This window comes from Arachis ipaensis, chromosome B5 (genome assembly GCF_059453495.1).
Source record: "Arachis ipaensis isolate K30076 ecotype BB chromosome B5, ASM5945349v1, whole genome shotgun sequence".
NCBI lineage: Eukaryota > Viridiplantae > Streptophyta > Magnoliopsida > Fabales > Fabaceae > Arachis > Arachis ipaensis.
In genome coordinates, this window is record NC_142440.1 from 67,261,695 (window position 1) to 67,333,783 (window position 72,089).

Genomic DNA, 72,089 nt, shown 5'->3' on the forward strand with positions numbered 1-72,089 from the left:
TTAGCATAGATTATTATGATTCAGGATGTGTTTATGTTGTTTCCTCAATTCTACAAGTGTTTTTGGTCAAAAGTTTTTGTTTAACTTTATGATATGAACAATGTGCAGTCTAGAATCATAATGCCAATTAGAAAACGTACTTCGGCTGGTTCAAAGAAAAGAAAATCAGCAGCTAGTAAGGCTTTCGATGGCAGACTTGATGAATCTAATGATAATAATGTCAAAAAGAAAGTTGGAAGGCCGAAGAAACCAGAGAGTCCTAAAAAGGTAGTTTATTTCTCACTTTAAAAACTTTCAAGGATAGCAAGTGACATACACAATTTCACATATACTAACTAGTGGCTCAATTTTTTAGAAAACACTTGATACCCATTGCTCTCGAACTGCCATTGCAGATATGATGGAACATTTAAAAGATAAAGATCTAATCAAATACCAAGAAGTTGAGAAAATGGGTTTTGGATGCTTGAGGCACATCCCAAGGTAGTCGATGAACAAAGATTTGATAGTCGCCCTAGTGCGGTCACATAACAAGGATCGAATGCATTTGGAGGTTGAGACCGGAGACATACTGGTTAATGCATGATTGATAAGTCAAGCATTGGGTCTCCCTGTAAAAGGTAATACGTAAAATATATATTTAATGTAAAGTGCGTATATGTTTTCTTATACGGTGCCTAGTAAGCCTATTGCTAGTTAGTGTTTTTTGGATCTAGTAATACTTCTCTCAACCATGTGCTTCCATTTTACAGGTGATAGCTTCCCAAAATTAGATATGAAGAAGCATCGTTACCTTATAGAGACCTTTGAAGGTAGAATCCAAAAAGAGGTTAAGAACCATGTTATTAGATGCTCGGTTACAACAGAAGTAGAAAAGGAGGAGTTTCAGTGCTACTTCATAATGTTTGTCATGAAGGCCTTTCTGTTTGCTTCCAGTAATAAGTATGTTACTACATCATTCATCCCGGGCATGATAGATGTACGTAATCCAATGAGATTTTTTTGGAGTAGACACATCTATGACTGTGTTAAGGAGGGCTTAAGAAAATATAAGGAAGATTGTATAAGAACTATTGATGGATGCGTGTTTGCTCTCTTGGTAGGTTGAGCCATATCACTTGTTATACCTTGATTCGCTTGAACGGTAGTGCTAATTTCCTCATGTGTTTTTGTACAGATACTTTACTTAAATACCAACAAACACGGGGATGTTAGGGGCTATTCTGGCGGCGTTGAACCATGGACAAAGGAATGGACTGTTGCTGAGCTTAGAGAAGTAGTAAAGGAAGAACAAGTTTGAGAATCGGTATAGATAAAAATATGCATGTATTTAATTTTTTTACTATGGACCTTGATGAGCGGATAATTTATACGCTTTTTGGCATTATTTTTACATACTTTTTGGTATGATTTAGTTAGTTTTTAGTATATTTTTGTTAGTTTTTAAATAAAAATCACATCTCTAGACTTTACTATGAGTTTGTATGTTTTTCTGTGATTTCAGGTAATTTCTGGCTGAAATTGAAGGACTTGAGCAAAAATATGATTCAGAGGCTGAAGAAGGACTGCAGATGCTGTTGGATTCTGACCTCCCTGAACTCGAAGTGGATTTTCTGGAGCTACAGAAATCCAATTGGCGCGCTCTTAATTGCGTTGGAAAGTAGACATCCAGGACTTTTCAGCAATATATAATAGTTCATACTTTTCACGAGTTTTGATGACACAAACTGGCATTAAAACGCCAACTCCCTGCCCTATTCTGGAGTTAAACACCAAAAACAGGTTTAAAATCAGAGTTAAACGCCAGAAATAGGCTACAACCTGGCGTTTAACTCTAAAAAGAGTCTCTACACATGAAAGCTCAATGCTCAGCCCAAGCACACACCAAGTGGGCCCGAAAGTGGATTTCTACATCATTTACTTATCTTATGTAACCCTAGCTATTAATTTAGTATAAAAACTACTTTTAGTGATTTATTTCACATCTCTGGTTAGTCTTTGAGTAATTTTATGTTCAGAGATCACGTTTAGGGGGCTGGCCATTCGACCATGCCTGAACCTTCATCACTTATGTATTTTCAACGGTAGAGTTTCTACACACCATAGATTAAGGTGTGGAGCTCTGCTGTTCCTCATGAATTAATGCAAAGTACTATTGTTTTCTTATTCAATTCAAGCTTATTCCTATTCTAAGATATTCGCTTGCACTTCAACATGATGAATGTGATGATCCGTGACACTCATCACCATTCTCAACCTATGAACGCGTGCCTGACAACCACTTCCGTTCTACCTTGGATTGAGCGTTTATCTCTTAGCCTCCATTCCGAAAGATCGGAGTCTTCGTGGTATAAGCTAGAATTATTGGCGGCCATTCTTGAGAACCGGAAAGTCTAAACCTTGTCTGTGGTATTCCCAGTAGGATCTGGGATGGGATGACTGTGACGAGCTTCAAACTCGCGAGTGTTGGGCGTGTGACAGACGCAAAAGGATCAATGAATCCTATTCCAACATGATCGAGAACCGACAGATGATTAGCCGTGCGGTGACAGCGCATTTGGACCATTTTCACTGAGAGGACAGGAAGTAGCCATTGACAACGGTGATGCCCAACATACAGCTTGCCATGGAAAGGAGTATGAATGATTGGATGAAAGTAGTAGGAAAGCAGAGGTTCAGAAGGAACAAAAGCATCTCCATACGCTTATCTGAAATTCTCACCAATGAATTACATAAGTATCTCTATCCTATTTTATATTTTATATCATAATTATCAAAATCCCATAACCATTTGAATCTGCCTGACTGATATTTACAAGGTGACCATAGCTTGCTTCAAGCCGACAATCTCCGTGGGATCGACCCTTACTCACGTAAGGTTTATTACTTGGACGACCTAGTGCACTTGCTGGTTAGTTGTATCGAAGTTGTGAAAAAGAATTTGAGATTATAAACGTGCGTACCAAGTTTTTAGCGCCGTTGCTAGAGAACACAATTTCGTGCACCAGACCTATTCTTGAGAAATAATAAATAGTGTTAACAGGGCCTAATTCGGAAGATTGATGAGTTAAATAACAAAACCGTCGGTTAAGAATTTCTTCTTGGTAAAAGAGAAATAACCTCGTAGCAAGTATAGTTCCAAACCGACAGGTAATTCTCAATCAAAGTTTAATTTGTTTGTCACGAGTGCAAACCAATAACAATAACCGAGAGTATTAGATCTCAGGTCGTCTCTCAAAGGAATTACAGTGAGATGTGCACATTATTGGTTATGGTATCCAAGGGGTGGTTTGCAAATAAGGGGACAAGAAATTAAATGGCAAGAAATTAAAGCAAACAACTAAAAAAGCAAATAATAAAGAGAGACATTCATGGCAAGGATTGAGAATCAAGGTTTTCTATCCTAGTCATTAATTATCATGCAATGATTAACAAGAGCTAATCCTATTTAGTCATCTCCAACAATGGAAGAAGGTATAATGTTATCTTCACACGAGAGAAAATTAAATAAGACTAGTTAATCTCAATCCAAAAGTCCTAATCAACTTACTATTTGAATTAGCAAGAGATTAGAGTCAATGGAAATAATATTAACTAACAACTCTAGATTACCAACATAAGTTGGGTCTTAATGACTCAAGATTCCCTAATTTTTCTTTCCAAGCCAAGAATGATAAAAAAGCTACTCTAACATCCAACCAAGCATTTTATCAAACACTTGGAAGGCATAAAAGGAAAGCATTATAAATTGCAAGAAATAATAAAATCTACTACTACCCAATGCAAGAAATTAACAATAAAAGCTCAATTAAACAATAAAGGAATATAAAACATGAATTGCATTAAAAGAAAATCCAAATCCAACAATAGTGCATGAACATAAAAATGAAATAAAAGGAAAATTAACAAGAGAACTAAGAGAGCAAAGATGTAATAACAAGAAATTGAAAGGAAAACAAGATGAAAACAAGAATTAAACCTAAATCAAAAGGAGATCTAAACTAATTCTACCCTAATTCTAAAGAGAAGAGGGAAATTCTCTCTCTAGAAAACTAAGCTCCCTCTAGAAAACTAACCTACATGATTCCTAACCTAATTCTAGAGAGAAGAGGGAGCTTCTCTCTCTAGAAACTACCTAAAGCATGGTCCCAATCAAATCTAATTGCTCCCCCTTTGACCCATCTTCAATTCTGCATGAAATAGCCTCAGAAATGAGTTAGATTTGGGTCTGGAAAGCTCAAAAATTACCCCAGCGTATTCACTTTAATGAGGTCACATGCCTAACGTCACGCGTGCGCGTGGTCGACGCGTGCGTGTCGCATTGCGAAATTTCTCCTCACACATGTGCGTGGCTGACACGTGTGCGTCGCTGGCAGATCTCTTCCTCACACGTACGCATGGATGACACGTGCGCGTGGCCTTCAATTCTCCATATCCTCATTTCTTCATGAATTCTCCACTTTGCATGCTTTCCTCTTCACTTCTTCAATCCAATACTTGCCTTATGAACCTGAAATCACTCAACAAACATATCAAGGCATCAAATGGAATTAGAGAGAATTAAATTTATCAATTTAAGGGCCTAAAAAACGTGTTTTCACTCTTAAGAACAAAATTAGGGAGAATTACAAAATCATGCTATTTCATTGAATAAATGTGAGAAAAGTTGATAAAACCCACCAAATTCAACACAAGATAAACCACAAAATTGGAGTTTTTCAATAATTATAACTGCAAAGTTTTTGTCATTAAATTCATGGACTCATGGGATACAGAAACTCTTGACATGGATGATTATGGTGTGCCAGTTTGGACAATGTTAGGTCATACATCTATTTAGAATAATATTTCTAACATTTTTTATGATATTACTGTTTGGTGACATTGAAAATTAATGCATGCAGGAAGACATGGCTAGAATGAGAAGGAAGTATCTACTAGACATTGTGCTTGATCTATGGAATGATTATCTGAATACCGTGGAGGCTGTTGCTTATGCCCTTTTACGTCGTGTGCCGCAAAGGAATAAAAGAAAAAATTTGAGAAATCCTTGGACTGCGCCAAATGTAAGAACTACAACAAATCAATCGGTTAATTAAGTGATTAATTGCCCTAATTAGATTTGAAAAGTTAGAGTGAAAATTTGAGGAGTTAAAGGTAATTTTCGGACTTAGTAGGTCTTTCTGAGTCAGAAAATGTGCTTTCTGCGAAAAATCGTGAAAAACTGCGAACTGGCAGTTGAACCGATTCATGTTTGCCCGGTACCGCATTAGAAAAAGTGAAAACAGCCAAAAATTTTAGAAAAACATTAGAAATGAAAAACCAGGCGTTAATTTTAAAGGTTTGGCTCGAAGTTGGGCCAAACGGGCTAAAAATGCTAACGGGTTAGACCGGGCTGATAAACCACTATTTTATGGTTTATCTTGTGCTCAATTGAGTGGTTTTTGTCAAGTCCTTACCCACTTATTTATATGATTTACATGATTTTACAATTCCTTCCTAGTTTTGTTCTATGGTTGAAAACTTGCTTCCTAGAAGTCTTTAAATTGTGTATTTTAATTCTCGTTTATACCATTTGATGATCCGCGTGTTAAGTGTTTCAGGCTTTATAGGGCAGGAATGGCTTAGAAAATGGAGAGGAAGCTTGCAAAAATGGAAGGAACACAAGAAACTAAGGAGATAACCAGCGAGCATCGACGCGCACGCATGGCTCACGCGTGCGCGCGACATGGAGAAATTTGCAGCAGCTTATCATCCCCAGACCAATGGACAAGCAGAAGTGTCTAACAGAGAGATAAAATGCATTCTGGAAAAGATAGTAAAGCCTCATAGGAAGGACTGGAGCACCAGACTTGTTGATGCGCTCTGGGCATATCGGACAGCGTACAAGACACCCATTGGGATGAGCCCCTTCCGCTTAGTGTATGGAAAGCCTTGCCACCTTCCAGTAGAGGTGGCACACAAGGCTTTTTGGGCTGTGAGGGAGTGCAACATGGGATTTGAGAAAGCTGGCGCTGAAAGGAAGCTGCAACTGGCAGAACTAGAAACCCTTCGCCTCGAAGCTTATGACAATGCCAGATTATACAAAGAGAAGGTGAAGGCTGTGCATGACAAGCATATTAAGAGAAGAGAGTTCAGACCTGAAGATCTAGTTCTCCTTTACAACTCCAGGCTGAGACTCATGCCAGGAAAGCTGAGATCCAGATAGGAAGGACCCTACAGAGTAGAGAAGGCAGAGCCATATGGAGTCTTCCACCTGAGTCATCCTTCAAGTCCCAATTTCATCAAGGTCAATGGGCATCGCCTAAAGCTTTATCATGGTGAGAAGATGAAGGAACTCAAAGAACTAGAGGTCTTTGATGAGAGAACTTTTGCGTGGTCTAGAAATTTGCGGATAAATCCTCGTTGCAAGTATAGCTTCTAAACCAACAAAAGTCCTTTCACACAAACGTGTTGGGTGTCACAAGTAACAAACCCCTTTAAAAATTGTTAACCGAGTATTCAAATCTCGGGTCGTCTTCTCAAGGAACTACGAGGAAGTATGTTCTTATTATTGGCTATAAAGGTTGTAATAGGGGTTTAGAAGATGAGAAGCAAGTAATTTAAATGACAAGTAAAGTAAATGGCAATTAAAATAAATAAATACTGTAAAGCAGACTTTTGGTAAGGTAAGAGAAGTTGGAGGTCCAACATAGTTATTTCTCTCAACTATAATGAAAGTTGAATCTAAACTCCACTTGATCAACCTGTACTAGGGCAACGGAAAGTCAAGGGACTAATTAAATTGACCTTTGAATCCTATTTATTTCCTAAGAAAAGGTTGGGATTACTTAAGTTCAGCTAAATTAGCAAGATAACGATTATCAATTATGTTGAGTTTAATAACTGTTGAGTTACTGAATTCTTAACCAAGACCAAAAGGAGAAAAAGTAAAATTGTTGGAATAATAAAAATATCCTTAGATGGGAAGCAATGGTAACTTAATTCAAGAGAACAATCATAAACTGAAAATACCTCAATTATCATTAATTCAAATAACAATCTATAACATGGAAGAAATTCATAAATTCACTGATCAATTCAAGTGCTGGAATAAATAAAAGTAAAAGGAAGCTAAAACAAAGGAACGTAAAACCTGGATTGAGAGACACTCTTAAAGCAAGAAAAAATCCTAAATCCTAATCCTAAAAGAGAGAGAGGAGAAGATCTCCCTATCAACTAAATCTAAATCATTGAAAAGTAAAATATATGCAAGCCCTCTATGAATGGATGCATTCCCACACTTTATAACCTCTGGTCTATGCTGTCTGTACTTGGATCTGGGCCAAAAAGGGCTTCAGAAATCGCTAAGAGCGTTTTCTGCAAATTCTGATACGTGGCCTCTGTCACGCGTCTGCGTGGGTCACGCGGTCGCGTCATTCGGAGCTTTTCCTTGCCACGCGGTCGCGTCAGTCATGCGGCCGCGTCGCTGCTGATTCGTGCTTGGCACGCGATCGCTTCGTCCATGCGGTTGCGTGGATACCAGTTTCTTTAAAGCTCTGTTTTGCCTTCTCCTTCCTATTTTGTATGTTTCCTTTTCCATCCTTTAAGTCATTCTGCCTTAGAAAATCTGAAACTACTCAACACACTAATCACGGCATCGAATGGAAATAAAGGTAATTAAAATAATTAATTTTAAAGCTTAGAAAACATGTTGTTCACATACATCACGTAATAAGGAAGGGAAAGTAAAACCATGCAATTAATGTGAATAAGTAGGTGAAGGATTGTATAAATCACTCAAATTAAGCACAAAAGAACTCATAAAATATGGGTTTATCAACCTCCCCACACTTAAACACTAGCATGTCCTCATGCTAAATCCAAGGTAAATAATTAAGGTTAAAGTGATGGAATGTCATGCAATGTAACCTAATTTAAATGCAACTACCTAAATGAATGATGCATCATGCAACTCTAATTTATTCACTCATATATAAAGCTTACATGTAGCCAAGTTAATTCACATTCTCAAGGAGTCATGTATATATATATAGCCAACCCTTAAATAATAAAGCATTTTAGCAAATGAGATGGGAAAGAAAATATTGTACAAACTTGCAAAACAATTAGTAAATTTAAGCACAGATATATGTTGATGAGTTACTGAACCCTCACTGGATTTTGTGTTTACTCTCTAGTCACTCAGTGTTTATTGGGTTTATTCACTCTATTTTTCTTTTTATTCTTACTTTCTATAGCTTTGTTCTTCATCTAACCAATCAACAATTATAGAATATAGTCATACCAAAAAGTCATGAGGTCTTTAATTGAGGTTGTAATGTGGTCAAGGTAAAGGTAAGGATTTATGTATAGGGTCAAGTGAGCTAATAAGTGAATCCTTAATTAGACTAAGATCTCACCTAATATACATATTTAGTAAAACAAAAATCTCTTTACCTATTTTCCCATATTATCCCACTTATTGTTACATGCTCATGTTTCACTTTTTATTTATTTTTTTTTTATTCCATGTGCATTGCTTTTATTTTGCATTGGGGAATTTTTTTTTGTATCCCCTTTTATTAAATGCTAAATTTTTTTTTTAAATCAAGGCACATGGCAATTAAATCACTTTGATTTTCTCATGAGCAAGCTTCCCAAATTTATTTTATTTCTTTTAACTTCTCTACCTTTTTGTTTCTATCATCCATGTTCCCAAAAGGTTTCCCACATTTAACTCTATTCATGATTTTCTATCTTAAGCTAACCAAGGATTCACTTAGGATTTTCTTTTGTTTTTCTGCTTAAGACTAGTAATTTGGCTAAATAGAATAAAGGGGTTTTAAAAGGTTCAAGGGTGCTAACAAAGGTGATGTAAAAGGTAGGCTAATTTGGGGTAAGTGAGCTAAAATTAAATGATGGGCTCAATCATTCTCTTGATATGTATCTATTCTATATTCTATAATTGGACATATAGATTAAAGCAAAGTAAAGAACATCAGAATAAAAAGAAATGAAACACACAGAAATGAAATTATGGTTTGAATGCAACCATACAATTAAGCTCAAGACTCACAGGCTATGTGTTCTCTAACTCAAGCATCATATATCATTCATATATGTTATGCAGGTTTAGTTAAAAATTCCCATTATTCTCATAAAAAAAATTATTTAGGGTAGCTTTTAAAGTTTCAATGTTCCTCCTTGATGAAATGTTGTCAGCTTAACTACATCATGTAATGCTATATACAAGGTTTATGGATTTAAATCTGATATGTTCAATTTCCTAGCTTACTTCCTTTTTATATTTTTCAATTTAAACTATACTATCTTATGCTAAAAAAAGGGTAAACTATACTAATTAATCAACTAATAAATCAGAATTGTAAACTAAACTAAATAACTAAAATAAACTAAATGGCTAAAATATGAACTAAAGATGCAAAATGCAGAAAATAGAGTAAAAATACATAAGAGCAATGTATAAGTACTCAAAAAATAACAGTAAAAAGAAAAATACAGAAAAATATCCAAAATAAAAGAAAAAAAGATGTAGTGGTTCACCAAAATAAACGCCAGAGATGGCGACCTCCCCACACTTAAAAGAAAGCATCGTCCCCGATGCTCAATCAAGCCGGGTGTGAAGGAGTGTCATCACTGGGAGGGATGGTAGCTGGAGTCTCAGTGGTGGTAGGCTAGGAGTCTGGCTGCTGTAGAGGTGGGGCTGACTGGATCGGGATCTCAAGATCCGCAGCCTCAATATGATGTGTGACCGCTGCCTATGGTGCGGCCGGCGCTGCCTCTCCCTGGGGATGGGTCTCTGTCTCGGGCGCATCCGCCTCCTCCTCAGATGCCTCGGATGGTGTGTCAGGCTCGGAGGAGATGTCACCGGATCGTATCATCATCTTTAGGTGCTCATAGCGTCGCAACTGGTCAAGTTGTCGGAACAAGCGGTGCACCAGATGATAGACGGGCTCTGTGGCAGGTGGAGGTGTAGTGGTGGTAGTAGGGGTAGGTGGTGCAGCAGTGGAGGAAGAGGGTCCAGCAGACGGTGGAGCTGTTGCATCAGTAGTAGTTAATGGTGGTGGTCTGTGGCCCAAGGCTAAGAAGTTTCGGCTGTGCGAAATGATCTTCCTGCAATCCGCCGCTGGTGGTCTCTCATCGGCATCCTCCCATGGCACGTCAGCTCGACGGCCTAGCTGTGTAACCAGATATGGAAAAGGGAGGGTGCCTCGGACGTGGACCCTGGCCATATAGTGCCGAATGAAACGTTGCAGATAAAGGTCCTTACCCTCCAGCACACACCAAAGGAGGGTGATCATAGCAGCCGGGATCTCTGTCTCGTGAGTACTTGGCATCACATAATTACTCAAGATCTGGTGCCATAACCGAGCCTCATCGTTTAAGTATGCTCTCTTGATCCCTCTAGGCATGGTAGTGTCCTGACCCATCTCCCAAGGAACAGTCGGGTCAAGAGCTATCCGTGCCTTCACGGCATCCCAATCAAACTGCATTTGACGCATGTCCTCCTCAGCCTTTGAATAACCATCAGGCTGATCGGACTTGGCTGAAAGCCAGAGAATGTCCTCTAAGGCCTCCTCAGTGACCAGAATTTGTTTTCCTCTAAGGTTCACGGCATCTAGGGTGGTGAGGTAGTAGTTGCAGTAGAATTTCCAGACCCAAGATGCGTTGACCTCTGTTAGTGTTCTCTCCAGAAAGAACTAGCCCCTTTGCTTGATTTGCTCAGTGGTGTACTGCTGGAGTGCTTCTGGAATCTTTAGAGTTCGTTCCAGGTATAGATTTCTGGAGTTTGCAAAAGCCGGGTACTTCAGCTCACAGTACCGGTTTGCAAATTTTATAGGATCATGCGCAGGGAGCAGCTGGTCAGCCTTTTCCTACTGTGTGAAGTTCTTCTTCCGCCATGAAGAATCGTGCATTAGAGCAATGATGGACTGGGAGGAATCTCCTCTCTTGCGCTTGCCAGTAGCCTTGCCTTTTCCTTTCCTTTGTGAGGCAGACATCCTGAAAAACAGAAAACCAGGATATGGATAAAATAGGAAAGCAAATAGGCAATTAAACAAAGGAAACTCAAAGCGGCAAGGGAGAGATAGAATAAGGAAAATGAGTAAATGAAATGTGATTGAATTTATGTTAAATGGAAAAATAATCAATATGCCATGGTGAGAAAGTTAGAGGAAAGTGAAAATAATCAGAAAAGAGATTAAAAGGGTTAGTATGGTTAGAATTTGAAAAAGAAATTAGTAAATTAAAATTAGTGAGTTAGTAAAGTGCGGGTTAAAGTAAGTGGCATAGCAAAATTCTATATAACAAGGATTCACAGGTAAGAATAGAAGTACTCAAAATCGAACAAGGAAAACAGGGTGATGCTGATTCGAATAGAAATAAAGAAAGCAAAAATTGGAATCAGTGAATCACAAATGCAGTTTATGAACCAGGAAATCAAAGAGGATAAGAAAGTCTGCCATAGCATTCATGAAATAGTTTGGGTAAAGCAGAGTAAAACAGAGTTCAGAAATGCCAAACCAAAACATGAATGAAAATAATTTACAAAAAATTTGGGCAGCATTCCGGCTAAAATTGGATTGTCCCGGAAAATAAACAGCAATCATAGCAGTTCATATGAATTAAAAACTTGCTGCAGTTACCAGTAATGAATAAAAACAGGAAAATTTAGAGTAACAAGCAGCAATTGCAAGAAATCATAGCATATGAACGAGGTCACAGGAACAACAGAATTGCAGTTATGATAAAATATAAGCAGGAACAGTGCAAGTAAACAGACCTAGATCCACTAACCACAGCCTAAGCTACCTAACAACCTAAAAATCCACTACAGCATGCATATCTATCTATTCTAATGATGAACAGAAACGGAAAAAATTACAGAAAAATGACGAACGGATAAAAGGGGTTGCGTTTTGCGGAACCTGGTAGGCGGGAGGGGTGGAACGGGGAAGAAGGTGGCTGCGGCGGCGTCCGGCGCGGTGGCGGGGCACGGCGTCGCGGTGGCGGCTGAGGGGGGCAGTGGCAGAGAGAGGGTTTAGGGTTAGTGATAGAAGAAGGGGGGTTTGCGGGTGGGTGGCGGAGAGAGGGGGCGTGGCTGGATGGCCGGCGGTGGTGGGCGCTGGTCGCGGAGGGCAGTGGTGGAGAGGGGAGGAGAGAGGAAGAAGGGAGAAGAAGGGAGGGGATGGGGTTGCGGCGGCGGTGTCTGGACGGCGGCGGCGTCTGGGTGGTGGCGCGGTGGCGGCTGGGTGGTGCTGGGTGGTGGCTAGAGGAAGAAGAAGCAGAGAGGGAGAAGAGGGCTGGGGGTGGGGCTGCGCGACTGATAGGGTTCGCGTGGCTGGGGGGTTATATTTTCGAATCCACGCGGCCGCGCGGGGCACGCGGTCGCGTGGTTGGGGTAAAAATGGGAGTAACGCAATCGCGTGGGGCGCGCGATCGCATGAGAGGGGGAAAAAGAAGGGTGACGCGATCGCATGGGTCGCGCGATCGCGTCGCTGGAATTCGTGCTAAACGAACGACTCCAGCGCCATTTTAGCGCAACTCTCTGTCTCTTTTTGAGGTGATGTGCAATCCATGCGATGCGATCGCGTCGCTCACGCGGTCGCGTGCGATTGGTATTGTGCAAGTGACGCGATCGCATGGGGCATGCGATCGCGTGGGCCAATTTGTGCAAAACGCACAAGGGCCGCATGATTCCAGCCTAACTTTCTGTTCGTTGGATCATTACGCTGATATATATATCACGCGGCCGCGTGGGTCATGCGGTCGCGTGGGTGGTGTTTCTCGCAATATGACGCGATCGCATGAGGCATGCGGTCGCGTCGTGCACCCCTTTTTTTCTATATATATGCATGAAAAATGCAGAATGCAATGATTAACATGAATGCTATGCATGATTCCAGGTTTAATAAATTAAAATGAAAAAGGAAAAAATGAAAGCAATTAACAAGAAATAAATTGAAAAAGAAGCGACCATACCATGGTGGGTTGTCTCCCACCTAGCACTTTTAGTTAAAGTCCTTAAGTTGGACATTGGAGGAGTATCCTGTTATGGCGGCTTATGTTTAAATTCATCTAAAAATCTCCACCAGTGCTTGGAATGCCAATAGCCTCCGGGGTCCCAAACCAAGCATGCAAAGCTTCTGAGCAGCTCCAAACAGATTTTCAGGCTCCCGGGACGACGAATGTCAGGATAGAGTCTAGGATTCCAAGCCTTGCTTTTAAATCCGCCTCCGTCTTGATCTACATGTTTCCATTCGGGCGGGTTAAAAAGTAGAATCTCACCTTGGTGACCAAACATTTTCCGTGATCCATGTAATTGAGCATGATACCAATTCGTGTACTTCGAGGTGAAGCGTGGAACCTTATTGAACCTTGTGCACCAGCTCTGGGTACGAGCCATTTCCCTCTTACTCTTAAAGCCGCAGAGAGCTCTAAGCTGGCCATCTGTTTCAAGCAAACCATATTCAAGTGAATAAGTAAAATTATAAGTTAAGGATTGTACCCACTTGAAGCTTGTATTAGGTGGTAATGGCCTTGGGATAGGTGTTTTTGGTGGTTCTGCAAGTTCCGTTTCCTTGTGCTCTTCTGTGAATTCCTCCACTTCTTTGCAAAGATCTTCAATTGTGTCTGTGTCCTGGTCAAAGTCTTCTATGTCTTCCTCATCACTTGAGTCATAGATTGGAGGTTGAGAGAAATCTACCTCCGTATCATCTTCATATTCACTTGGGGAAGATTCTTCGATCTTAGAGAATTCACTTGCGGATGCAAGTTCATCACTAAGAGAGCTGGACTTGTGACTATCATCATCAAGGGAATTTGTTTCTTGGATTATTCCGTCTGATTCCTCATAAATGACTTGCCTTGGAGATTGTACAGTATCCTCCTTAGCATCAACTGTAGCATCCTGGACGGAGTTTTCCTCAATTCTGGATTCCTATGGAAGTTCAGCATCTCCTAGGTCTTCAACCAACTCTTCTTCTTGAACAATGACAGCTTCTTCTAATTGTTCTAGTACAAATTCATGCTCTGTCTTGTCCACTGGAGTTTCTGGCAATTCCTTCATGCTCTGCTCTTCATTGGGCTGTCCACATGGGGCTGTGGCTAATCCTTGTGTATTTGAGCGCCTAGAAACCCATTGAATTATCGCTTGCTCCAGTTGTTGAATGGTTGTTTGAAATTTATGTACTGTTTCCTTTAGGCGATCCTCTGCTTCTCGGGTTGCTGGACTTGGACATGATACAAAGGAAAGTGGTGGTGATTGGGAATGATCGGATTGGTATTGGGGTAAGGAAGGATCATATGGTGGCGAATGGTGAAGAGAAGCTTGTGAGTGTGGTGGTTCGAGGTTATGTTGAAAGGATGGTTTATATGCACGGGGTGGGGCTTGTTGGTAGTTACAAGGTTGTCCACCATGTCTTTCAGCTGGGTATGCACTGTAGAATGGTCTTTGTCCAGGATATCTCGGAGGGTGTTGCTGCCAAAAGGGTTGATTAGATCCACTTGGTTTCATCCATCCTTGATTGGTCTGACCTTGGTACACATTCCTACTGTAACTTCTATTTCCTTTAACAATATTAGAACCAAACTCAAAGCGAGAGGGGTGAGAGTTCATAGTAGCAAATAAAGATAAAAAGGAAAAACAAAAATAAATAAACAAGCAAAAGAAAAATATTTACAATAACCAATAATAAGGCACACGTTTGCACTTCCCTGGCAACGGCGCCATTTTGATAAGAGAACTTTTCCGCGGTCTAGAAATTTGCGGATAAATCCTCGTTGCAAGTATAGCTTCTAAACCAACAAAAGTCCTTTCACACAAACGTGTTGGGTGTCACAAGTAACAAACCCCTTTAAAAATTGTTAACCGAGTATTCAAACCTCGGGTCGTCTTCTCAAGGAACTGCGAGGAAGTATGTTCTTATTATTGGCTATAAAGGTTGTAATAGGGGTTTAGAAGATGAGAAGCAAGTAATTTAAATGACAAGTAAAGTAAATGGCAATTAAAATAAATAAATACTGTAAAGCAGACTTTTGGTAAGGTAAGAGAAGTTGGAGGTCCAACGTAGTTATTTCTCTCAACTATAATGAAAGTTGAATCTAAACTCCACTTGATCAACCTGTACTAGGGCAACGGAAAGTCAAGGGACTAATTAAATTGACCTTTGAATCCTATTTATTTCCTAAGAAAAGGTTGGGATTACTTAAGTTCAGCTCAATTAGCAAGATAACGATTATCAATTATGTTGAGTTTAATAACTGTTGAATTACTGAATTCTTAACCAGGACCAAAAGGGGAAAAAGTAAAATTGTTGGAATAATAAAAATATCCTTAGATGGGAAGCAATGGTAACTTAATTCAAGAGAACAATCATAAACTGAAAATACCTCAATTATCATTAATTCAAATAACAATCTATAACATGGAAGAAATTCATAAATTCACTGATCAATTCAAGTGCTGGAATAAATAAAAGTAAAAGGAAGCTAAAACAAAGGAACGTAAAACCTGGATTGAGAGACACTCTTAAAGCAAGAAAAAATCCTAAATCCTAATCCTAAAAGAGAGAGAGGAGAAGATCTCCCTATCAACTAAATCTAAATCATTGAAAAGTAAAATATATGCAAGCCCTCTATGAATGGATGCATTCCCACACTTTATAACCTCTGGTCTATGCTGTCTGTACTTGGATCTGGGCCAAAAAGGGCTTCAGAAATCGCTAAGAGCGTTTTCTGCAAATTCTGATACGTGGCCTCTGTCACGCGTCTGCGTGGGTCACGCGGTCGCGTCATTCGGAGCTTTTCCTTGCCACGCGGTCGCGTCAGTCATGCGACCGCGTCATGTGCGTTCTGCTTAAGGCGCGCGGTCGCGTCAGTCATGCGGCCGCGTTGCTGCTGATTCGGGCTTGGCAAGCGATCGCTTCGTCCATGCGGTCGCGTGGATACCAGTTTCTTTAAAGCTCCGTTTTGCCTTCTCCTTACTATTTTGTATGTTTTCTTTTCCATCCTTTAAGTCATTTTGCCTTAGAAAATCTGAAACTACTCAACACACTAATCACGGCATCGAATGGAAATAAAGGTAATTAAAATAATTAATTTTAAAGCTTAGGAAACATGTTGTTCACATACATCACGTAATAAGGAAGGGAGAGTAAAACCATGCAATTAATGTGAATAAGTAGGTGAAGGATTGTATAAATCACTCAAATTAAGCACAAAAGAACTCATGAAATATGGGTTTATCAGTCTTCCTCTTGGAAGACCCACCAACATAAGCAGAATGAGCCTAAAGACCGTCCAACTTAAGGACGTAAAAGTAAAGTGCTAGGTGGGAGACAACCCACCATGGTATGTTCGTTCCTTTTCAGTCTTAGTTTTATTTTTCTTTATGTTTATTAGTGTCATTCATAACATCTGCATCAGCATCTTCATTTTGCATTCTGCATATATATAAAAAAAATAATAATAGCACACGACGCGCAAGCGTAGATGACGTGTTCGCGTCATATGTGCATGCGTGAAAAAGGGGGAATCAACAGAGAGTTATGCGGGAGCATGGTTGGAGGCATGCCTTAGGCACAAACACGCCCACGTGAACGCGTCCCTGACGCGTCCGTGTCATTCGAAAATCAGCCATTCATGCGTACGCGTCGCCCATGCATACGCGTGACCCTGCTATTCGGCGTAAAAATGTGTTTAGACAGAAAGTTGTGATGGCCTGGTGCTGGAATGGTCCTGGAAGCACAAGCCGTATCACGCGTACGCGTCCCTGAAGCAATCGCGTCATTTTTCCCAACCAGACCATCGACGCGTGCGCGTCCCTCACGTGCACGCGTCGGTTGAATTTGTGGCAATAGTCCGTATGAGACAGAGAGTTGTGCGTGCCCAAGGCTGCTCTCGCGCCAATAGCACAAATCATGTCACGCGTACACGTGCCCCACGCGTACACATCTCTTGAAAATTACGCAACCCACGCGAACGCGTGATGCACGCGTCCGCGTCACATGCGACACAATTTTACTAGGTGTACGCCAAAAATCTTATCTTTTCTCCCCCAATCCTAATTCTTTCTTCTCTCTTCTTAATTCTTCCTTCTTCCTTATTTTTTCTTTATTCCTTTCTATTTTTTCCTTTCTTCTTTCACTCTTAATCTTCATCAATCAAGGTTCTTTTCTTTTTTTCTTCCCTTTTTACTTTTCCATTATTACTTTTATTTATGTTTTCTTCTTCCTCCTTCTTTCTACTTTTATTATCTATGTTTTCTTTATTTTTTGTTTTCTTTTTACATCCTTTTAATTGGTGTTAGAAATTTAATTGGGTGATTATTTGCTTCTATATTTTGCTTGTGGATTATTAAGGAATTGTTTGACAATTAATATTACTTCTTAAGGGTTACTTGCATGTTCAAATTTAATACTTTCAATAACATATTTACGATGCATGCTAAGTGTTTGTGAAAAATCCCGTATCGTATTGTGCAATTTTAAATTATTCTATTCTTCTACTCTAATGCCTGTTTTTCACAAAACCCCTTTCAATTTTTTATTGATTGAATTTAATTGTCAATACAAATAGATTATTAGTTTGAAACATTTAATAATCAAATTAGGCAATTAATGCTTGATCTATGCTACTCATGCCTTTGCCGGCATGCTAATAAACATCTTGCATATAATTGCCATAACATGCACTTGCTATATTTCCATTGATGAACTGATCACATGTAGTCGCGACCATGTGTTCACAACATCTTCATTACCTTGGCATTGATTATCACTTGTACTCTGCTCTTCCTTGCTTTAATCCTTAGCTTCAAATGTAACTTTCCTTTTCCCTTTTCAGGATGGCCACCAAGAAGGGTAAAGAGAAAGCTACTCCCAAACCACCGGCAAGGAGAGGAACAAAAAGAGCACTAGCTGCAGAACCATCCTCAACAGCAGTAAAACCGACAACAAAGAGAGTCAAGAGGATCATTAAGGTCAATGAAACAGAGAAAGCCTTTCCAGCCAAGGACACTGCGCGGTTCACTAACCGCTTTTGTGAGCAGATGTTTCCCATCCTGGCTGAGAGGAACTATAACAATGAGCACCTTCTCATCCTCCCGACCAACATTGTTGAGTTTGTTGAGCCCCGGATTGAGCGCAGACAATGGGAATTCTTGCAGAGACAGCCACGGCAAGTTAATCTTTCATGGTTAGTTGAATTCTACTCTAATTTTCACATGCCAACCCTGCAGTCTGTCTATGTCCGTCAAAAGTAAGTCCCCATCACTGAAGAGGCTATTCAGCATGCTCTAGATCTTCCCCCTACTCCAGAAGGATTGGACGCATTCTAAGAAGCCTCATTCAAGTGCCAAACATACCAATTTGACTGGGACACCGTTCTCAGAATTATCGCACAACTTGGCAGCAGATGGATCTAGGGATACCATCGATCCTGACCTAAGGGCATATTGGCTTCAGCACTTACTTTGGGGACTCGAGTATGGGCACATATTATGTCCCATTACGTCTTTCCGAGCACTCACGAGTCCTCCTTCACTGCAGACATGAATGTTCTCCTCTGGTGTATCCTTATAGACCAGCCCCTCAACTTACCAAGACAAATCCAACATGCCATGGGACACGTACAAATTGTGAGCAACTTACCTTTTTCCGCCTTGGTTTCAGATCTCATTTCCGTAGCCGGAGTCTCCTATAGAGCTGGGGACACCAAGTACATGATTCCACGGGATGATCAGATCGTCCCCAACGAGAAATACATCAGACCTCCAGCAGCAACTACTAGCCGACCTGCAGAACCAACCGGAGATATCCCTTCTCCTTCCACAGCACAAGCACCTTCAATAAATCAATTGCTCCTTCAGATACTTGAGAGGTTGGACCGGCTTGACCGGCAGGGAAACCGAAGAGAGCGTTGTAACAAGCGCCGATTTACATACCTCAAGGAGCTTCTTGTTGGTAACCACCCACCTGACAAAGACCCAAACACCCCGGACTCCACTTCATTTACCAGCACAAGGAGCCATGACGGTCCCAACTGTGGAGATACTGCTACCAGCCCCCGTTTGTTCCTGACTAATGGCACCGAGGACGGTGCAAAGCTTTAAGTGTGGGGAGGTCGGTCAGTACCTAACTTCCAGAGGTAATTTCTCTTTCTTAACACCAATAGGATATTTATTTATTTTTCTTTTGTTAGGATAGGATAAATTGCATAGTAATAGTTATTTGCATGCATGTTCTATTTGGTTGAAAAACAATAAGTTTCTTTTTTAAGACCCTATTTTTGAAAAATTTCACTAATTTAAATCAAAACTTTATTGTTAAACTTGTTGGAAGTTGTATTTGGAACATGGTTTAAAAGCTAGAACACACAACCTGTGAGACTTGAGCTTAATTACATGGTTACACTATTTAACCATAAAATTTTATTCTTATGTGTTTTTCTTCTCTATGATTGTAATCTTTATTTTGTTCCATCCTATATGTCCAATGTTTAATATGTTATATGCATGTATATGATTGAGGCCATTACTTGTTTTGCTCACTTATCCCAAATAGCCTACCCTTTCACTTACCTTTGTTAGCCACTTTAAGCCTATTAATCCCCATTTGTTCTATACTTTACCACATCACTAGCCTTAAACGGAAAAACAATTAAATACCCCAAAGTGAATCTTTGGTTAGCTTAAGATAGAGATTGTGTGCCAATTAACTGTGGAAAAACTGTGGAAACTTGGGTTAATGAAAGTATACAATGTTTAAATGATAAAATATTGGGAATTTGGGTACCTACTCATGTGAGACCCAAAAAAAAATTAAAAAAATCCATGTGCATTGATAAGTTATGTTTATTTTTCTATTTATAAAAAAAATAAAAATAAAAATTTTTATCCAAAAATATACAATAAATAAGTAAATAAATAAGGAGACAAAATTACCCTAATGCTAAGTTAAGTTAATGAAGAGATCAATGCATATGTGATAAAGTTAAAAGAAAAGTTGATGCATGAGTATGTAATGCAAAATTGGGAATTTTGGGTAGCTAGGCATAAATTTAAATGTATGTAAAGTGTGTACGTAGGTGAGAGCCTAGGTTAGTCAAGGATTCAATTTATAGCTCACTTAGCCATATATATACCCTCACCCTTACCTTAGCCCCATTACAACCTTGAAAAAATCTCATGATGTTTGCATTGGTACATTAAATATTTGTTGATTGGTTAGGTGAAGAACAAAGTTTAGAAAGCATGACTAAGGAAGACTAGAGTGATTAACCCCATTCACTTGAGTGATTAAAGTGCATATACACCATCAGTGAGGGTTCAATGCTTGATTCTATGTTCCCTACTTTCATGAGCTGTCTTCTTACAATTTACTTGTCTTTACTGTACTTTTTGAATTAGTGGAATTTAATTTATGTCTGTCTTGAAGAACTTATTTACTTTTAACCAAGTAGACAGAATCATATAGTTGCATTCATACATAGGTTGCATTGCATTGCATGAATCTTACTTTTCCCTACTCATCTATTTTATCTTCTTGAGCTAAGCATGAGGACATGGTAATATCTAAGTGTGAGGAGGTTGATAAACCACTATTTTATGGTTTATCTTGTGCTCAATTTTGTGATTTTTGTCAAGTCCTTACCCACTTTTTCATATGATTTACATGATTTTACAATTCCTTCCTAGTTTTGTTCTATGGTAGAAAACTTGCTTCCTAGAAGTCTTTAAATTGTGTATTTTAATTCTCCTTTATACCATTCGATGCCGTGATCCATGTGTTAAGTGTTTCAGGCTTTATAGGGCAGGAATGGCTTAGGAAATGGAGAGGAAGCTTGCAAAAATGGAAGAAACACAAGAAACTAAGGAGATAACCAGCGAGCATCGACGCGCACGCATGGCTCACGCGTGCGCGCGACATGGAGAAATTTGCGGTGACGCGTGCGCGTGCCTGACGCGTACGCGTTGATTGGAGTTCTGCAAGATGACGCATGCGCGTGCTTGACGCAAACGCGTGACACGCCAAAATGACCAGCGACGCATACGCGTGACTGACGCGTACGCGTGACATGCGCGATCTGCAAAATTAACAGAAGACGCTGGGGGCAATTTTGGGCCGAATTTTGACCTAGTTTTTGGCCCAGAAACACATACTAAAGCCAGGAAACATGCGGAGACTCAACACACATTCACATTAGGATAGTTTTAGAGTTTTAGATCTGAATCTAAAGAGAAATTACTCGTCCTCTAGGTTTTCTTTACATTCATAGTTTATTAGTTTTATGCTTTCGCTTTGGATTTGTATATTGAAGAGTCATCACCTCCGTTGAAGTTACTATTCTAGTTTGTTTCCTTATTCCTTTACTCTTTCAATTACTTATTAACCCTATTCAGATAGGTATGTTGCATTTTGGATTTATTAATACAGAGAATTACTTTTCCCTTTAATTAATTTTCAATCCCTATTTCATTTAATTCATCATGTCTTCTTCTTATATTTTTATGAGTATTATTTTCATGTCAATGGAGTAGATTCCCTACTTGACATGGGGGTTGATTAAAAGGAGACACTTGAGTTGGAATGCTTAAGTGATTAGTTAAATTGGAAGTTGTTGGCTGATTCTGTATTTACTAACGCTAGACCTTCCTAAGGGAAAGGACTAGGATTTGTGAATAAGAGTCAGCTCAATCACTTGACTTTTCTTTATTTAGTAAGGGTTAACTAAGTGAAAACAACAACCTCTTTATACTACACTTGGGAGAATTCCAACAAGGATAGAACTTCCAATTAATCATTCCCCCAGTCAAGGCTTTTTATTTTGAATAATATAAATTCCTTTTAATTTTCATTTCATTTATTTACAATTGTTTATTTTCTGTTATTCAACTCTCAAAATCTCTCGGAAAACCGCTGATTAATAAATTAGCACCCTTTTTGGCAACTCGTTGGGAGACGACCTAGGACTCATACTCCCAGTATTTTTATTCTAAACTTTTGTGACAACCTTTCTAAATTGACGAGGCGGATTTTAGCTGGTTAAGAGCTATACTCGCAACGTATTTCCTATATTGATTTCTTAATTGGCCGACTTCCGCCCCCTCGTCAATTTTTGGCGCCGTTGCCGGAGAGTTGCAATTGTGTGCTAAATTATTAGTTGGTGTAAATATTTTTAATTTTATTTATTTGCATATTTTATTTTATTTATTTACCTTGAGCTATATGTTTCTTTCATTGAATGACGCGTTCACTGCCTGATCCGAGCTTAGCCGCATTTGATCCTGAAATTGAAAGAACTATTTCACGTATTAGGTGAGCTCGGCGTCGGTTAGCCTCTGAGGGTGGTGAAGTGATTGTTATCGATTCACCAGTCTCATCTAAAGGCGAATCTGAACTGCCATCTGAGGGAGAAACAAGCTTCTCTACTACTGATTCAGTTGATTCACGTACAAATAGTATGGCAGCACCTAGGAGGATCACTCTCCAGAAGGCGGGATCCCCAGACTTTACCCTGCAACCGTATCAAGTGCGTCACCCAAATCTGGCTGCAGATTTTGAATTGAAGACTGCATTAATCAACTTGATGCCCAAGTTTCATGGCTTACCATGCTCAGGAGCCTATCAAGCACCTCAGGGATTTTCAGACAGCCTGTTCTACTGTTAGGCGTCATGGTGCAGATGAAACTTCTATTCTGTTAACTGCCTTCCCGTTTTCTCTTGAGGGAAAGGTGAGGGAGTGGTACAACTCCCAACCTAAAACAATTGTTACCAACAGGGACACGCTCAGGAGAAAATTCTTGGAAAAATACTTTCCAGCTGAAGTTACAGATAGATTGAGGATGGAGATCTCCTGCATTATTCAAGGCAAATCGGAGACTCTTTATAAGTACTAGGAGCGTTTCAAGAACCTACTAGACGCATGCCCTCACCACATGATTGACAGGCTAGTGTTGATCAGCTACTTCACTCAAGGCATGAAGTCTCGGGATAAGACTACATTGGATGGTGCTAGTAATGGTTCTCTGAAAAAGTACAAGACCGCAGATGAAGTATGACAACTGATCAGCGACTTAGCTGAGTCCACTCAGAATCATAGGCATAGGAACAGCCACTCAAAGGCTATTACAGAGGTTTCCTCTAGCACTGAGACTACTGCCGTTACACCAGCTATATGTGAAATGACCAACCTACTGAAGCAGATGCAGTTGAATCAACAACAACAACAACAACCTCCCCACCACAACAAAGTCAACAGTTGGTCCCCCAAAGAGTATGTGGAATTTGTGCTGATTATAGTCACTACACTGATGAGTGCCCGCAGCTCCAACAAGATGACAACGCCGTAGCCGCCACTCATAACTTCTATGACCGCCCGAATCAATGATAGAATCAACAGGGCGACAATTACAACCAAGGTAAAAATTATAACCAAGGGTGGCAGGACAACTCCAACCAGGGCTGGAGAGATAATTTCAACCATGGCTGGAGGGACAACTATAACAGAAGAGGCAGAGACAACAATGGAAATCAGAGGTGGAATAACAACAACAGATAGCAGAATCAGAACCAGCCTTACAGAGCACCTCACCTAAGGCAATCCCAAGGACCCCAGCACAACTAACAACAGGTTCCTCAGATCACTTATCTTACTTCCTCATCAAATGACGAGATGCTCCATTCTCTTGCACAAGGACAACAAGACATGCAGACTACACCGAACTCTACCTTAAATGGTCTGAATGCCACTTTACAAGATCTCGTCTCCCGGATAGATTCATTACCTAATTCCACCAACCATCCTTCAAGCTCCAGTGGAATTTCTTTTTAACCCTTACCTAACCCCAAGGGTGGCATCAATTCCATCACTTTGAGGTCCAGAACTACACTGCAACAAAGAAATTAGGAGGAGCCAAACCCACCAGAACATGCCCCCTCGTCAACCAAGGAATGAAGCACCAACAAACGCAGAAGCTACAAGTGGTGCCATTTCTATCCCATTTCCACACCTTGCACGGAAGCCCAGAAAGTAGATAGAACCTGATCTCAAAATGGTAGAAATTTTCAAAAAGATTGAGGTAACTGTTCCCCTTTTTGATGTTATTCAGCAAGTGCCTAAATATGCAAAGATTCTGAAGGATTTGTACATACATAAAGATAAAATTAATGAATTAGAAACTATTCCTTTAGGTAGTTCTATATCTGCTTTAATGGGGGGTATACCTGAAAAATGTAGTGACCCAGGTCCATGCATAGTTAACTGTACCATTGGAGGTGTAATATTTTCTGACTGTATGTGTGATTTAGGAGCGTGTGTTAGTATAATGCCATTGTCTATATATGATGCTTTGAGGCTCCCTCCCTTAAAAAGGTCGGCAGCTCGTTTTGTGTTAGCAGATAAAAGCATTATTACAGTAGTCGGAATTGCTAAAGAAGTGCTAGTGAGCATTAAGGGGCTCACATTTTCCATTGACTTCTATATCTTGGAAATGCCCCCTAATGACTCAGGAAGACCATCATCAATCCTTCTTGGAAGACCATTCCTGAAGACTTCAAAGTTCAAGCTGGATGCATTCTCAGAAACTTACTCCTTTGAGATAGATGGCAGAGCAGTGAGTTTCAGTTTAAATGAAGCTATGAAGCACCCTCCGAAAGATCATTCTATCTTCCAATGCGACATCATTCATGAAACTGCAGCTGAAGTTCACCAAGAAGAAGTAGAAGAGAAGTACATGGAGTAAGGTCCAAGTGTGGGGACACCCTCTGAACACAATGAGGGCACTTTGCCATTATCACTAGTTCCAGATAATCCAGAGCCTAGCCATGAGCAGAAATTAGAATTAAAGCCCCTTCCACCCCACCTCAAGTATGCTTATCTTGAGGATAATTAGAAGCTCCCAGTTATCATTGCAAGGGAACTCACTTCCCAACAAGAGGAGCAGCTGCTTAATGTGCTGAGAAAACATAAGAAAGCAATTGGGTGGAGCTTATGCCCTCAAGTTTGTGAGTACAGAATATTCTTAGTAGAGGGAGCAAAGCCTGTCCGTCAACTACAAAGAAGATTGAATCCCACCACCTTAGAAGTTGTCAAGAAAGAAGTGACCAGGCTACTTGAAGCAGATATCATTTATCCCATCTCAGACAGCGAATGGGTCAGTCCAGTACAAGTGGTGCCCAAGAAGTCTGGAGTCACAACGGTAAAGAGTGAGCATGGAGAGCTCCTGACAACTAGAGTCCAGAATTCATGAAGAGTTTGCATTCACTATAGGCGTCTCAACCAAGCTACTCGCAAGGATCATTACCCCTTGCCTTTTATTGATCAGATGCTTGATCGACTGTCAGGTGAATCGCATTATTGCTTTTTGGATGGTTATACAGGCTACTTTCAATTTCATATAGCTCCTGAAGATCAGGAGAAGACTACTTTTACATGTCTCTTTGGAACGTATGCATACAAAAGGATGCCATTTGGCTTATGTAATGCACCGGCTACTTTCCAAAGATGCATAATGAGTATCTTTTCAGATCTTATTGAAATCTGTATGGAAGTTTTCATGGATGATTTTAGCGTATATGGTGATTCATTTAGCCTTTCCTTGGATAGTTTATCTAGAGTATTAGACAGGTGTGTCAGTTCAAACCTTGTTTTAAATTTTGAAAAATGTCACTTTATGGTAAAACAAGGTATTGTACTAGGACATGTTGTCTCTAATACCAGTATTTCTGTAGATCCAGCAAAGGTAGATGCCCATTTCTAGTTTACCTTACCCCTCCTCTGTGAGGAAAGTCCGTTCATTCTTGGGCCATGTAGGTTTCTACAGGAGATTTATCAAGGACTTCAGTAAGGTAGCATTGCCTTTATCCAGATTGCTGCAGAAAGATATTGAGTTCGAGCTGAGTGAGGATTGCATGCAAGCATTCGATAAGCTGAAGATCACCCTAACTCAAGCTCCAATTGTGAGAGGACCAGACTGGAGCCAGCCTTTTGAGATTATGTGTGATGCCTCCAACCATGCAGTAGGAGCGACGCTGGCTCAGCGCAAAGGTAAGGATCCTTTCGTAATTGCTTATGTGTCTAAGACCTTAGACGCTGCTCAGTCTAATTACACCACCACTGAGAAAGAACTTCTGGCTATTGCTTTTGCTCTGGATAAATTTCGAGCCTATTTACTTGGTACTAAGGTGGTAGTGTACTCAGACCATGCAGCTCTAAAGTATTTATTAGCTAAAAAAGAGTCTAAACCAAGGCTAATACGTTGGATACTGTTGCTGCAATAATTTGATTTAGAAATTAAGGATAGGAGTGGTAACCAGAATTTAGTGGAAGACCACTTGAGTCACCTTGAGCACATTAAGGATGACTCCACTCCTATCAATGATGCTTTTCCATTTGATAGCTTGCATGCAGTATCTAAAGTAGTTCCTTGGTACGCACCTGTAGCTAATTATCTAGTTAGCCATACTTTCCCTCTTAATTTTACTAAGCATCAAAGAGACAAGCTGAAAAGCGAGTCCAAATATTATGTATGAGATGACCCATATTTATGGAGGTGTGGAGCTGACCAGGTAATTAGAAGGTGTGTGCCCCAATCAGAATTTCAGTCCATTTTAGAGACCTGCCACTTTTTAAGAGTGGAGGACATTTTGGCCCTCAAAAAACAGCTAGAAAAATTTTAGACTGTGGATTCTGGTGGCCTACTCTTTTTAAAGATGCTGCTGCCTTTTGCAAATCTTGTTCCCCATGCCAAAGATTTGGTAATATATCCAAGAGGGATGAGATGCCTCAAGAAATTATGCTTTTCTGTGAAATTTTTGATGTTTGGGGCATTGACTTCATGGGTCTATTTTCAAACACTAATGGTTACCTTTATATATTGTTAGCTGTAGATTATGTCTCTAAATGGATGGAAGCCATTCCTACCCGTACTGATGATGCTAACACTGTTATTTCCTTTGTTAGAAACCATATTATTTGTCGCTTTGGATCACCACGAGCAATCGTGAGTGATCAAGACACTCACTTTTGTAACAGGAGATTAGCAGGACTACTGAAAAAGCATGGGATAGTTCACAAAGTAGCAACAGCTTATCATCCCCAGACCAATGGACAAGCAGAAGTGCCTAACAGAGAGATAAAACACATTCTAGAGAAGATAGTAAAGCCTCATAGGAAGGACTAGAGCACCAGACTTTGTTGATGCGCTCTGGGCATATCGGACAGCGTACAAGACACCCATTGGGATGAGCCCCTTCTGCTTAGTGTACGGAAAGGCTTGCCACCTTCCAGTAGAGGTAGAACACAAGGCTTTCTGGGCTGTGAGGGAGTGCAACATGGGATTTGAGAAAGTTGGCGCTGAAAGGAAGCTACAACTGGCAGAACTAGAAACCCTTCGCCTCGAAGCTTATGACAATGCCAGATTATACAAAGAGAAGGTGAAGGTTGTGCATGACAAGCATATTAAGAAAAGAGAGTTCAGACCTAGAGATTTGGTTCTCCTTTACAACTCCAGGCTGAGACTCATGCCAGGAAAGCTGAGATCTAGATGGGAAGGAACCTACAGAATCGAGAAGGCAGAGCCATATGGAGTCTTCCACCTGAGTCATCCTTCAAGTCCCAATTTCATCAAGGTCAATGGGTATTGCCTAAATCCTTATCATGGTGATAAGATGAAGGAACACAAAGAACTAGAGGTCTTCCTCTTGGAAGACCCACCAACATAAGCAGCATGAGCCTGAAGACCGTCCAACTTAAGGACGTAAAAGCAAAGTGCTAGGTGGGAGACAACCCACCATGGTATGGTCGTTCCTTTTTAGTCTTAGTTTTATTTTTCTTTATGTTTATTAGTGTCATTTATAACATCTGTATTAGCATCTTCATTTTGCATTCTGCATATATATATAAAAAAATAATAATAATAGCACACGACGCGCAAGCGTCGATGACGCGTTCGCGTCATATGTGCATGCGTGAAAAAGGGGATTGAACAGAGAGTTATGCGAGAGCATGGCTGGAGGCGTGCCTTAGGCACAGACACGCCCATGCGAATGCGTCCCTGACGCGTTCGCGTCATTCGAAAATCAGCCATTCACGCGTACGCGTCGCCCACGCGTACGCGTGACCCTGCTATTCGGCGTAAAAATGTGTTTAGACAGAAAGTTGTGATGGCCTGGTGCTGGAATGGTGCTGGAAGTACAAGCCGTATCGAACGTACGTGTCCCTGACGCGTTCACGTCATTTTTTCCAACCAGGCCATCGAAGCGTGCGCGTCCCACATGCCTACGCGTCAGTTGAATTTGTGGCAATAGTGCGTATGAGACAGAGAGTTGTGCGTGTGCAAGGCTGCTCTTGCGCCAATAGCACAAATCATGTCACGCGTACGCATGCCCCACGCGTACGCGTCACTTGAAAATTGCACAACCCATGCGAATGCGTGATGCACGCGTCCGCGTCACATGCGACGCACAGTTTTACTAGGTGTACGCCAAAAATCTTATCTTTTCTCCCCCAATCCTAATTCTTTCTTCCCTCTTCCTTCTTTCTTCTTTATTCCTTTCTATTTTTTCCTTTCTTCTTTCACTCTTAATCTTCATCAATCAAGGTTCTTTTCTTTTCTTCTTCCCTTTTTACTTTTCCATTATTACTTTTATTTATGTTTTCTTCTTCTTTCTTCTTTCTACTTTCATTATCTATGTTTTCTTTATTTTTCTTTTTCTTTTTACATCCTTTTAATTGGTGTTAGAAATTTAATTGGGTGATTATTTGCTTCTATATTTTGCTTGTGGATTATTGAAGAATTGTTTGACAATTAATATTACTTCTTAAGGGTTACTTGCATGTTCAAATTTAATACTTTCAATAACATATTTACGATGCATGCTAAGTGTTTCTGAAAAAGCCCGTATGGCATTATGCAATTTTAAATTATTCTATTCTTCTACTCTAATGCCTGTTTTTCAAAAAATCCCTTTCAATTTTTTATTGATTGAATTTAATTGTCAACAAAAACAGATTATTAGTTTGAAATATTTGATAATCAAATTGGGCAATTAATGCTTGACCTATGCTACTCTTGCCTTTGTCGGCATGCTAAAAAACATCTTGCATATAATTGCCATAACATGCACTTACTATATTTCCATTGATGAACTGATCACATGTAGTCGCGACCATGTGTTCACAACATCTTCATTACCTTGGCATTGATTATCACTTGTACTGTGCTCTTCCTTGCTTTAACCCTTAGCTTTAAATGTAACTTTCCTTTTCCTTTTTCAGGATGGCCACCAAGAAGGGTAAAGAGAAAGCTACTCCCAAACCACCGGCAAGGAGAGGAACAAAAAAAGCACAAGCTGCGGAACCATTCTCAACAGCAGTAAAACCGATAACAAAGAGAGTCAAGAGGATCATTAAGGTCAATGAAACAGAGAAAGCCTTTCCAGCCAAGGACACTGTGCGGTTCACTAACCGCTACTGTGAGCAGATGTTTCCCATCCTGGCTGAGAGGAACTATAACAATGAGCCCCTTTTCATCCTCCTAACCAACGTTGTTGAGTTTGTTGAGCCCGGATTGAGCGCAGACAATGAGAATTCTTACAGAGACAGTCACGGCAGGTTAATCTTTCATGGGTAGTTGAATTCTACTCCAATTTTCACATGCCAACCCTGCAGGCTGTCTATCTCCGTCAGAAGTAAGTCCCCATCACTGAAGAGGTTATTCAGCAAGCTCTAGATCTTCCCCCTACTCCAGAAGGATTGGACGCATTCCAAGAAGCCTCATTCAAGCGCCAGACATACCAATTGGACTGGGACGCCGTTCTCAGAATTATCGCACAACCTGGCAGCAGATGGATCTAGGGATACCATCAATCCCGACCTAAGGGCATATTGGCTTCAGTACTCACTTTGGGGGCTCGAGTATGGGCACAGATTATGTCCCATTACATTCTTCTGAGCACTCACGAGTCCTCCTTCACTGCAGACATGGCTGTTCTCCTCTGGTGTATCCTTACAGACCAGCCCCTCAACTTACCAAGACATATCCGGCATGCCATGGGACACGTACAAATTGTGGGTAACTTACCTTTTTTCGCCTTGGTTTCAAATCTCCTCTCCGTAGCCGGAGTCTCCTACAGAACTGGGAACACCAAGGACATGATTCCACGGGATGATCAGATCGTCCCCAACGGGAAATACATCAGACCTTCAGCAGTAACTACTAGCCGGCCTGCAGAACCAACCGGAGATATCCCTTCTCCTTCCACATCACAAGCACCTTCAATAAATCAATTGCTCCTTCAGATACTTGAGAGGTTGGAACGGCTTGACCGGCAGGGAAAGCGAAGAGAGCACCGTAACAAGCGCCGATTTACATACCTCAAAGAGCTGCTTGTTGGTAACCACCCACCTGACAAACACCCAGACACCCCGGACACCAGTTCATTTACCAGCACAGGGAGCCATGACGTTCCCAACTATGGAGATTCTGCTACCAGCCCCCTTTGTTCCTGACTGATGGCACCGAGGATGGTGCAAAGCTTTAAGTGTGGGGAGGTCGGTCAGCACCTGACTTCCGGAGGTAATTTCTCTTTCTTAACACCAATAGGATATTTATTTATTTTTCTTTTGTTAGGATAGGATAAATTGCATAGTAATAGTTATTTGCATGCATGTTCTATTTGGTTGAAAAACAATAAGTTTCTTTTTTAAGACCTTATTTTTGAAAAATTTCACTAATTTAAATCAAAACTTTATTGTTAAACTTGTTGGAAGTTGTATTTGGAACATGGTTTAAAAGCTAGAACACACAACCTGTGAGACTTGAGCTTAATTACATGGTTACACTATTTAACCATAAAATTTTATTCTTGTGTGTTTTTCTTCTCTATGATTGTAATCTTTATTTTGTTCCATCCTATATGTCCAATGTTTAATGTGTTATATGCATGCATATGATTGAGGCCATTACTTGTTTTACTCACTTATCCCAAATAGCCTACCCTTTCACTTACCTTTGTTAGCTACTTTGAGCCTATTAATCCCCATTTGTTCTATACTTTACCACATCACTAGTCTTAAGCAGAAAAATAATTAAATACCCTAAATTGAATCTTTGGTTAGCTTAAGATAGAGGATGTGTTCCAATTAAGTGTGGGAAAACTGTGGAAACTTGGGTTAATGAAAGTATACAATGTTTAAATGATAAAATATTGAGAATTTGGGTACCTACTCATGTGAGACCAGAAAAAAATTAAAAAAATCCATGTGCATTGAGTAAATATAAAAATATACAATAAATAAGTAAATAAATAAGGGGACAAAATTACCCCAATGCTAAGTTAAGTTAATGAAAAGATCAATGCATATGTGATAAAGTTAAAAGAAAAGTTGATGCATGAGTATGTAATGCAAAATTGGAAATTTTGGGTAGCTAGGCATGAATTTAAAAGTATGTAAAGTGTGTATATAGGTGAGAGCTTAGGTTAGTCAAGGATTCAATTTATAGCTCACTTAGCCATATATATACCCTCACCCTTACCTTAGCCCCATTATAACCTTGAAAAGACCTCATGATGTTTGTATTGGTACATTAAATATTTGTTGAGGGATTAACCCCATACACTTGAGTGATTAAAGTGCATATACACCATCAGTGAGGGTTCAATGCTTAATTATATGTTCCCTGCTTTCATGAGCTGTCTTCTTACAGTTTACTTGTCTTTACTGTATGTTTTGAATTAGTGGAATTTAATTTATGTCTGTCTTGAAGAACTTATTTACTTTTAACCAAGTAGATAGAATCATATAGTTGCATTCATACATAGGTTGCATTGCATTGCATGAGTCTTACTTTTCCCTACTCATCTATTTTATCTCGTTGAGCTAAGCATAAGGACATGCTAATGTTTTGAATTAGTGGAATTTAATTTATGTCTCAGTACCGTAATATCATCCACAAACCGATGGACAGTCAGAAAGGACTATTCAAACCTTGGAAGATGTGCTAAGAGCATGTGTTCTAGATCAACCTGAAAGTTGGGACCGATACATGCCATTAGTGGAGTTTGCGTATAACAACAGCTTTCATGCGAGCATTGGGATGGCTCCATATGAAGCCTTGTATGGACGGAAGTGTTAGTCTCCATTTTGTTGGTATGAATCTGGTGAAGCAAGTGTTTTGGGTCCTGATGTAATAGCAAAGACTACTGAGAACATTAAGAAGATTCGTGCAAGGATTCTAACTGCTTAAAGTCGACAGAAAAGTTATGCGGACCAGAGGAGGAAACCATTAGAGTTTGAAGTGGGAGATCACGTATTCCTTAAGGTTACACCGATGACTGGGATTGGAAGAGCAATCAAGACCAAAAAGTTAAACCCAAGATATATAGGACCGTTTGAGATTTTGAAGAGATTCGAGCCGGTAGCGTATCAAGTAGCTTTACCACCTCATCTGTTTAACTTGCATGACGTATTCCACGTGTCACAACTTTGTAAGTACACGTCGGATGCGGCTCATGTGTTGGAGCCTGAATCGGTCGAATTGAAGGAGAACTTAACCTTCCAAGTAACGCCAGTGATGATCGATGACACTAGTGTGAAGAAGCTTCGAAGAAAGGATGTTCCGTTGGTTAAAGTTGCTTGGGAGCGGGCTGGAATTGAAAAGCATACTTGGGAGTTGGAGTCTGAAATGTGAAAGGATTTTCCCCAGCTTTTCTCAGGTAATTCAAATTTTGAGGGAAAAATTTCTTATTTGGTGGGGAGAATGTAAGAACTACAACTAATCAACTAGTTAATTAAGTGATTAATTGCTCTGATTAGATTTTGAAAAGTTAGAGTGAGAATTTGAGGATTTAAAGGTGATTTTCGGACTCAGTAGGTCTTTCTGAGTCAGAAAATGTACTTTCTGCAAAAAACCGTAAAAAACCGTGGATCGGCAGTTGAACCGGTTCATGTCTGCCCGGTACCGCATGAGAAAAAGTGAAAACAGCCAAAAACTTTAGAAAAATATTAGAAATGGAAAACCGGGTGATAATTTTAAAGGTTTGGCCCAAAATTGGGCCAAACGGGCACACTAACGGGTTGGATTGGGCCCAAGTTGGGACAAAGCCCAACATATAAAAGGCTCATTGAGTGAACCAAACCAGCCACAACCCCATTAAACATACACACACACTTCAAAAAATAGAAAGGGGAAGAGAGGAAGAAGAAGCACTATTCACCTCAATCTTCCGGAGCTCATATCTTGAGCTAGAGAGCTCCGATCGCCGCACCGTTTGCGACTGCGTGTTTCTCGTGAAGAGCTCTACAAAAGCCATACAAAAAACTGGAGAGGTAACCTTGAAATATTTTCTATTCTTCTCTCCAAAATTTCGGTTCCTAGGGCTTTGGGGTTAAATCAATTTTTGTGATTTTGGATGTTTAGGTTTGCTCTAAGCCTTGCTTAGCCTTGGGTTTTGACATCCAAATCTGTTGAAAGAAGTAAGAGCCGCAAAAACCTTGTGATTTTATGTTTAAATGGAAACCCTAGGTTGAATTATTATGAATTATGTGTGGTATAGCTTGAAGTGGTGAGTAGTTGGACTTGTTGGAGCTTGTTGGTGGCTTGGATTGTGTTGGAAAAACCTAGCTTGTGCTCAACTTTGGATTAAGGGCATATTGGAAATCGATCAAGGTATGGTTTCGGTTTTCTCTATGTATTATATATATTCATGGACACTTAGGCTAGTGACCTATAGGATAGGTATGAATGATAATGGTTGATGAGTTGTGAATGTTGATGTATGATGATTTTTGTGAATTCATGATGATATGGTGATGATGATTGATTGTATGAATTTGATAAGTGAATTATGATAAAATGTGTGATGTTGGAATTGATGAATTGGTAAAGTGGTTGGAAAATGTGAGAGAAGATTGATTAGAATGTGTATTATGTGATATATTGATGTTGAGAAGGAGGAGGATGATATGTGAAGGAAAATGTGATAATGTTGGTGTATTATGGCACAACAAGTTCGTTTTGATGAAAGATGGGCGTGTGAATGGTTTGGTATGATTTGGAATGTGTATGGTAAGAATTTGTGTATATGGTGAATTTTGGTAAATTTGGAATTTTGATGAAATTTGTTCGATCATAACTTCTGCCTCGGTTTTCAAAATTGATTGAAATTAGTTTAGAATTAAAGATCCTTGAAAATCCTTTAAATCGATATAAAGTTTGTGAAAATTGAAATTTAGTAGAGGAAGTTATGATCATTCAAAGTTGGTGTTAAAAATCTGAAATTCTGCAAAGTTGCAGAATTTCATGTTTTCTGATATGTGCGGGTGCACACCCTCGTGCGGACGCACACCCTACAAGAATTTTGACTTGTGAGGATGCACACACCTGTGCGCATGCACAGGCAGGAAACTGCGTTCTGTTTGCAGTGCTGGCACAGCGTGTGGGCACACCTTGGGAAGGCCAGTCTGTTGGAAGTGCTGGCACAGGTTGTGCGAGTGAATAGATTATTTTGAGTTTTGACACCTGTGCATACGCACACTTTTAAAAATTTCCTGGGTGTGCGCACGCACACAATCCTGTGCGGCCGCACATGCCCTGTTTCTCAAATTTTACTTGTTTTTCAACTATCCTACCTTCCCAACACGGTTGTAAGCTTTTCTAATACCATTTTAAGATTTTTGGGCCTAGTTTTGAGTATTAGAACATGGAATATAACTTAAAGGTTCTAGTACATAATTTTATGATAAATTAGAAAACGGAGGCCTAGGTTTCTGGTGTGCTGAGGATGGCTTGGTGTTATGTGTTGTATGGTTGATGTGTGAGACGAAAATTGAGGAACTACTGAGTTTGGAACTGAGATGTGAAATTACAGTGGTTGTGGTGAGTCGAGGACTCTGATTGAGATGATGGATCCATATATATATTGAAAATATTTTTTGAAAACCATTGAAGTATTATTTATACTGAGATTATGAGACGCTATGCGCCCGGCAGGGACGGTGGTTAATCCCGCCCATCGAGGTAGCGGCGGCGGCGTAAGGATGGTGGTTAATCCCGCTTACGTTGAGATGTGAGGTCTGAGGCAAGAGTATCCCGCTTGCATCCTTCGGATCAATAGAGCGTGCAGGCGCAAAACCCTGGAAAATGGTCCGAGTACTATATCTCGGGGGTTCCCATTGATGACTCCGAAGGGCGACATCTCTATGGAGATGTGTCGGGTTGGCAGTTAAACCGACAATGTGATATCATGGCCAGTAGGGCAGGCATTCATCATTTGCATTTTCTATCTGTTTGTATACTTTGTCTACTTGTAATGGCTTGCCTATTTGTATAACATGCCTAATTTCTATTTGAATTAATTGCTTTATATGTCAAGACTTGTGTTTTACTTGCATTGTATATTATTTGTGCTTTCTGCTGGGTTTGAGGAGGTTCGGAAGGCGATGGCGATGGGATCGCATGAAGGATAGGTTGGTGAAGGCTGTGGGACAGCGGTGTTTGGTTAGAGTAGAAATCCCTAAGATATTTCACCTGGTTTAATTAAGTTAATGTTTATATGATTATGCCTATTTGTTTTAGAATGCTTTAAGTTGAATCTTGTGATGGATATGGAGCTTAGGATTGCCTTTGGCATCTCGGGGTCTTATATCCTACATCACTAGGCACTGTTACTATACTGAGAACCTTCGGTTCTCATACCATATTTCTGTTGTGTTTTTGAGATGCAGGTCGCAACCCACCTCGGTGAGTTACTTTGGATGGTGACAGAAGTGGAGGATCTTGGATTCTTTTGGAGTCTTTTTGGTTTATTTTGTTTTTATGTCTCTCACTTTTGCATTTTGTCCTTGCCTAGAGGCTTGTATTATGAGAGAAGAACTTATATAAGCTATATTTAAACTATTATGTTTCTGTATACTTGTATATGACTAGCCTGCTTAAATTCCGCGAGCCGTGGCTAGTTTCCTATGATATTATATACTTATATTTGGCTATATCTTATCTGTTTCTTGCACCTTAAGTTGGACACTTCATTAGTACGTTTTGCGCTTTGAAATCTTATTTTTGAGCTATATCCTTCATCGGGCTTCTAGTTATATCATTCTTTCTATAAATATATTACGTATGAGCTTAGAACTATCGTAATCTCTGATTAATCTTTGCTTTAAGACGCGAGGTAAAGCTTAGGCTAATTAGGGTGTTACATTTAGTGGTATCAGAGCGGTTCGTCCTCGTGAGCCTGAGGGATGGACCGATTGTGCTTCATTGCATACTCTGTGTGTCTTTTCTTTGATGCTATTAGGTTATCTGCTTGATATTGCATAGCATGCTTGTTTGTGAGTGCCTGTTTGGGATAATTGAAGCACTATACTTTTGATATTAAGACTGATCACCTTGATATCGATTGCTTGGTGTAGACAGGAACCCTACATGGCCACTCGTGGGCGAGGTCGAATGCGTACCTGAGAAAGTAGGAATGAGCAACCAGCTGACAATCATGCCGAATTCATGGCAGCAATGGCGAATCTCGCTAATACCATGGAAGTAAATGCTGCTGTGACTCTGCAAGCTGTGCAGAGTCTAGGTCAACCGGCCGGGAACGGCAACAGAAATGGGAACGGCGAAGGGAATGCTCATGATAACGCAGAGGGAAACGGAGACAACACTGGAGGTGTTCTGATGACTTTGGCGACTTTCCTCAAGGTTCATCCACCAACATTCCGAAGATCAACTAATCCTACTGAAGAAAATCACTGGTTCCAAGCCATGGAGCGTGCTTTACAGGCGTAGCATGTTCTACTCAATCAGTATATAGAGTTTGCCGCTTATCAACTTGCGAGAATGGCCCAGCCCTGGTGGCAAGCAGAGTGTTGCTTGTTACAACTATAGAATGCTGATGTTCTGTGGAATATGTTCTGAACGGACTTTTACAAGAAGTACTTCCCTGAGTCTGCAAGGAAAGCGAAGGAGATGGAGCTGATGCAGCTAAAGCAAGGTTCCATGTCTGTGGCAGATTATACCAACAAGTTTGAGGAGCTCTGTAGGTTTTCTAGGGTATGTCAAGGTGCCCTGAAGACTTACGAGAGCTGGAAGTGCATTAAGTACCAGCGGGGTTTAAAGGATAGCATTATGACTGTTGTGGCGCCTATGGAGATCCGTGTCTTCTCCGACTTGGTGAATAAGGCTAGAGTGGTGGAGGAGTATGCCAAGACAGTGGCGGCATCCAAGAACACTTATGGAGGGAGCTCTAGTCGGGGGCGTGGCATGTACTTCCATCCTAGAGGTCAAAGCTTTAAAAGAGGCGGATATACGCCTCAAGGTCAAGGAAGTTTCAGGAAGAACACTCGGACTCAATTTCAGTATGCTAAAGGGAGAGGAAATCAGAGTAAGAATTCTCTGGATTTGACTTGTGTACGTTGTGGGAATTTCCATCCTTATGACTCATGCAAAATTGGTTTAGGTGGTTGTTTCAATTGTGGGTTGCCTGGCCACATTGCAAGGGATTGCACTCGTGGGAGGAACCAGAATGCGGGCCAGAGTCAGCATTAAGGTCAAGTCTTTGCTGTGAACACCAAAGATGCTTCTAAGGTAGATCCGTTGATGAGAGGTATATGTCTAATTGGTGATAAATCCTTAGTTGCATTATATGATACTGGAGCTTCGCATTCGTTTATTTTGTTTGCTAAAGTTGAGGAATTAGGCTTGAAAGTGTCGGAGTTACCTTTTGATCTGCATGTACATACTCCGCATCAGATAGTTATGACTAGGTCAGGTTGTAGACAAGTAGGTTTCAAACTCGAGGGTAGAGACTTTATCCATGATTTGATCTATTTGCCAATGATTGGATTGGAGATGATTTTAGGGTTTGATTGGTTATCAAAGAATCGGGTTTTGTTGGATTGCTTTGAACGGACTATTCGGTTTATGCCGGAAAGAGAGAATAGAGCAGTGGTAGCTACGGGGAATTACCTGAACTCTGTAATGGTGTATTGTAGTGGGAAGGAGTATCAGGGTTATATTCTGTTGGCTGCTAATGCGTTGGGTGATGCTCAGAACCTGGATCAGATACCGGTGGTTAGAGATTTTTCGGAAGTGTTTCTGGATGATATTCCTGAATTTCCACCTCAAAGAAAAATTGAGTTTGCGATTGAATTGGTGCCGGGAGCCAGACCAGTATTGATTACGCCGTATAGAATGGCTCCGATAGAGCTGGCAGAGTTAATGACTCAGTTAAAAGAGCTTCTGAACAAGAGGTTCATTCGACCGAGTGTATCACTGTGGGGAGCACCAGTTTTATTGGTGAAAAAGAAAGACGGAGGAATGCAATTGTTTGTGGATTACAGATAGTTGAACAAAGTGACTGTGAAGAACAAGTACCCGCTGCCAAGAATAAATGACTTGATGGATCAACTGCAAGGAGCTGGAGTATTTTCTAAGATAGATTTGAGATCCGGTTACCATCAGATAAGGGTGAAAGAGGATGATATCCCTAAGACTGCATTCAGAACACGCTATGGACCTACGAGTTTGCGGTAATGTCCTTTGGGTTAACGAATGCAGCTGCTGTTTTCATGGATTACATGAACAGAGTGTTTCGTCCCTTTTTGGACAAATTCATGGTATTTTTCATAGATGGCATCTTAGTTTATTCTAAGACGGTGAAAGAGCATGAGGAGCACTTGAGGATTGTGCTGCAAATCCTAAAGGAGCGAAAGTTGTACGCTAAGTTGTCGAAGTGTGAGTTTTGGAAGGAGGAAGTGAAGTTTTTAGGTCATGTGGTGAGCAAAGGAGGAATAGCCGTAGACCCTTCGAAGGTAGAAGCGGTGATGGAATGGGAAAGATCGACGATCGTGACAGAAGTCAGGGGCTTTTTGGGTTTATCCGGATATTACCGAAGGTTTATTGAAGGATTTTCTCGGATTGCACTACCAATGACGAAGTTAACAAGGAAAGAGGTGCCATTTGTGTGGACGTCGGAGTGCGAAGAGTATTTTTAGACTTTGAAGCAGAAGTTAACTTCAGCACCTATTTTGATCTTGCCGGAGCCGCATGAAACATTTGAAGTATATTATGATGCATCACTGAAAGGTTTGGGTTGCGTATTGATGCAACATCGGAATGTGGTGGCCTATGCATCGCATCAGCTAAGACCGCATGAGGTGAATTACCCCACTCATGACTTGGAATTAGCGGCGATTGTGTTTGCATTGAAGATTTGGAGACACCACTTGTATAGAGTGAGGTTTAGCGTCTTTACTAATCATAAGAGTCTCAAGTACATATTTGATCAGAAAGAGCTAAATATGCGTCAGAGGAGGTGGATGGAGTTGCTGAAAGATTATGATTTCGAGCTGAGTTATCATCCTGGAAAGGTGAATGTAGTAGCAGACGCTTTGAGTCAGAAATCCTTAATGATAGCTTGGATGAGGATTAAGGAAGAAGAGCTAGTAGATAAGTGACGAACTAATTTTCTGCTAGTAAAGAATTTGTATAAGAATATAATCGCGTTGGTAGTATAGCTTCTAAACCAACAGAAAATTTTTTCGTACAAAAGTTTGGTTGTCACAAGTAACAAACCCAATAAAATTTATAAACTGAAGTATTTAAACTTCGGGTCGTCTTCTCAAGGAATTGCAGGGAAGTATGATTTATTATTGGTTATGGAAAATAGTATTTTTAGGTTTTGAAAAGGTTTGAACAAGAGAAATAAATTGCAGGAATTAGTAAATCAATAACTAAGAAAACTCTTGGCAAGGTATGAAAACTGGGAGTCCTATCCTAGTTATCCTTATCAATGGTGATGAAAATTATATTTTTGCTCCCACTCAGTCAACCTCTAACTATGAAGGTAAGTCAAGTGGATAAATCAATTTAACACCTAAAGTCCTAGTCAACTCCTAAGGAAAGACTAGAGTTATAGGAATTTAAATCAATCAGCAAAGATAACAATTATCAATCACGATGAGTTTGACAACTCAAGAGTTACCAATTAATCAACCAAAGCCAAAAGGGAAAAATCTAAATTATTTATATAAATAAAATAAAGCAATCATAATTCTGAAATACCTCAAATTATATTAAATAGAAAATCAATCTAAACATAAAGAGTTCATAAACTAAATTGAGAAAATAAATAAAAGGAATATTAAACCTGGAACTCAAAAGAAATTGTAAGTTGAAATAATAAGAAATCCTAAATCTTTTAAGAGGAATCCTAATCCTAAATCCTAAGAGAGAGGAGAGAGCATCTCTCTCTCTCTCTCTAAAACTACATCTAAAATTAAAAATTATGAATTATGAGCTGATATCCTGAGTCTCTGCATGTTCCCAGACTTTAAACTGTGTTTCTGGGCCGAAAATTAGGTCAAAACGCGGCCCGAAATCGCCCCCAGCCTATTCTGTTATTTTTGCAGATCGCGCAGGTCATGCGTATGCGTTGTCCACGCGTGCGTGTCATTCAGCATTTTTCCTTGCCACGCGTACGCGTTGTTCACGCGTTCGCGTCACTTGTGTGGATTCAAATCCACGCGTTCGCGTCAAGCACGTTTTCAATCATAGAATAAATCTAGGAAGGAATTGTAAAACCATGCAAATCATATGAATAAGTGGGTGAAAAGCTGATGAAAACCACTCAAATTAGCACAAGATAAACCATAAAATAGTGGTTTATCAATAAGTTTGTTGATATTAAGCTAGATATTGGTGAAGTTGCCGGAAGAGCTTGTTTGAACCAGCTACAAATCTCAAGCACGTTTAAATCAGAAATACGAAGGGCTCAGCAAGATGAGCAGAAGCTTCAGCAATTGTTTCAACTAGTTAGTGACAAGAGGCGTAAAGAATTCAGTAAGGATGGTGAAAGATTGTGGAGATATAAGGGGAGAATTTGTGTACCGGATGTTGGAAGTTTGAGACAAGACTTGTTGTCGGAGGCTCATAACAATGGGTTTTTTATTCATCCCGGAAGCGTGAAGATGTATTATGACCTAAAGAAGATGTTCTGGTGGCCTGGGATGAAAGGTGATGTAGCAACAGTGGTATCCAAGTGTTTGACTTGTCAGAAAGTGAAGATAGAGCATCAAAAACCGTCGGGAATGCTACAACCACTTGAGTTTCCTCAGTGGAAGTGGGAAGGAATCGCGATGGATTTTGTGACCGGTTTACCGAAGACTAGGTCGGGATTTGATGCGATTTGGGCGATCGTGGATCGCTTAACCAATCCGCTCATTTTCTACCTATCTAAGTAAACTGTTCGATGGAGGAGTTGGCAAGATTGTACATCAAAGAGATAGTAAGGTTTCATGGTGTGCCATCGAGCATAGTGTCGGACCGTGATCCTCGATTCAGATCAACGTTTTGGGGAGCTTTCCAAAGAGCTTTCGGTACGAAGCTATGTCTCAGTACCGCATATCATTCGCAAACCGATGGACAGTCGGAAAGGACTATTCAAACCTTGGAAGATATGCTGAGAGTGTGTGTTCTAGATCAACCCAAAAATTGGGACCGATACATGCCATTAGTGGAGTTTGCGTATAACAACAGCTTTCATGCGAGCATTGGGATGGCTCCATATGAAGCCTTGTATGGACGGAAGTGTCAGTCTCCATTTTGTTGGTATGAATTTGGTGAAGCAAGTGTTTTGGGTCCTGATGTAATAGCAGAGACTACTGAGAACATTAAGAAGATTCGTGCAAGGATTCTAACTGCTCAAAGTCGACAGAAAAGTTATGCGAACCAGAGGAGGAAACCATTAGAGTTTGAATTGGGAGAGCACGTATTCCTTAAGGTTACACCGACGACTGGGATTGGAAGAGCAATCAAGACCAAAAATTTGAACCCAAGATATATAGGACCGTTTGAGATTTTGAAGAGATTCGAGCTGGTAGCGTATCAAGTAGCTTTGCCACCTCATCTGTCTAACTTGCATGACGTATTCCACGTGTCGCAACTTCGTAAGTACACGTCGGATGCGGCTCATGTGTTGGAGCCTGAATCGGTCGAATTGAAGGAGAACTTAACCTTCCAAGCAACGCTAGTGAGGATTGATGACACTAGTGTGAAGAAGCTTCGAGGAAAGGATGTTCCATTGGTTAGAGTTGCTTGGGGGCGGGCTGGAATTGAAGAGCATACTTGGGAGTTAGAGTCTGAAATGCGAAAGGATTTTCTCGAGCTTTTCTCAGGTAATTCAAATTTTAAGGGCAAAAATTTCTTATTTGGTGCGGAGAATGTAAGAACTGCAACTAATCAACTGGTTAATTAAGTGATTAATTGCCCTAATTAGATTTTGAAAATTTATAATGAGAATTTGAGGATTTAAAGGTGATTTTCGGACTCAGTAGGTCTTTCTGAGTCAGAAAATGTGCTTTCTGCAAAAAACCGTAAAAAACTGCAAATCGGCAGTTGAACCGGTTCATGTCTGCCCAGTACCACATGAGAAAAACTGAAAACAGCCAAAAACTTTAGAAAAACATTAGAAATGGAAAACCAGACGTTAATTTTAAAGGTTTGGCCCGAAGTTGGGCTAAGCGGGCTAAAAACACTAACGGATTGGACCGGGCCCAAGTTGGGACCAAGTCCAACATATAAAAGGTGTTAATTTTAAGTGAACCAAACCAGCCACAACCCCATTAAACACACACACACACTTCAGAAAATAGAAAGGGGAAGAGAGGAAGAAGAAGCACTATTCACCTCAATCTTCCGGAGCTCATATCTTGAGCTAGAGAGCTCCGATCACCGCACCGTTTGTGGCTACGTGTTCCTCGTGAAGAGCTCTACAAAACTCATACAGAAAATTGGAGAGATGACCATGAAATCTTTTCTATTATTCTCTCCAAAATTTTGGTTCCTAGGGCTTTGTGGTTAAATTAGTTTTTGTGATTTTTTATGTTTAAGTTTGCTCTAAGCCTTGCTTAGCCTTGGATTTTGACATCCACATCTGTTGGAAGAGGTAAGAGCCACAAAACCCTTGTGATTTTATGTTTAAATGGAAACCCTAGGTTGAATTATTGTGAATTATGTGTGGTATAGCTTGAAGTGGTGAGTATTTGAATTTGTTGGAGCTTGTTGGTGATTGTTGGTGGCTTGAATTGTGTTGAAAAAACCTAGCTTATGCTCAACTTTGGATTAAGGTCATATTGGGAATCGGCCAAGGTATAGTTTCGGCTTCCTCTATGTATTATATAATATTCATGGACACTTAGGCTAGTGACCTATAGGATAGGTATGAATGATAATGGTTGATGAGTTGTGAATGTTGATGTATGATGATTTATTGTGAATTCGTGATGATATGGTGATGATGATTGATTGTATGAATTTGATAAGTGAATTATAATAAAATGTATGATGTTGGAATTGATGAATTGGTAAAGTGGTTGGAAAATATGAGAGAAGATTGATTAGAATGTGTATTATGTGATATATTGATATTGAGAAAGAGGAGGATGATATGTGAAGGAAAATGTGGTAATATTGGCGTATTATGGCACAACAAGTTCGTTTTGATGAAAGATGGGCGTGTGAATGGCTTGGTATGATTTGGAATGTGTATGGTAAGAATTTGTGTATATGGTGAATTTTGGTAAATTAGAAATTTTGATGAACTTTGTTTGATCATAACTTTTGCCTCGGTTTTCGAAATTGAATGAAATTGGTTTAGAATTAAAGATCTTTGAAAACCCTTTAAATCGATATAAAGTTTGGAAAAATTGGAATTTTGTAGAGGAAGTTATGATCATTCAAAGTTGGTATTAAAAATCTGAAATTATGCAAAGTTGCAGAATTTCATGTTTTCTAATATGTGCGGGCGCACACCCTCGTGCGGACGAACACCCTGCAAGAATTTTGACCTGTGCAGATGCACAGACCTGTGCGCATGAACAGGCTGGGAAGTGCGTTCTGTTTGCAGCGCTGGCACAGTGTGTGCGTGCACATATCTAAGGAGGAATTCAACCTGTACAGATGCACACGTTGGGAAGGCCAGTCTGTTGGGGTGCTGGCACAGGTTATGCGAGTGAACAAACTATTTTAAGTTTTAACAACTATGCGTACGCACACTGACGAACTGATTTCTGCCTGTAAAGAAATTCATAAAAATAATCACGTAGGTATTGTTTCTAAACCAACAGAGAATCCTTTTGTACAAAAGTTTGGTTGTCACAAGTAACAAAATCCAATAAAATTTATAATCGAAGTATTTAAACCTCAGGTCGTCTCTCAAGAAATTGCAAGGAAGTATGATTTATTATTAGTTATGGAAAAGTATTGTTTGGATTTTTGAAATAAGGAACAAGTAATTTAAATGACAAGAAAAATAAATTAATAATTAGAAAATCTCTTGGCAAGGTATGAAAACTGGAAATCCCATCCTAGTTATCCTTATCAGGTGTGATGAGAATTGTTTATTGCTCCCACTTAGTTAACCCTTACTAAATAAAGGAAAGTCAAGTGGACTAATCAACTTGATTCCTCAAGTCCTAGTCAACTCCTATGGAAAGACTAGCTTTAGAGGGATCCAAATCAATCAACAAATTCCAATTTTCAATCAACAGCTGAGCTTGACAACTCAAGTGTCACCAATTACTCAATCAAAGCCAAAAGGGAAAAATCTAAATTATTTATATCATAAAAGGAAGAAAGCAAATTGAAGTAAATTGGCAACATCAAGTAATCAACTAAAGTAATAGAATAAATAAAAGTAGAAGAGAAACTAAATTAAAGGAACATTGAACCTGGAATGAAGAAATAACCATAAACTAAGAGAAATCCTAATCCTAAAACCTAAGAGAGAGGAGAGAACCTCCCTCTCTAGAAAACTACATCTAAAACCTAAAATTGTGTATGTTCTATCAATGTTGAATGAATGACGAATGAATGATTTGATTCCCTCATTCTCCAGCCTCTATTCTGTGTTTTTGGGCTTAGATCTGGGCCGAAAAGGGGCCCAGAAATTGCTGAGGGCGTCTCTGAATTTTTCTGCACGTGGCATCTGTCACGCGTGAGCATGGGTCACGCGTGCGCGTCATTTGGAGATTTTCCTTGCCACGCGTACGTGTCAGTCACGCATACGCGTCGCTTGTGTTCTGTGCGAGTCACGCGTCCGCGTCGTCCATGCGTGTGCATCGCTGTCAGTTCCCCAAATACTTCATTTTTATTGTTCCTTCCACTTTTGCATGTTTCTTTTCCATCCTCTAAGTCATTCTCGCCCTATAAAATCTGAAAATACTCAACACACGGATCACGGCATCGAATGGTAATAAAGGATAATTAAAGTTAATAGTTTTAAGGCCTAGGAAACATATTTTCACATATATTAAGGAATAAGGAAGGAATTGTAAAACCATGCAATTTATATGAATAAGTGAGTAAAGATTTGATAAAAACCACTCAATTGAGTACAAGAATTATCATAAAATAGTGGTTTATCAACCTCCCCACATTTAAACATTAGAATGTCCTCATGCTTAGCTCAAGAGAAATTGAAAAAGAGTAAAGGCAGAATGGTGGAATCTGTGCAATGTAATCTATCTAAATGCAAGCTACCTAAATGAATCATGCAATTCTAATTACTATCCACTTATATACACATAGAGCTTACATGTGGTCAAATTAAGTCAAATTTTTCAAGGATTCATATATGCACAACCAAGGGCCAAGCCTTATTAAAATATGTTCACAATTGAGTTGAGTTAATCAAAAGAGTTCACAAACTTGCAAGACAAGCAATGATTAAACATGGATATATGGAAATGAGCTATTGAACCCTCACTGGATTTGTATATACACTCTAATCACTCAGTGTTTGGGGTTAATCACTCTACTCTTCTCTAGTCATGCTTTCTAAGACTTTGTTCTTCATCTAACCAATCAACAAATATTTAATGTACACATGCAAATATCATGAGGTCTTTTCAAAGTTGTAATGGGGCTAAGGTAAAGGTAAGGGTATATATATAAGGCTAAGTGAGCTATAAATTGAATCCTTGATTAGTCTAAGATCTCACCTAACATATACATACTCTATACAATTTTAAATTGTGCTTAGCTACACAATTTTTCCACTTTTGTATCACATACTTATATACCAAGTTATCTTTAGTTTTATTACATGTGCATTGATCTTTTTCTAAATTTAATATTGGGGTAATTTTTTTGTCCCCTTATTTAATTATTTATTTATTGAATATTTTTGGATTTTCTTTTGAAATATAAACATAACATACCAATGCACAAGGTATTTTAATTATTTTGGTCTCACATGAGAATGCACCCAAAATTTAAATAATTTATCAATTTTAATACCTTCCTATCTACCCAAGTTCCCACGGTTCCCCACACTTAATTGATACACAATCTCTATCTTAAACTAGCCAAAGATTCAATTTGGGATATTTAATTTATTTTTCCGCTTAAGGCTAGTGATGTGGTTATAGAACAGAAGGGGATTAAAAGGCTCAAGGTGGCTAACAAGGGTGACATAAAAGGTAAGCTATTTAGGATTAAGTGAGTAATAACAAATAATGGCCTCAATCATATGCAAGCATGTAAATACACTAAATAGTGGACATATAGAATGAAACAAAGTAAAGTCTGCAATTATAGTGAAGAAGCGAGAAACACACAGGAATGAAAATTATGGTTAAATAATGTAACCATGCAATTAAGGTCACGAGTTGTGTGTTCTTTGGCTCAAAAACCATATATCAGTTATGTATAACATGCAAGTAGAAATCAAGAGTTTCCATTCAACTCAATGTGAATCTTTGAATGGCTCTTATAAAAATAAGTATATTCTTTGAAAAATGTTGTCAATTTACCAACATTTATTGCTATATATATATATATATACTAAGTGGATTGTTGTGATTATGAAAAACTTAAAAATCTCTAGTTTACTCTCTATTTTCAATTAAACCAAATTCTCATATGCTAAAAGGGTAAATTAAACTAAATAATCCATATTTTCTATCACAACTAATAAGCTAAGAGTGCAAATCAAGCTAAATATCTAAGATATATACAGCCCAAAGTGAAAAATATAATAAAGTATAAATAAACAAAAGTACAGTAAAAGAAAATGTGCAAATACTGAAAGGAAAATAAGATAAGATAAAATAAAATGAAATAAAAATACAGAGCAAGAAACAAAATAGGATAAAGAGTCTGAAAGTAGTTCACCAAAATAAAGTTTGCCAGAGATGGCGACCTCCCCATACTTAGATAATAGCATCGTCCTCGATGCTCAATCAGGCTGGATGTGAAGAGTCGTCACCTCCAGAGGGGTGTGCTGGTGTTGTCCCGATGGGCTCTGGTAGTGAAAGTGTTTGAAGCTCTGCCTGTATAGGTGCCTGTGGGTCTGTCGACTGTGTCTGCGGAGGCTCCTCATGCTGGGGCTCTGCCTGCTGGGATCCTGCCTGCTGGTGCTCTGCCTGCTCATCCTTTGCTTGTGCATCCTCCTCATGCTCATCCGCCTCCTCCTCAGATGGCTCCGATGGTGTGTCAGGCTCGGAAGAGATGTCAGTGTGGCCCGACCGGATCATCAACTTCAAATGCTTATAGCATCGCTTGCTACGACGCTCAGACCGCTCATATCGCCGCTGGTTGCGGCGCTCCATCTGGTCTAGGCGCTCAAATAGGTGGTGCACAAGGTGGTAGATGGGCTAGGAAGTAGGTGAGGATGCTCTGGATGTGGGTGGTGCAGCAGGTGCTAAAGGGGCAGTAGAAGATGTGGCTGCATCAGCGGAGGCAGTAAGAGAGGGCGGTCTGTAGCCCAGAGCCACGAAGTTCCTGCCATGTGGGATGATCTTCTTGCAGTCGGCGGCTGGTGGCTTCTCATCCACAAGCTCCCAAGGTACCTGAGCTCGGCAGCCCAACTGAGTAATTAGATAGGGGAAGGGCAGAGTGCCTCGGACATGAACCCTGGCAATGTAGTACCGGATAAAACAGGGAAGGTACAGTTCCTTGCCCTCCATGACGCACCATATAAGAGTAATCATGGCAGCTGGCACCTCGATCTCGTGAGTGCTCGGCATCACATAGTTGCTCAGGATTTGTTGCTATAGCCGAGCCTCATCATTCAGATAAATAATTTTTATGCCTTTTGGAGTTACTGTTGACTTTCCCATAACCCATGGGACAGTTGGATCGATGACAATGGTGCGCTTTACTGCCTCCCAATCAAAGCTCATGGACCTCATGGATTCCTCAGCCTGCTGGTAACCATCTGGCTAATCAGATTTAGGTTGGAAATTAAGGATATCCTCAATAGCCTCCTCAGTAACTAGGATCTATTTGTCTCTGAGCTGCATTGCATCCAGGGTCGTCTTATAAAAGTTGTAATAGAATTCCCGGACCCAAGATGCATTAACCTCCGTCAAATTCCTTTCTAGAAAGAACCAGCCTCTCTGTTTTATCTGTTCTATAGTGTACTGTTGTAGTTCAGCTGGAATTTTGAGGGTCTTTTCTAGGTATAAGTTCCTTAAAGTTGCAAAGACTGGATACTTCAGTTCACAGTATCGGTTTGCAAACTTGACTGGGTCAGTTGCAGGCACTAATTGATCAGCCTTTTCCTGCGGAGTAAAGTTCTTCTTCTGCCAGGAATCATCATGCAGGATATCTAAAATAGTGGTAGATGATTCTCCTCTTTTTCTTTTGCCTGTGCTTGCTTTAGCTTTTTCTTTCCGTTTAGGGTCAGACATCCTGAAAAGCAGAGGTTCCAAGATACAATTTATTAAACTAAAGCAGGAAAACAGGAAGGCAAATAGGATTCAAGCAACATAAGCATAGATGGGCAAAAGATGAATAAAATAGCAATATAAGCATGAAGTGAGTCAGAATTATATAGAATGTTGGATTGAATGCAAGATAAGATTCAAAGAATTTTAAGTAGAAAGCACAATCCAAACACTATTAAATGAAGTGCAGAATGCTTGTTAGTCAGTGAACAACAATAAACATGCCTTGAAATAGGTTGAAAGTATTTGGTTGAAAGCTAAAAGAGAAGTTAGAAAATTAATGAAGTTAAGAGTTAAAAAGTGAAGTTAGAGTTAGTGGCAAGGTATTGTGGTTCCTAGTTAACAAGAATTGCATAAACTTGAAAAACAAGTAACTCACATTCAAGCAGATATTGCAGATTATTGATGATAAACATGAAAATAAAAGAAGCATAAAAAGGATTAAGAATCATCAATAATGCAATTGAAGTTGGAAGGGAACCAAAAGAGATAGTAAATGCTAGCCCATCATGTCATGAGGTGACTTTGGTGTAAACCAAGGAAAGCACAATGTGAAAGTACCAAAGGTGAGTCATGAATAGCAGTTAAATATGATTGGTTTTTGAAAAAATTTGGGCAGCATTCTGGCTGTAAAAGGAACGTTCCCGGAAAATTAAACAGCATAATAATGCAAGTAGCAGCACTTTTAAGCAAGATTAGCAGCTTATATGAACCTAGAACAGGTAAGACCAAAAATAGCAAGTATAAGCAATAAGCAATTTTAGCCAATCCACAATAGCAATAATCAGGTATATGTAATCAGCCTGGCTTTAGCAAATTCAGAAAGCAAGCAAGAATTTAGAATATGGATGCAATGTATTCAGCTTACTGAATCAACGAGGATAAAGCAAATGTCAACAAGAATGCTAATGTATGTGCAGTTATATAGGCATTGGTAACACTCAATTAAGATCCAATGAAACAAAATAGTATCGAACAGTAATGAAACTGCAGTGAATAGCAACATCAACAGCCAACCAATAGTAAAGAGCAGATAAATCAAACAGCATATACGGAGCACTTATCAGACCTAAAATCCTCTAACCACATTCTAGCTACCTAACCACCTAAAATCCACTATAAACATGCATTTCTAACTAACCTAAATTATACAGAATAAAATATGAAAGCTAACTAACTTGAACAGGAAAGAAATTGGAGTGCAATGGAACCTGGGAAGGGGTGGAGTTAAAGAAATGGAAACGAAGAGAGAGGGTGTGATACGGTGTGGCACGGTGGCGCTGTGGTGGCGGCGGTTCTCACGATGGTGCAGGGCGGCGCGGCAGAGGTGTAGTGGTGAGGGTTCGGTTGGTTGTAGTTGAGAAGGGGAAGAAGGGGGGAAGGAGGGGTGAGGGGGGAACGGTGGCGTTGGGGGTGGTGGTTGCCGGTGGTCTGGGTGGAGCGGAGGGGTTGGGTTGGCGACAGGGCAGGGGGCGAAAGAGGGGGGTAGGGGGAGAAGGGGGAGAGGAGAGAAGGGGGGTGGGGCGGCCAAGGGGTGGCGACGGCGGCGCTGTGGTGGTGGCGGCGGGTCGCGGCGGCTATGGAGATGGAATGTTGGGGAGGAAGGGGTGAAAGTGACGCTGGGGCTAGGGTTTTCGCGTGGTTAAGTGATTTCAAATCCACTCGAACGCGTGGATGACGTGACAGCGTGGATGAGGCGAAAGTGCAACCACACGAAGGCGTCATTGACGCGAACATGTGAGTAGGGATGGGTGAAGATGACGCGCACGCGTGAAGCATGCGAGTGCGTCGACAAGAATTGTGCTAAACGCACGAGTTCAGCACCGTTTGGGTGCAACAATCTGTTTGGTTTGAGGGGACATATAATTCTAGGCAATGCGTGCGCGTCGCCCACGCTCACGTGTGATGTGCCAAAATGTAAGCGATGCGGACGCGTCATCGACGCGAATGCGTGGGCTAATTTGTGCCTCTCGCACGCCAGTTGCACGATTCTAGCCCAAGTTTTTGGGCGTCGGATTGTGATGCCGATTTGGAATCGACGCCTACGCGTGGCCTGTGCGCACGCGTGGTAAGGCATTTTTTTTAAATATGCAGAACGGAAAATGCAGATGCTGATGCGGATGTCATGAATGATACTAGGGAAAACAAAATAAAATAAAACTAGAAACAAACAAAACAAAATAAATCTAAAATTGAAAAGGAACGATCATACCATAGTGGGTTGTCTCCCACCTAGCACTTTTAGTTAAAGTCCTTAAGCTGGACATTTGATGAGCTCATTGTTATGGTGGCTTGTGCTTGAACTCATCCAGAAATCTCCACCAATGTTTACAATTCCAATAGCCTCCAGGATCCCAAACTAGGCACGTAAAGCCTTTGAGCAAGTTAAAGCAGGTGATCGGGCTCCAGGGGTATTGATTATCAGAATGAATTCCAGGATCCCAAACCTTGCTTTTGTACCCGTCTTTGCTTTGATCTATATTATCCCAGCCGGGCAGTATAGAATTTGAACTCTCACTAAGATGACCAAACATCTTCCGAGACCCATTCAATCGAACTCTATACCAATCCTTGCACCTCAAATTGAAGCGTGGAACCTCATTGAATCTTGCATACCAACTCCGATGACTAACCATTTCCCTCTTACTCTTAAAGTCACAAAGAGCTCTAAGCTGGCTATCTGTTTCAAGCAAACCATATTCAAGTGAGAAGGTGAAGATAAAGGCTAAGGATTTTACCTACTTGAAGGTTGTGTTGGGTGGTAATGGCCTTGGGAGAGGTGTTTCCAGTGGTCTTGCAAGCTCTACTCCCTTGTATTCTTCTGTGAATTCTTCCTCAACTGCAACCACGTTTTGATCAAAGTCTTCGATTTCTTCCTCATCACTCAAGTCATAAGTTGGAGGTTGAGAAAAATCTACCTCCACATCATCTTCATATTCACTTGAGGAAGATTCTTCCATCTCAAAGAATTTCCTTGCGGATGCAAGTTCATTACCAGGAGAGCTTGATTCATGATTATCATTACCAAGGAAACTTGCTTCTTGATTTGTTCCATCCAGTTCTTCATAAGATACATGCTTTGGGGGTTGTGCAGTATTCTCCTTAGCATCAACTAAAAATTGCTTGGCGGAATTCTCTACAATTCTTGATTCCCATGGAGGTTCAGCATCTCCTAAGTCTTCAACTAATTCTTCTTCTTCGATAATTCTGGCCTCTTCCACTTGTTCCAATATAAAGTCATGCTCCTTATTGTCCACCAAAGTTTTTAGTATCTCCTTCATGCTACATTCTTCATTAGATTCTCCACATGAAGTCATGGGGGTTCCTAGAGTGTCCGAACGTCGGGAAGCTAATTGATTGATTGCTTGCTCCAGTTGGTGAAGGGTTGCATGAAATTTATCCACTGTTTCCTTGAGACGCCCCTGTGATTCTTGAGTCGATGAATATGGACATGGTGCATATGGAAGTGGTGGTTCTTGGGGGGTGATCGGATTGGAATTGGGGTGGATAAAGGTTAGGGTCATATGGAGGTGAATGGTGGTAGGTGGCTTGTGAGTATGATGGTTCAAAACTATGTTGGTGAATGGTGATGAGTGTCACATAATCATCACATTCATCATGTTCTTGGGTGCGAATGAATATCTTGGAGAAGAAATAGACTTGAGTTGAATTGAAAAATAATAGTACTTTGCATTAATTCATGAAGAACAGCAGAGCTCCACACCTTAATCTATGGTGTGTAGAAACTCCACCGTTGAAAATACAAAAGTGATAATGGTGTAAGCATGGCCGAATGGCCAGCCTCCAAGGTCTAGGGACTAAACGTCCAAAGATTCCCCCAAATACAATAGTATAAGGTCCTATTTATAGAGAACTAGTAGCCTAGGGTTTACAGAAATCAGTAATTAATGCAGAAATCTTCTTCCGGGCCCACTTGGTGTGTGCTTGGACTGAGCATTGAAGCTTCCATGTGTAGAGACTTTTCTTGGAGTTAAACGCCAGCTTTTGTGCCAGTTTGGGCGTTTAACTCCAGCTTTTGTGCTAGTTCCGGCGTTAAACGCCAGAATTCTTGAGCTGATTTGAAACGCCTGTTTGGGCCATCAAATCTCCGGAAAAGTATGGACTATTATATATTGCTGGAAAGCCTAAGATGTCTACTTTCCAACGCAATTGAGAGCGCGCCAATTGGGCTTCTGTAGCTCCAGAAAATCCACTTTGAGTGCAGGGAGGTCAGAATCCAACAACATCTGCAGTCCTTTTTCAGCCTCTGAATCAGATTTTTGCTCAGGTCCCTCAATTTCAGCCAGAAAATACCTGAAATCACAGAAAAATACACAAACTCATAGTAAAGTCCAGAAGAGTGATTTTTATTTAAAAACTAATAAAAATATAATAAAAACTAATTAAAATATACTAAAAACATACTAAAAACAATGCCAAAAAGTGTATAAATTATCCGCTCATCACAACACCAAACTTAAATTGTTGCTTGTCCCCAAGCAATTGAAAATCAAATAGGATAAAAAGAAGAGAATATACAATGAATTCCAAAAACATCTAAGAAGATCAGTATTAATTAGATGAGCGGGGCTTTTAGCTTTTTGCTTCTGAACAGTTTTGGCATCTCACTTTATCCCTTGAAGTTCAGAATGATTGGCATCTATAGAAACTCAGAATCCAGATAGTGTTATTGATTCTCCTAGTTAAGTATGTTGATTCTTGAACACAGCTACTTTATGAGTCTTGGCCGTGACCCTAAGCATTTTGTTTTCCAGTATTACCACCGGATACATAAATGCCACAGACACATAACTGGGTGAACCTTTTCAGATTGTGGCTCAGCTTTGCTAGAGTCCCCAATTAGAGGTGTCCAGAGCTCTTAAGCATACTCTTTTTGCTTTTGGACCACGACTTTAACCGCTCAGTCTCAAGTTTTCACTTGACACCTTCACGCCACAAGCACATGGTTAGGGACAGCTTGGTTTAGCCGCTTAGGCCAGGATTTTATTCCTATGGGCCCTCCTATCCACTGATGCTCAAAGCCTTGGATCCTTTTTATCACCCTTGCCTTCTGGTTTAAAGGGGTATTGGCTTTTTCTGCTTGCTTTTCTTTTTTTCTTTCTTTTTTTTTCTGCAAGCTTTTCACTGTTTTTTCTTGCTTCAAGAATCAATTTTATGATTTTTCAGATTATCAAATAACATTTTTCCTTTTCCATCATTCTTTCAAGAGCCAACAATTTTAACATTTATGAATCAACAATATCAAAAATATGCACTATTCAAGTATTCATTCTGAAAAACAATAGTATTGCCACCACATCAAAATAACTAAAATGTTTTAAAATTTGAAATTCATGCACTTCTTTTCCTTTTCAATTAAAAATATTTTTCATTTAAGAAAGGTGATGGATTCATTTTCATAGCTTTAAGGCATAGATACGTAGACACTAATGATCATGTAATAAAGACACAAACATAGATAAACACAAAGCATAATTTTCGAAAAACAGAAAATAAAGAACAAGGATGTTAAAGAACGAGTCCATCTTAGTGATGGCGGCTTGTTCTTCCTCTTGAAGATCTTATGGAGTGCTTGAGCTACTCAATGTCTCTTCCTTGCCTTTGTTGCTTCTCTCTCATGGTTCATTGGTATTCTCTAATTTCATGGAGGATGATGGAATGCTCTTGGTGCTCCACCCTTAGTTGTCCCATGTTGGAACTTAATTCTCCTAGAGAGGTGTTGATTTGCTCCCAATAGTTTTATGGAGGAAATTGCATCCCTTGGGGCATCTCAGGGATTCCATGATGAGGAGTTTCCTCATGCTCTTGTCCATGAGTGGGATCTCTTGTTTGCTCCATCCTTTTCTTAGTGATGGGCTTGTCCTCATCAATGAGGATGTCTTCCTCTATGTCAATTCCAGCTGAATTGCAGAGGTGACAAATGAGATGAGGGAAGGCTAACCTTGCCACAGTAGAGGATTTGTCCGCTACCTTGTAGAGTTCTTGGGATATAACCTCATGAGCTTCTACTTCCTCTCTAATCATGATCCTATGAATCATGATAGCCCGGTCTATAGTAACTTCAGATCGGTTGCTAGTAGGAATGATTGAGCGTTGGATGAACTCCAACCATCCCCTAGCCACGGGCTTGAGGTCATGCCTTCTTAGTTGAACCGGCTTTCCTCTTGAATCTCTCTTCCATTGAGTGCCCTCTTCACAGATGTCCATGAGGACTTGGTCCAACCTTTGATCAAAGTTGACCCTTCTAGTGTATGGGTGTGCATCTCCTAGCATCATAGGCAAATTGAATGCCAACCTTACATTTTCCAGACTAAAGTCTAAGTATTTCCCTCGGACCATTGTAAGCCAATTCTTAGGGTCCGAGTTCACACTTTGATTATGGTTCTTGGTTATCCATGCATTGGCATAGAACTCTTGAACCATTAAGATTCCGACTTGTTGAATGGGGTTGGTGAGAACTTCCCAACCTCTTCTTCGGATCTCCGGATATTCGCCCTTTTTAAGCTTAAAAGGGACCTTGGGGATCACCTTCTTCTTGGTCACAACTTCATAGAAGTGGTCTTGATGCACCCTTGAGAGGAATCTCTCCATCTTCCATGACTCAGAGGTGGAAGCTTTTGCCTTCCCTTTCCTCTTTCTAGAGGTTTCTCCGACCTTTGGTGCCATTAATGGTTATGGAAAAACAAAACAAAAAAAAAGCTTTAGCTTTTACCACACCAAACTTAGAAGGTTGCTCGTCCTCGAGCAAAAGAAGAAAGAAGAAGAAATAGAGGAGATGGAGGGGGTTTTGTGTTTCGGCCAAGGGGGATGGGTAGTGTGTATGTTGTGTGAAAATGAAGGAGTGAAGATGGGTTTATATAGGAGTGGAGAGGGGGGCATGGTTCGGCCATTATGGGTGGGTTTGGGTGGAAAAGTGGTTTGAATTTGAATGGTGAGGTAGGTGGGGTTTTATGAAGGATGGATGTGAGTGGTGAAGAGAATGGTCGGATTTGATACGTGAGGGGTTTTGGGGAAAGAGGTATTGAGGTGATTGGTGAATGGGTGAAGAAGAGAGAGGGAGGTGGGGTAGGTGGGGATCCTGTGGGGTCCACAGATCCTGAGGTGTCAAGGATTTCTTATCCCTGCACCATGTGGCGTGCAAAACGCCCCTTACTGCCAATTCTAGCATTAAACGCCAGGCTGCTGCCCATTTCTGGCATTTAACGCCAGCTTCTTGCCCATTCCTGGCGTTAAACGCCAGTCTGGTGCCCATTTCTGGCGTTAAACGCCCAGAATGGTGCCAGACTAGGCGTTTAATGCCCATTCTGCTACCCTTACTGGCATTTAAATGCCAGTAAGTTTCTCCTCCAGGGTGTTCTGTTTTTAATACTGTTTTTTCGTCTGTTTTTACTTTTTCAATTGTTTTTGTGACTTCACATGATCATCAACCTATAGAAAACATAAAATAACAAAAGAAAATAGAAATTCAAGATAGTTAAAGATTGGGTTGCCTCCCAACAAGCGCTTCTTTAATGTCAATAGCTTGACAGTAGCTCTCATGGAGCCTCACAGATGTTTAGAGCAATGTTGGAACCTCTCAACACCAAACTTAGAGTTTGACTGTGGGGGCTCTGTTTGTCTCTGTATTGAGAGAAGCTCTTCATGCTTCCTCTCCATGGTTACAGAGGGATATCCTTGAGCTTTAAACACAAGGGAGTCTTCATTCACTTGAATGATCAATTATCCTCTGTCAACATCAATTACAGCTTTTGCTATGGCTAGGAAGGGTCTGCTAAGGATGAGGGATTCATCCATATACTTTCCAGTCTCTAGGATTATGAAATCAGTAGGGATGTAGTGGTCTTCTACCTTTACCAAGACATCCTCTACAAGTCCATAAGCCTATTTCTTTGAATTGTCTGCCATTTCTAGTGAGATTCTAGTAGCTTGTACCTCAATGATCCCTAGCTTCTCCATTACAGAGAGAGGCATGAGGTTTATGCTTGACCCTAGGTCACACAGAGCCTTCTCAAAGGTCATGGTGCCTATGGTACAAGGTATTGAGAACTTTCCAGGATCTTGTCTCTTCAGAGGTAATCTCTGCCTAGTCAAGTCATCCAGTTCTTTGATGAGCAATGGAGGTTCATCCTCCCAAGTCTCATTACCAAACAACTTGGCATTTAGCTTCATGATTGCTCCAAGGTACTTAGCAACTTGATCTTCAGTAACATCTTCATCTTCTTCAGAGGAAGAATACTCATCAGAGCTCATGAATAGCAGAAGTAAATTCAATGGAATCTCTATGGTCTCTGTGTGAGCCTCAGATTCCCATGGTTCCTCATCAAGGAACTCCATGGAGGTCAGTGGACGTCCATTGAGGTCTTCCTCAGTGGAGATCACTGCCTCTTCCTCCTCTCCAGGTTCGGCCATGTGAGACGTGTTTATGGCCTTGCACTCTCTCTTTGGATTCTCTTCTGTATTGCTTGGGAGAGTACTAGGAGGGAGTTCAGTAATTTTCTTACTCAGCTGACCCACTTGTGCCTCCAAATTTCTAATGGAGGACCTTGTTTCAGTCATGAAACTTTGAGTGGTTTTGGTTAGATCAGAGACAATGGTTGCTAAGTCAGAGTGGCTTTGCTTAGAATTCTCTGTCTGTTGCTGAGAAGATGATGGAAAAGGCTTGCTATTGCTAAACCTGTTTCTTCCACCATTATTGTTGTTGAAACCTTGTTGAGGTCTCTGTTGATCCTTCCATGAGAGATTTGGATGATTTCTCCATGAAGGATTATAGGTGTTTCCATAGGGTTCTCCCATGTAATTCACCTCTTCCATTGCTGAGTTCTCAGGATCATAAGCTTCTTCTTCAGATGAAGCTTCTTTGGTACTGCCTGTTGCTGCTTGCATTCCAGACAGACTCTGAGAAATCATATTGACTTGCTGAGTCAATATTTTGTTCTGAGCCAATATGGCATTCAGAGTATCAATCTCAAGAACTCCTTTCTTCTGACTTGTCCCATTATTCACAGGATTCCTTTCAGAGGTGTACATGAATTGTTTATTTGCAACCATTTCAATGAGTTCCTGAGCTTCTGCAGGCATCTTCTTTAGATGAAGAGATCCTCCAACAGAGCTGTCCAATGACATCTTGGACAGTTTAGACAGACCATCATAGAAGATACCTATGTGCTCCATTCTAAAAGCATGTCAGAAGGACACCTTCTGATTAATTGCTTGTATCTTTCCCAGGCTTCATAGAGGGATTCACCTTCCTTCTGTCTGAAGGTTTGGACTTCCACTCTAAGGTTGCTCAATTTTTGAGGTGGAAAGAACTTTTCCAAGAAGGCATTGACTAGCTTTTCCCAAGAGTTTAGGCTTTCTTTAGGTTGTGAATCCAACCATGTTCTAGCTCTGTCTCTTACAGCAAAGGGAAAAAGCATAAGCTTGTAGACCTCGGGATCAACCCAATTGGTCTTGACAGTGTCACAGATTTGCAAGAATTCAGCTAAGAACTGATGAGGATCTTCCAATGGAAGTCCATGAAACTTGCAATTCTGTTGCATCAGAGAAACTAATTGAGGCTTAAGCTCAAAGTTGTTTGCTCCAATGGTAGGGATTGAGATGCTTCTCCCATAGAAGTCGGGAGTAGGTGCAGTAAAGTCACCAAGCACCTTCCTTGCATTGTTGGCATTGTTGTTTTCGGCTGCCATGGTTTCTTCTTCCTTGAAAAGCTCTGTTAGGCCCTCTAGAGAGAATTGTGCTTTAGCTTCTCTTAGCTTTCTCTTCAATGTCCTTTCAGATTCAAGATCAGCTTGAACAAGTATGCCTTTATCTTTGTTCCTGCTCATATGAAAGAGAAGAGAACAAGAAAGTAGGAAATCCTCTATGTCACAGTATAGAGATTCCTTGAGGTGTCAGAGGAAAAGAAGAATAGAAGGAGGAGGTAGATAGAAGAGAATTCGAACTTATTAAGAGGGATAGAGTTTGAATTGCACCTTGAGGAGGAGTGTTAGTCCCTTAAATAGAAGGATGTGAGAAGACGGGAAGAATTTTCGAAAATAAATTGAAAAGATTTTGAAAGAAATTTGAAAATTTGATTGAGATTTTCGAAAATTAAGATTAGGAAAGAAATTAAGTGATTTTTGAAAAAGATTTTGAAATTAGAAATCAAAAAGATATGATTGAGAGTTAATTTTGAAAAAGATGTGATTGAAAAGATATGATTGAGAAGATATGATTGAAAATCAATTTAAAAAAAGAAAGATTTAAAATTAAAGTTGATTACTTGACTAACAAGAAATTAAAAGATATGATTCTTAAAATTTAAAATTTGATCCTTTCTTAATAGGTAAGTAACAATTTGAAAATTTTGAAGTAAATCATTAATTATAGCAGGGATTTTCGAAAATAATAAAAAATGGAAAGAAATTGATTTTGAAAGGATATGATTGAAAAGATATGATTTGAAAAAGATTTGATTTTGAAAAATTATGAAAATTTGAAAAAGATTTGAATTAAAAACAAAATCTTCCCTCTAGTGTCATGCTGGCATTAAACGCCCAGAATGACATCCATTCTGGCGTTTAACGCCCAAAATGCTACCTTTTTGGGCATTAAACGCCCAGCCAGGTACCCTGGCTGGCGTTTAAACGCCAGTTTTCCTTCTTCACTGGGCATTTTGAACGCCCAGCTTTTTCTGTTTGATTCCTCTGCTGAATGTTTTGAATCTTTAATTCTCTGTATTATTAGCTTGAAAAGACACAATTTTGAAAATATTTTTGAATTTTTAATGATGAGAAACAATAAAAATGCAACTAAGATCAAATAAACAATGCATGCAAGACACCAAACTTAAGAATTGACACCAAGATACATAAAATATTTTTTATTTTTATGATTTTAAAATTTTTTGTGATTTTTCAAAAATTATATAGAAAAGAGAATAAAGAGATTCAAAACTTTTTAATAAGAATTCCACGAATCATGCAATGTTAGTCTAAAGCTTCAGTCCAAAAAGGATTAGACATGGCTAGTCAAGCTTCAGCAGGACATTACATTCAATAGCTAAATTGATGAGAATCAATCAGCTTTTGTGATGATAAGAACATCACCTTGAAACTCTAGAATTCATTCTTAAAAATTCTGAAAAATAAAAAGAAAAGTACCTAATCTAAGCAACAAGATGAACCGTCAGTTGTCCAAACTCGAACAATCCCCGACAACGGCGCCAAAAACTTGGTGCACAAAATTGTGATCATCAACAATGGCACCAAAGGACTTGGAGCTCTCAAACGTGAATCACACTTTGTCACAATTCTACATAACTAACCAGCAAGTGCACTGGGTCGTCCAAGTAATACCTTACGTGAGTAAGGGTCGATCCCACGGAGACTGTCGGCTTGAAGCAAGCTATGGTCATCTTGTAAATCTCAGTCAGGCAAATTCAGATGGTGATGGAGAATTGATAATTAAAAGATGAATAAAACATAAAATAAAGATAGAGATACTTATGTAATTCTTTGGTTGGAATTTCAAATAAGCGTATGAAGATGCTTTGTTCCTCCTGAACCTCTGCTTTCCTATTGCCTTCTTCCAATCATTCATACTCCTTTCCATGGCAAGCTTTATGTTGGGCATCACCGTTGTCAATGGCTACTTCCCGTCCTCTCAGTGAAAATGTTATACGCACACTGTCACCGCACGGCTAATCATCTGTCGGTTCTCGATCATGTTGGAATAGGATCCATTGATCCTTTTGCGTCTGTCACACGCCCAACAATCGCGAGTTTGAAGCTCATCACAGTCATCCCTTCCCAGATCCTACTCAGAATACCACAGACAAGGTTTAGACATTCCGGATCTCAGGAATGGCCGCCAATAATTCTAGCCTATACCACGAAGTTTCCAATCTTAGATTAGAAATCCAAGAGATACACATTCAAGCTTGTTTGCATGTAGAACAGAAGTGGTTGTCAGTCACGCGTTCATAGGTGAGAATGGTGATGAGTGTCACATAATCATCACATTCATCATGTTCTTGGGTGAGAATGAATATCTTGGAGAAGAAATAGACTTGAGTTGAATAGAAAAACAATAGTACTTTGCATTAATTCATGAAGAACAGCAGAGCTCCACACCTTAATCTATGGTGTGTAGAAACTCTACCGTTGAAAATACAAAAGTGATAATGGTGTAAGCATGGCCGAATGGCCAGCCTCCAAGGTCTAGGGACTAAACGTCCAAAGATTCTCCCAAATACAATAGTATAAGGTCCTATTTATAGAGAACTAGTAGCCTAGGGTTTACAGAAATCAATAATTAATGCAGAAATCTTCTTCTGGGCCCACTTGTTGTGTGCTTGGGCTGAGCATTGAAGCTTCCATGTGTAGAGACTTTTCTTGGAGTTAAACGCCAGCTTTTGTGCCAGTTTGGGCGTTTAACTCTAGCTTTTGTGCCAGTTCCGGCGTTAAACGCCAGAATTCTTGAGCTGACTTGGAACGCCTGTTTGGGCCATCAAATCTCAGGCAAAGTATGGACTATTATATATTGCTGGAAAGCCCAAGATGTCTACTTTCCAACGCAATTGTGAGCGCGCCAATTGGGCTTCTGTAGCTCCAGAAAGTCTACTTCGAGTGCAGGGAGGTCAGAATCCAACAGCATCTGTAGTCCTTTTTCAGCCTCTGAATCAGATTTTTGCTCAGGTCCCTCAATTTCAGCCAGAAAATACCTGAAATCACAGAAAAACACACAAACTCATAGTAAAGTCCAGAAGAGTGATTTTTATTTAAAAACTAATAAAAATATAATAAAAACTAATTAAAATATAGTAAAAACATACTAAAAACAATGCCAAAAAGCGTATAAATTATCCGCTCATCATTGTCCATGGTACCTTGGAGGGTGTTGCTACCGAAAGGGTTGATCAGATCCTCGTGGCTCCTTCCATCTTTGATTATTTCGACCTTGATGCATGTTCCTATTATAGCTTCCATTCCTTACAACAACATTGGAATTGCAGGGAAGTATGATTTATTATTGGTTATGGAAAAGTATCGTTTGGGTTTTTGAAATAAGGAACAAGTAATTTAAATGACAAGAAAAATAAATTAATAATTAAAAAATCTCTTGGCAAGGTATGAGAACTGTAAATCCCATCCTAGTTATCCTTATCATGTGTAATGAGAATTGTTTATTGCTCCCACTTAGTTAACCCTTACTAAATAAAGGAAAGTCAAGTGGACTAATTAACTTGATTCCTCAAGTCCTAGTCAACTCCTAGTCAACTCCTATGGAAAGACTAGCTTTAGAGGGATCCAAATCAATCAGCAAATTCCAATTTTCAATCAAAAGCTGAGTTTGACAACTCAAGTATCACCAATTACTCAATCAAAGCCAAAAGGGAAAAATCCAAATTATTTATATCATAAATGGAAGAAAGCAATCATAATTCTGAAATACCTCAAATTATATTAAATAGAAAATCAAATTAAACATAGGAATCCATAAACCAAATTGGCAACATGAAGTAATCAACTAAAATAATAGAATAAATAAAAGTAGAAGAGAAACTAAATTAAAGGAACATTGAACTGGAATGAAGAAATAACCATAAACTAAGAGAAATCCTAATCCTAAAACCTAAGAGAGAGGAGAGAGCCTCCCTCTCTAGAAAACTACATCTAAACCTAAAATTGTGTATGTTCTATCAGTGTTGAATGAATGACGAATGAATGATTTGATTCCCTCATTCTCCAGCCTCTATTCTGTGTTTCTGGGCTTGGATCTGGGCCGAAAAGGGGCCCAGAAATCGCTGAGGGCATCTTCTGAATTTTTCTGCACGTGACGTCTGTCACGCGTGCGCGTGGGTCATGCGTGTGCGTCATTTGGAGATTTTCCTTGCCACACGTATGCGTCAGTCATGCGTACGCATTGCTTGTGTTCTGCGTGAGTCACGCATCCGCGTCGTCCATGCGTGCGCTACCAGTTCCTCAAATACTTCATTTTTATTGTTCCTTCCACTTTTGCATGTTTTCTTTCCATCCTCTAAGCCATTCCTGCCCTATAAAGGCTGAAAATACTCAACACACGGATCACGGCATCGAATGGTAATAAAGGATAATTAAAGTTAACAGTTTTAAGGACTAGGAAACATATTTTCACATATATTAAGGAATAAGGAAGGAATTGTAAAACCATGCAATTTATATGAATAAGTGAGTAAAGACTTGATAAAAATCACTCAATTGAGCACAAGAATTAACATAAAATAGTGGTTTATCACACACCCCTGTGCGTACGCACACTTTTAAAAATTTCCTGGGCGTGCACACGCACACAACCCTGTGCGGCCGCACACGCCCTGTTTCTCAAATTTTACTTATTTTTCAACTATCCTACCTTCCCAACATGGTTGTAAGCTTCTCTAAAACCATTTTAAGACTTTTGGGCCTAGTTTTGAGTATAAGAACATGGGATATAACTTAAGGGTTCTAGTATATGATTTTATGATAAATTAGAAAATAGAGCCCTAGGTTTCCGGCATGCTAAGGATGGCTTGGTGTTATGTGTTGTATGTTTGATGTATGAGACAAGAATTGAGGAACTACTGAGTTTGGAAATGAGATGTGAAATTACAGTGGTTGTGGTGAGTCAAGGACTCTGATTGAGACGATGGATCGATATATATACTAAAAATGTTTTCTGAAAACCACTGAAGTATTGTTTATACTGAGATTATGAGACGCTATGCGCCCGGCAGGGATGGTGGTTAATCCCGCTTACGTTGAGATGTGAGGTCTGAGGCAAGAGTATCCCGCTCACATCCCTTCGGATCAATAGAGTGTGCAGGCGCAAAACCCTGGACAGTGGTCCGAGCACTATATCTCGGGGGTTCCCATTGACGACTCCGAAGGGCGACATCTCCATGGAGATGTGTCAGGTTGGTAGTTGAACCGACAATGTGATATCACAGCCAGTAGGGCAGGCATTCATCATTTGCATTTTCTATCTATTTGTATGCTTTATCTACTTGTAATGGCTTTCCTATTTGTATAACATGCCTAATTGCTATTTGAATTAATTGCTTTATATGTCAAGACTTGTGTTTTACTTGCATTGTATATTATTTGTGCTTTCTGCTGGGATTGAGGAGATTCGGAAGGCGATGGTGATGGGATCACATGGAGGATAGGTTGGTGAAGGCTGTGGGACAGCGGTGTTTGGTTAGAGTAGAAGTCCCTAAGATAGATCACCTGTTTAATTAAGTTAATGTTGATATGATTATGCCTATTTGTTTTAGAATGCTTTAAGTTGAATCTTGTGACGGATATGGAGCTTAGGATTGCCTTTGGCATTCCGGGGTCTTATATCCTACATCACTGGGCACTGTTACCATACTGAGAATCTCCGGTTCTCATACCATATTTCTGTTGTGTTTTTCAGATGCAGGTCGCAACCCACCTCGGTGAGTTGCTTTGAATGGTGACAGAAGCGGAGGATCATGGATTTTTTTGGAGTCTTTTTGGTTTATTTTGTTTTTATGTCTCTCACTTTTGTATTTTGTCCTTGCCTAGAGGCTTGTATTATGAGAGAAAAACTTGTATAAGCTGTATTTAAACTGTTATGTTTCTGTATACTTGTATATGACTAGCCTGCTTAAACTCCGCGAGCCGTGGCTAGTTTCCTATGATATTATATACTTATTTTTGGCTATATCTTATCTATTTCTTGCACCTTAAGTTAGACACTTCATTAGTACATTTTGCGCTTTGAAATCCTATTTTTGAGCTATATCCTTCATCGGGCTTCTAGTTATATTATTCTTTTTATAAATATATTACGTATGAGCTTAGAACTGTCGTAATCTCTGATTAATCTTTGCTTTACGACGCGAGGTAAAGCTTAGGCTAATTAGGGTGTTACACCAAACACTGCTGAGCTAACAAGAAGAGCAGAAGAGGCAGCATGCGGGAAGGCCAATAGGTGAAACAGAAAAATATAACACTGTTCAAATATAGTTAGCTTTTAAAATGGACATATTTTGCTCTTTAATCTAGGATATCATCTCTTTATTTTTCATGTAGTGAGGAGACTCAATTAGCCTTAGTTATTTTGCTATGTTTATCTTTTTTGTTAGTTGTTCATTCATTGTGTATAAATTTCACTTGGTTATAGCAGGTAAAATTTTTTATAAACGCCAACTAAATTGACTTGTAACACATCCAAAACAATTTTCCTTCTTCATCTCTTGCATAATATATGGAATTGTGTACAGAATTTGAGTAGTATTTATGTACTTCATTTTCATAAAAAGTTGTGTTCATAATATAGTGGATGTTTGGAAACTAGAATGGGTAGAATTCAATTTACCAGATTTGAGATGAGTATAAAAGTAAACTAGATTCAATTTGATACTGGTACGATTCAATTTACTTATTTTATTTTTTTTACTCATATTTGATTCTTGAAATTTATATATAAAAAAAAAAAACCTTGAGACCTACTGTCCTCTAAAGGACTTTTCACGTGATTTTTTTAGTTCTACAATTTATTAGTCATTTAATTGAGGAAGAAAGGATTTTTGCAGTTCCATTCAAATATAATTAGTTATCAAAATGGACATATTTTACTCTTTAATCTAGGATGTCATCTCTTTATTTTTGATGTTGTTAGGATACTCAATTAACCTTAAATATTTTGCTATATTTATCTTTTTGTTAATTATTCATTCGTTGTACATAAAATATACTTGGTTATAGCAGGTAAAATTTTTTCCAAACGCTAACTAGATTGACTTGCAACACATCCAAAATAATATCCCATCATTCAAATTAGTTCCTACCATGGTTACTCGACGTTACTCGCCGCCGGTAAGTAATACTCTGTTGGTTTTGATGTTCATGGTTTTCTGATTTTGATTTTGATTTTCTGGATTCATGATTTTCATTTTGATTTTGCTGGATTCATGATTTTGATTTTTGATTTTCTGAGGTTATTTGTTCATGATTTATTTGTTTGCTGCTTCATGATTTTGGTTGCTGAATTATTTATTTGTTCATGGTTTTTTATTTTGATTTTGATTTTCTGGATTCATGATTTTGATTTTGATTTCCTGGATTCATGATTTTGCTTTTTGATTTTCTGAGGTTATTTGTTCATGATTTATTTGTTTGCTGCTTCATGATTTTGGTTGCTGAATTATTTATTTGTTCATAATTTTCTAAGGTAATTTTTTGTTTTTGATTTTCTGATTGTTACAGATGGAACAATCACAAAGTAACCCATAGCCACAAGATAATGCTGTTCAAGATTCTCAAACTGGTTTATCTAGAGGTAAATCTGATCCAGCTTGGCAATATTTTACAGTGAAGTATGACAAAAATAACAAGGCTCAATATACATGTATTTTCTGCTTGAATACTTACAATGGAGGGGGGATATATAGAATGAAATATTATCTTGCAAAAATCCCTGGACAAATTAAAGTTTGTAACAAAGTAACTGAAGATGTTGAACTTCAATTCAAAAGGCTTTTGGAGAAAAACAAAAAAAAATAAGGCAGAAAAAAAGAAAATTTACAAGTGATTGTTATGATGTGGATTTGTCTGATGTCAATGATTCTTCAAATACAGCTTCTTTTGGTGGTACTTCTGATGATTGTGGCTTTGGATTACCTGTTTATAATGGAGATATTGGAACACTTAATGATAATTATGATTTTTGATGAGTTGTACCTTTGATTAGTTGAAAACTTGCTAGTAATTGTTTCTTTTGAATGTAGAACATTATGGGTTTGTCATTATGTGCGTTTTTTTTTTAATTATAAACTTTGATGTTTGAAATTGTTTGTGAACCTCTAATATTAAGTTATGGATAATTTATTATGTGAAATTTTAAATTTTATTAAGTTAGAAATTATTGAATTTATATATTTAAAATTATTTTTAGGTTTTTTAATAATTTTATTTAATATTTAATAAAACCAGTGAACCCCGGTTGAACCTCGGTCAAACCAGTGAACCATTGAATCAGTGACCTCACCGGTTTATTGACCGGTCCGGTTCTCGCAACCTTGGTTCCTACGCACATCTAAAACTCATTCATTTGAACCAATGAACCTAGTCTTTACAACTATTAAGTAATATAACATAAGTAACGTCCTCTATATTAATTAAACAAATTGCTATTTAAAAAATAAGTAACATACTCTACCCTTTTACGACACATCAAAAATAATATTCTAGTTCTATAAAAAAGAAATAGATCATATCCAAAATTCATAAATACAAATGAAATTGTCAACGAATAAAAAATAAAAATCAGGATGCACCCCAATATGAAATTGGGATTTGGAATATGTAAATGCCGGAGCTGCTATTGCATGTGTTATCCTTTAGTCATTATTCCTATAAGAATGCACCTATAAACAAATACAACAAACTAATGTCAAGAAAGAATGAATGAATACAACTTAATATATAAATAAAAAGTTCTCTGAGGCAAAAATCTTACATGAATAGAAGGGTCTAGAATGAATTCAGCAATGTTGTGGTATGATGAAAATGTTCAGGGATACAAGAAAAGGTGTTGTCGGTGAAACAGTCTTTTTTAATAGGAACAAAAAATCTTGCATCCATACATGAACACTATTTAAATTACAGAATACAAAACTTATAATACATTCTCCATCAATAAACACTAAAATAAACCTTAGGGTGTTTGCTAGCAGTAATGCGTCTCTCGGAAGCCTTGTTTAAATGTTTGTCTCCTTCAACAGCTACAATTTTCTGTACATATGAAAATATCTTAAATTCAACAGGCTAAACACATGAAATTATAAACAGAGCAAGATAATTGTGTAAACCATGGCTATCATAACTAACCTTTGGATGTTTACTACTAGCTTGACGTTTCTTAGTAGCCTTCTTAATTTTCCGATCCATATCTGCCTCGAGTCTCTTGAAGCTTAGACGCCCCCTAGGTACCACATGAGGAGCGCTCCGTAGAGCATTTAATCCATTAGGACACTCAATTGTGTGTACACTTTCTGAATGTTTTGCCCGATGTTCGCTAAGTACCACTTTAGCACTCGCAAAAGAGGAACACAATATATCAGCCTCCTCCTTGTCATGCACAAAGTCCTGGGCCACATTGTAGAAGTCAACACACAGTCCCCTAAATATATTCATGCTTTCATCAATGCACCATGAGTTGTGACTACTTCTAATGTAGGTGTGCTTCTGATAAACATTCTTGCTCCACCGAGATAGTATATAGGACGAGTTAACCTTGTCAACCCTACAATGGGATAAAACCGGTAGGACATGGCAACAAAGGATACTATATGACTCAAACCTAAAGCAGTTGCACCTAACCTGATGCAAAATAGGACAAAACACAACTTCATACTCGCTATGAACAGACATCCCCTTTACTATCTTCTGTTGAGTCACTTCATAGAAGTATTGGTTGTCCTTCACTACCCTTGGAGACAGGTTGCAGTCGTACTTTTTGATAAATTCAGCTTGAACATCGCAAAATATGCAGTTGGGGTACTCATATTGGAACTACTTCTCAATAGGAGAGTTCGATACACATAGGATCAGGCCCCTATTATCTGCTGCATCGCATCCCAACTCCTGCTATTCTTTATCTGCAAGACAATTGTCATACTGGTGCACAAATTAAATTAAGTTGCTCCTACACGTTAGGTACTTATCAAAGAAAGCATGCATGCTCTCACTCCGTTGTGTACTCATCAAGCTAGCCCAAAATTCGTGCTCTAGAAGAACAGGGACACATATATTGCAAATACGATAGATATCTGCATTTTGAAATACATATTTGCTTTTAAAATACTCACCTATGTTGTGACACTAAACATGTATGAAAGGATATTTAGTATAAGTTCATTTCTTTTACAAAATCTGGTCAACACTTAAAACGACGAATAAACAGATCAATCAAGTTTTGGATGTGTATTAATTTCATTAAGCCAGTTTTTGTCATGAAGGGTGTACTCTTCAATGAAGTCATACCACGAACTTTCAAATGATTCTCGCAAACGAGACTCATAAATAATCCCATTCATTGTAACCTTAATTTCTTCATATCAGCTCAACCGTGCAAGTTTATGTCATATCTTCTTTGTGATGTGCCTGATGCACAATTTATGCCTGGTGTTTGGCATGACATTTTGAATAGCTGTTGCCATGGCCCCGCATTGGCCAGTTAAGATGCCATCTAGTGTTTTTTCCATACATTTTACGAATGTTTGCATGAGCCATTCAAAGGATTCATTCTCTTCATTACCCAATAGAGCACACTCGAAAAGACATGACCTTCCGTGGTGATTGACGCCTACAAATGCTGCAATTGGAATCTCAAACCTATAAAAAACTAACACATTGGGCAATCAGTGAACTTGTAAATTAATGAATCCATAAAAAAATAAACCAAGAAAAAGTAGTTACTTGCTAAGCTTATATGTGGTGTCAAATGACACCAGTCACCAAAATATTCGTAAGCAGCTCTTGATCGAGCATCCATCCAAATTACATGCTTGAGATTGTTGTCACTATAGACACAAATGTCATAAAAGAAATTCGAGTTCTGCTCTTTCATCCTCGTAAAATAGTCCAGCATCTCTTGTGCATCAGTATCATCTCCATGGATTCGGAGTTTACCAGATATATAATTTCTAATATCCTTTTCCAAAAATTTTAGATTAGAATGACCACCAGCTTCATCAGTAAGTGCCTGAAAAGTCTTCGAAGGTCGTATACTAGCCTGGTCATTGCGCTCAATGACATCCTTAACGTGCATGGAGAGTTCTCTATTTTTCTTAAACATCCATGACAAATTGAGATCACACCGGTGCGTGTGAACTAATTCTACCTTGGACAGTCTCCATTGTCCAAGCTCTGTGTCAAGTTTTACATAGATGCGAGCTTTACAGTATACAGATGAGACTGTGTTTGACCTTTGGATTGTCGGATTCTTCTTTGTTCGATATCCATCTCTATTGCACTGTATGAATTGGTTAATGGGTGTCCTTCCGTTCTTGTCGAAGTTAGTAGTTCTTATGTGAGGTTCGAATCTCACTTTATTGGCATAATTGTAGTAAAATTGGTGTGCATCTTCGAGGGTTCCAAACAACATCCCCGCTTTTGGAATCTCCTGATCAGAAATGGTGGGATGAATTATGACCTAAAAAAACAAAACATAATGACAAGGATTGTAGCACAAAAATGACAAAATAATACAAACATTCATATATATATTTATAATGCTGTTGTTCAAAATTTGGATATGTTCACATGCATATATTAAAATATAACCTACAATTAGCATGCAAGTAAAAAAATCGGTCATAAATATTAGAAGAATAGATTATTACATTATCAAAAATTCCAAAAGAAAAAATGTCAATTATCTCAGTCGTGCACTCAGTTTCTATAGTAAAATTGCTTGAACTATTATAAATATTTATATCGTCTATATCAATATGGGTATCAAACGAGTCAATTTATTCTGACAACGGCTGTGTGTTCAAGTCTATCACAAATGCTATGTATATGTCTAAGATTATAAATAAAATTATGTTCATTATAATTAATTAAAATATACACAAATTAATAACTAGGTATTCATATTGGTTAAACATTTTGGATCAGTAAGACAAAAAAAAATATTGGATCAGTTCAGGACCAAAATCGATAGCAATAGTGAAAGGTTTTGTTTTTGTATGGAATGTGATAATTTAACTAATTTATCAATCCATTGACATTAATGAGCATCAGTATGGTATCCATGCTAATAAATATTTATCATAAAAACTAATTAACAATTAACTTAAAAAATTTGCATATCTTAAAATTCAAAACTTAAACAACCTAGATCGATCTATTTATCTATATACTTATTAATTATGAGCTATTTATCAATTTATCTATTTATTTTTATTTAATACAATAAAACTATATCTATTTCTAAATTATTTTTTTGTGCTCATAGCATTGAAATAAGAAAGGATACATGTGTCTCTTCTTCACACCCAACATATGCATGTTGATACGTGTTATGTCAAGTAATAATGAGATGAGATATGGTATTTTATTGTGGAATTTTATATTTGTTTGATAGATTTTTGGATGTATTCTAAAAATATTTTGAGTATGATTGTATTATTTTGTATGTGTAATAAACTAATTTTAAACATTAGCTAAAACACCAAACAATAACATCAGTTAAAAAATTAAAATGAATAAATACTAATACTCAAATAAATAATAAAAATTCCAACTAATACTACGATAATACATGTTACATATATTTTTATTCATAAGATCTAAAAAATTTAATTTAATTATTAATTTTAATAATTTTGAAAACGTTAATGTTCAAATACGTAACGAAAAAATCTAACTAATAATAAAATAATAAATATTAGATGCATTTTATCAAATCAAATATCAAAAGATTAATTATATTTTTAGCGTTTATATTTAAATGCTTGAATTTATGATTTTGGATGTGTTTCAAAATTAATTTATATATAACATCATACTTTTAGATGTGTTATAATTGAAAAAAAAAAATTATGAACCTACCATCTACATCTTCTTACGTAAACTTTCAATTTTTTGTGCATCTTTAATCAAACTAATTAAGTATGAATTACTTTATTTGTAACAACTCTATTATTAAAACCAAATAAGATCAACCTTATTCCAATTAAATAAAAATAGATTACTATGTTTATTTTTAAATATAATTAAAGAAGCTCAACATGATATTTCTTAAAAAACTAGGATAAAATAAATAAAAATACAAACTAGATAATCACATAAACAACGGGACAAATAATAATAATAATAATAATAATAATAATAATAAAGAAAGAAGAAGAGGGTGCTACCTGGCTTCACTAACGAGGAAGTTCTGGTTGAGCTCCAAGATGAGAGGATGCTTCTGCGTGTTATCACCATTAAAAATGTAACGTAAAAGAAAGAAGAAGAAACCGTGTTTCTTATATGAAGTAACGTAAAAGAAGAAAAAACAATAACTAACTATGAAGTGCGTAGAAAGTTAGAAAAATTTTAGTTTTTAAAATTTAAATTAAGTTTAATTATAAATATATATCTAAAAAATAGGGATATATTTTAATAAAAAATAATTAAATAATATTAAAGACTGACCAAAGATTGAATTTTGTTGTATAAGTAGTATTTTTCTTAAAAAATAAATTGACATCAAGGTAGTATAAATATTTATTTGAGGCTCCATTGTTACTGCTGATTGTTGAATTTTCCCTATTAACAAATCCAAACATTTGAAGTTCAATTCATTATTTGAGATTT

At 38.9% G+C, this 72,089-nt stretch overlaps 3 protein-coding genes and 1 non-coding gene across 4 annotated transcripts; all 4 read left to right on the plus strand.

The window, feature by feature from the left end:
- The first annotated feature begins 32,335 nt into the window (after positions 1–32,335).
- On the plus strand, positions 32,336–32,695 carry LOC148564511 (uncharacterized). The gene has a single exon (XM_088487047.1). It carries the CDS (start codon positions 32,336–32,338, stop codon positions 32,693–32,695), a length of 360 nt encoding a protein of 119 aa, XP_088343173.1.
- A 4,275-nt stretch (positions 32,696–36,970) lies between these two features.
- Positions 36,971–37,549, plus strand: LOC148564512 (uncharacterized). Its single transcript, XM_088487048.1, has one exon. The coding sequence runs from the start codon at positions 36,971–36,973 to the stop codon at positions 37,547–37,549; it is 579 nt and encodes a 192-aa protein (XP_088343174.1).
- A 51-nt stretch (positions 37,550–37,600) lies between these two features.
- Positions 37,601–38,347, plus strand: LOC148564513 (uncharacterized). Its single transcript, XM_088487049.1, has one exon. It carries the CDS (start codon positions 37,601–37,603, stop codon positions 38,345–38,347), a length of 747 nt encoding a protein of 248 aa, XP_088343175.1.
- A 19,583-nt stretch (positions 38,348–57,930) lies between these two features.
- On the plus strand, positions 57,931–58,037 carry LOC148564514 (small nucleolar RNA R71). The gene has a single exon (XR_015885112.1). It is a non-coding gene; the product is annotated as a small nucleolar RNA R71 (small nucleolar RNA).
- The last annotated feature ends 14,052 nt before the right edge of the window (positions 58,038–72,089 follow it).

What these genes read in the sequence shown, in the direction of transcription:
- LOC148564511 (XM_088487047.1), top strand. Translation starts at nt 32,336, where the DNA reads ATGACTGGGATTGGAAGAGCAATCAAGACCAAAAAGTTAAACCCAAGA.
- LOC148564512 (XM_088487048.1), top strand. Translation starts at nt 36,971, where the DNA reads ATGGAGCTGATGCAGCTAAAGCAAGGTTCCATGTCTGTGGCAGATTAT.
- LOC148564513 (XM_088487049.1), top strand. Translation starts at nt 37,601, where the DNA reads ATGAGAGGTATATGTCTAATTGGTGATAAATCCTTAGTTGCATTATAT.